General features: G+C 46.3%; 1 protein-coding gene, 3 long non-coding RNA genes and 1 pseudogene across 4 annotated transcripts; 3 read left to right on the forward strand and 2 right to left on the reverse strand.

The window, feature by feature from the left end:
• The first annotated feature begins 31,169 nt into the window (after nt 1-31,169).
• LOC123091052 (uncharacterized) lies at nt 31,170-32,441 on the forward strand. The gene is made up of 3 exons (XR_006442760.1): nt 31,170-31,371; nt 31,460-31,734; nt 31,846-32,441. It is a non-coding gene; the product is annotated as an uncharacterized lncRNA (long non-coding RNA).
• A 1,608-nt stretch (nt 32,442-34,049) lies between these two features.
• On the forward strand, nt 34,050-44,006 carry LOC123122134 (putative pentatricopeptide repeat-containing protein At5g52630; annotated as a pseudogene).
• On the reverse strand, nt 41,811-45,171 carry LOC123122145 (uncharacterized). The gene is made up of 3 exons (XR_006460087.1): nt 44,993-45,171; nt 44,400-44,581; nt 41,811-43,051 (listed from the first exon to the last, which is right to left on the reverse strand). It is a non-coding gene; the product is annotated as an uncharacterized lncRNA (long non-coding RNA).
• A 16,027-nt stretch (nt 45,172-61,198) lies between these two features.
• LOC123091058 (putative GEM-like protein 8) lies at nt 61,199-62,316 on the reverse strand. Its single transcript, XM_044512456.1, has 4 exons — nt 62,153-62,316; nt 61,976-62,056; nt 61,600-61,874; nt 61,199-61,479 (listed from the first exon to the last, which is right to left on the reverse strand). Exons 1-4 carry the CDS (start codon nt 62,262-62,264, stop codon nt 61,303-61,305), a joined length of 645 nt encoding a protein of 214 aa, XP_044368391.1. The 5' UTR covers nt 62,265-62,316; the 3' UTR covers nt 61,199-61,302.
• Nucleotides 62,317-70,977: 8,661 nt separating this feature from the next.
• Nucleotides 70,978-71,527, forward strand: LOC123091066 (uncharacterized). Its single transcript, XR_006442763.1, has 2 exons — nt 70,978-71,047; nt 71,350-71,527. It is a non-coding gene; the product is annotated as an uncharacterized lncRNA (long non-coding RNA).
• The last annotated feature ends 562 nt before the right edge of the window (nt 71,528-72,089 follow it).

Below are 72,089 nucleotides of genomic sequence, written 5' to 3' on the forward strand. Positions count from 1 at the left end.
CGCCCCCTACCTCGTGGGCCCCCTGGTGGCTCTCCGACGCCCATCTTCTCCTATATGAAGTCTTTCGATGAGAAAAAAATAGAAGGCAACCTTTCGGGACGAGACTCCGCCGCCACGAGGCGGAACCTTGGTGGAACCAATCTAGGGCTCCGGCAGAGCTGTTCTGCCGGGGACACTTCCCTCCGGGAGGGGGAAATCATCACCATCATCATCACCAACGCTCCTCTCATCGGGAGAGGGCAATCTCCATCAACATCTTCACCAGCACCATCTCATCTCCAAACCCTAGTTCATCTCTTGTATCCAATTCTTGTCTCCAAGTCCGGGATTGGTGCTAGTAGGTTGCTAGTAGTGTTGATTACTCCTTGTAGTTGATGCTAGTTGGTTTATTTGGTGGAAGATCATATGTTCAGATCCTTTATGCACATTATTACCCCTCTGATTATGAACATGAATATGCTTTGTGAGTAGTTATGTTTGTTCCTGAGGACAAGGGAGAAGTTTTGCTATTAGTAGTCATGTGAATTTGGTATTCGTTCGATATTTTGATAAGATGTATGTTGTCTAACCTCTAGTGGTGTTATGTGAACGTCGACTACATAACACTTCACCATTATTTGGGCCTAGAGGAAGGCATTGGGAAGTAATAAGTAGATGATGGGTTGCTAGAGTGACAGAAGCTTAAACCCTAGTTTATGCGTTGCTTCATAAGGGGCTAATTTGGATCCATATGTTTCATGCTATGGTTAGATTTACCTTAATACTTTTGTTGTAGTTGTGGATGCTTGCAATAGAGGTTACTCATAAGTGGGATGCTTGTTCAAGTAAGAACAGCACCCAAGCACCGGTCCACCCACATATCAAATTATCAAAGTACCGAACGCGAATCATATGAGTGTGATGAAAACTAGCTTGACGATATTCCCATGTGTCCTCGGGAGCGCTTTTCCTATTATAAGAGTTTGTCCAGGCTTGTCCTTTGCTACAAAAAGTATTGGGACACCTTGCTGCACTTTATTTACTTTTGTTACTTGTTACAATTTATCTTATCACAAAACTAGTTGTTACCACTTATTTTAGTACTTGCAGAGAATACCTTGCTGAAAACCGCTTATGATTTCCTTCTGCTCCTCGTTGGGTTCAACATTCTTACTTATCGAAAGGAATACAATAGATCCCCTATACTTGTGGGTCATCAAGACTCTTTTTTGGCGCCGTTGCCAGGGAGTGAAGCGCCTTTGGTAGGTGGAATTTGGTAAGGAAAAATTTATTTAGTGTGCTGAAATTTTTTGTCACTTGTTACTATGGAAAGTAATTGTCTGAGGGGCTTGTTCGGGGTATCTTCACCCCGTCCAGTAGAGCAAACAGTTGCTCCTCAACCTACTCAACCTACTCAACCTATTGAAAATGAAACTCCTTTTGAAATTCCTTCGGGTTTGATGGAAAAAATGCTAGCTAACACTTTTACAGGAGATGGAACAAAGCATCCCGATGAACATATATGCTATGTGGATGATGTTTGTGGACTATTTAAGCTTGCAGGTATACCCGATGATATTGTTAAGAAGAAGGCTTTCCCTTTATCTTTGAAGGGGGACGCATTGACATGGTATAGACTATGTGATGATATGAGATCATGGAACTATAAAAGATTGAAATTGGAATTTCATCAAAAGTATTACCCTATGCATCTTGTTCATCGTGATCACAATTATATATATAATTTTTGGCCTCACGAAGGAGAAAGCATCGCTCAAGCTTGGGGGAGGCTTAAATCAATGTTATATTCATGCCCCAATCATGAGCTCGCAAGAGAAGTGATTATGTAAAGTTTTTATGCTCGGCTTTCTGATAACAATCGCACCATGCTCGATACTTCTTGTGCTGGCTCTTTTATGATGAAGACTATTGAATTTAGATGGAATTTATTGGATAGAATTAAATGCAACTCTGAAGATTGGGACCTCGACGAAGGTAAGGAGTCAGGTATGACACCAAAGTTTGATTGTGTTAACTCTTTTATGGATACAAATATTTTCTGTAAGTTTAGCACTAAATATGGACTTGACTCTGAGATAGTAGCTTCTTTCTGTGAATCTTTTGCTACTTATGTTGATCTCCCCAAGGAGAAGTGGTTTAAATATCATCCTCCCATAGAAATAAAAGTAGCTGCACCTATTAAAGTTGAAGAAAAGACTGTCACTTACAATGATCCTATTGTTCCCACTTCCTATGTTGAGAAACCACCTTTCCCTGTTAGAATGAAGGATCATGCTAAAGCTTCAACTGTTGTTCGTAAAAGCAATACTAGGACTTATACACCTCCTGAGCAAGTAAAAGTAGAACCCAATATTGCTATTGTTAAAGATCTCTTGTCTGATAATATTGATGGGCATGTTATTCAATTCCAGGGTGAAATTGCCAGAATTGCTAAACCTTGTGATAGAGATAAACATAGACCTGTGGTAGGCGTGCCTGTTATTTCTGTTAAAATAGGAGATCATTGTTATCATGGCTTATGTGATATGGGTGCTAGTGCTAGTGTAATACCCATTGACTTATACAAAGAAATTATGCATGATATTGCACGGGCTGAGTTAGAAGAAATTGATGTCACAATTAAACTTGCCAATAGAGATACTATTTCACCAGTGGGAAGTGTTAGAGATGTTAAAGTCTTGTGTGGAAAAACCAAATATCCCGCTGATTTTCTTGTTCTTGGTTCTCCACAAGATAGCTTTTGTCCCATTATATTTGGTAGACCCTTCTTGAATACTGTTGATGCTAAGATAGACTGCGAAAAGAATGTTGTTACTATTGGCTTGGATGATATGGTTCATGAGTTTAATTTCTCTAAATTTAGTAAACAACATCATGAGGAAGAATTGCCTAGTAAGGATGAAATTATTGGTCTTGCTTCTATTGCCGTACCTCCTAGTGATCCTTTAGAACACTATTTGCTAGACCATGAAAATGATATGTTCATGAATGAAAGAAGGGAAATAGATGAAGTATTCTTTAAAAATGAACCTATTCTGCAACACATTTTGCCTGTTGAAGTCCTAGGGGATCCTCCTCCACCCAAGGGTGATCCTGTGTTTGAGCTTAAACCGTTGCCTGATAATCTTAAATATGCTTATCTTGATGAAAAGAAAATATATCCTATCATTATTAGCGCTAACCTTTTAGAGCATGAAGAAGAAAGATTATTAAAAACTCTGAAGAAGCACCATGCCGCTATTGGATATACTCTGGATGATCTTAAGGGCATTAGTCCCACTCAATGTCAACATAAAATAAATTTGGAAGCGGATGCCAAACCAGTTCGTGATCCTCAACGACATTTGAATCCTAAAATGAAAGAGGTGGTAAGAAAAGAAATACTCAAGCTTCTGGAGGCAGGTATAATTTATCTCGTTGCTGATAGTGAGTGGGTAAGTCCTGTCCATTGTGTCCCTAAGAAGGGAGGTATTAGTGTTGTCCCTAATGATAAAGATGAATTAATTCCGCAAAGAATCATCACAGGGTATAGGATGGTAATTGATTTCCGCAAATAAAATAAGGCTACTAAAAAAGATCACTACCCCTTACTTTTATTGATCAAATGATAGAAAGATTATGCAAACACACACATTATTGCTTTGTAGATGGTTATTCCAGTTTTTCTCAAATACTTGTGTCGGCTAAAGACCAATCGAAGACTACTTTACATGCCCTTTTGGTACTTTTGCTTATAGACGTATGCCTTTCGGTTTATGTAATGCACCTGCTACCTTTCAAAGATGCATGATGGCTATATTCTCTGACTTTTGTGAGAAAATTTGTGAGGTTTTCATGGACAACTTTTCCGTCTATGGTTCCTCTTTTGATGATTGCTTGAGCAATCTCGCTCGAGTTTTGCAGAGATGTGAAGAAACTAATCTTGTCTTGAATTGGGAAAAGTGCCACTTTATGGTTAATGAAGGTATTGTCTTGGGGCACAAAGTTTCTGAAAGAGGTATTGAAGTTGATAAAGCCAAGGTTGATGCTATAGAAAAGATGCCATGTCCCAAGAACATCAAAGGTATAAGAAGTTTCCTTGGTCACGCCGGATTTTATAGGAGGTTCATTAAGGACTTCTCAAAAATCTCTCGGCCTCTGACTAATTTATTACAAAAAGATGTACCATTTGTATTTGATGATGATTGTGTAGAAGCATTTGAAATAATTAAGAAAGCATTAGTCTCTGCACCTGTTGTTCAGCCACCTGATTGGTATTTACCCTGTGAAATTATGTGTGATGCTAGTGATTATGTTGTAGGTGTTGTTCTAGGGCAAAGAGTTGATAAGAAATTGAATGTTATCCATTATGCTAGTAAGACTCTAGACAATGCTCAAAGAAATTATGCTACTACCGAAAAGGAACTTTTAGCAGTTGTATTTGCTTGTGATAAATTCAGATCCTATATTGTTGATTCTAAAGTAACTATTCACACAGATCATGCTGCTATTAAATATCTTATGGAAAAAGAAAGATGCAAAACCTAGACTCATTAGATGGGTTCTCTTGCTGCAAGAGTTTGATTTGCATATCATTGATAGAAAAGGAGCTGAGAACCCCGTTGCAGACAACTTGTCTAGGTTAGAGAATGTTCTTGATGACCCACTACCTATTGATCATAGCTTTCCTGATGAACAATTAAATGCCATAAGCACTTCTCGTAGCACTCCATGGTATGCTGATTATGCTAATTATATTGTTGCTAAATTTATACCACCTAGCTTCACATACCAACAAAAGAAAAAGTTTTTCTATGACTTGCGACATTACTTTTGGGATGACCCACATCTTTATAAAGAAGGAGTAGATGGTGTTATTAGACGTTGTGTACCTGAGCATGAACAGGAACAAATCCTACGCAAGTGTCACTCCAAAGCTTATGGAGGACACCACGCTGGAGATAGAACTGCACATAAGGTATTGCAATCCGGTTTTTATTAGCCTACTCTCTTCAAGGATGCCCGTAAGTTTGTTTTGTCTTGCGATGAATGTCAAAGAATTGGTAATATTAGTAGACGTCAAGAAATTCCTATGAATTATTCACTTGTTATTGAACCATTTGATGTTTGGGGCTTTGATTATATGGGACCTTTTCCTGCCTCTAATGGATATACTCATATTTTAGTTGCTGTTGATTACATTACTAAGTGGGTAGAAGCTATTCCAACTAGTAGTGCTAATCATAACACTTCTATTAAAATGCTTAAGGAAGTTATTTTCCCGAGGTCTGGAGTCCCTAGATATTTAATGACTGATGGTGGTTCAAACTTTATTCATGGTGCTTTCCGTAAGATGCTGGCTAAATATGACGTTAATCATAGAATTGCATCTCCATATCACCCGCAGTCTAGTGGTCAGGTAGAATTGAGCAATAGAGAGCTCAAATTAATTTTGCAAAAGACTATCAATATGTCTAGAAAGAATTGGTCCAAGAAACTAGATGACGCATTATGGGCCTACAGAACTGCCTATAAAAATCCTATGGGTATGTCTCCGTATAAAATGGTTTATGGAAAAGCTTGTCACTTACCTCTCGAACTAGAACATAAGGCATATTGGGCTATTAAAGAGCTCAACTATGATTTCAAACTTGCCGGTGAGAAGAGGTTATTTGATATTAGCTCACTTAATGAATGGAGAACCCAAGCTTATGAAAATGCCAAGTTGTTTAAAGAAAAGGTCAAAAGATGGCATGATAAAAGGACACAAAAGCGTGGGTTTAATGTAGGTGATTATGTATTGCTATACAACTCTCGTTTAAGATTTTTTGTAGGAAAACTTCTCTCCAAATGGGAAGGTCCTTACGTTATCGAGGAGGTCTATCGTTCCGATGCCATAAAAATCAACAACTTTGAAGGCACAAATCCGAAGGTGGTAAACGGTCAAAGGATCAAACACTATATCTCAGGTAATCCTATAAATGTTGAAACCAATATTATTGAAACCGTAACCCCGGAGGAATACATAAAGGACACTTTCCAGAACGTTCCAGACTCCGAAAAGGAATAGGTATGTGGTACGGTAAGTAAACCGACTCCAAAACAATTTTTTAAGGCAATATCTCTCCATTTGGAATATTTAGAAAAATAGAAAAATAAGTAGCAGCCCGGGGAGGACACGAGGCCTCCACGAGGGTGGAGGGCGCGCCCTACCCCCCTGGGCACGCCCCCTACCTCGTGAGCACCTCGTGTGCCCTCCAGACTCCGTTTCCTTGCACGATACGTATTTTGGTCGGTAAAAATTCATTATATATACTCCCGAAGGTTTTGACTCTCGTATCACGCAAATCTCCTCTGTTTTTGTTTTGAGCTGTTGCTGCTGCAGATTAGAGCAAGATGTCTTCTCAAGAGTCAGTCGGGGAGAGCCGGGTATCTAACCCGGCACCGGAACCAAGTGCAAACAGCGACGCTGACCACTTTGGGCCGGCAACAGAGGAAGATGGAGGCTGACCTGATGAGAGTAGATGACATGGAAGATCAAGAAGTCACCTCTCGCCTCTGAGCTGGGTTTACGATGGGGGAACTACAGAGCTCAGCTATTCCAAACTCGGTTATTCCTTCCAATGTTAAATTTCTTTCCTATGAAAATATGAGGAGGAGTGTCTCTTGTTCTCCCGCAGCTATGCAACACCCTTGGGTGCAAGGAGCTTTTGCCGTTACAGGAAAGCTTCGCAAGGAAATAATGCACCTCAAGCAGCAAGTCAATAAGCTCGAGGAGGAGAACCGTATTCTGAGGGGAATCATCGCTAAGAATATTACGCCAACAACAAAGAAGGAGAAATAATCACAAGGGTATGGGCACTCCCCTTGGCAACTGCCAAGCTTGGGGGAGGTGCCCTGGTATCATATCACCATCACAACTCCTATCTTTACCGTTTTTCTTAGTTCGATCCTTTTAGTAGTATCTTGATTTAGTAGAATAAAGTCATGGCATGATCTAGTTTTGAGTTTTGCTTTATGATCCTTCTTTGTAATCGAGTCTGTGAGCTATATAATAAAGAATAGTGTTGAGTCAAGGGCTTGAGTATTTTGTCATGATCTTGGGTGATTAGAGGAAAAAGAATAGAAAGAATCAAAGAGTTCATATTGATCTTAGTGAAAGTAATGACTTCACATAGAAAGAGTATGATGATTAAAAAGTTGTTGGGAGTTGGCAAATATAGCTTTGGTCATCGTTGCAATTAATAGGAAGTAATAAGGAAAGAGAGGTTTCACATATAGATATATTATCATTGACATCTTTTATGATTGGGAGCACTCATTAAAATATGACATGCTAAAGAGTTGAGGTTGGACAAGGAAGACAACATAATGAGTTATGTTTTCTTACATCTGAGATAAAGTATGTTGTCATGGATCCTCTACCATGTTGAGCTTGCCTTTCCCCCTCATGCTAGCCAAATTCTTAGCACCAAGTAGAAATACTACTTGTGCTTCCAAATACCCTTAAACCAGTTTTGCCATGAGAGTCCACCATACCTACCTATGGATTGAGTAAGATCCTTCAAGTAAGTTGTCATTGGTGCAAGCAATAAAAATTGCTCTCTAAATATGCATGACTTATTAGTGCAGAGAAATAAGCTTTGTACGAACTTGTTGTGGCCGCAATAAAAGCGACGTGGGTCACGGTGATCTTCACCTTTCCTTTTTCATTTTATCCTTTGGCAAGCTCAGCATGTTGGAAAGAACATGATATATATATATATATATATATATATATATCTAATTGGATGTGGGGGAGCATGAATTATTATTGTTGACATTACCCTTGAGGTAAAAGGTTGTGGGGCAAAACTATAAGCCCCTATCTTTCTCTGTGTCCGGTTAAAACTCCATAAACACAAGTATTGCGTGAGTGTTAGCAATTATGAAGGACCAAGTGATAGTTGAGTATGTGGACTTGCTTTTAAGCTCTGACATAGACTCTTTCCGATGTTATGATAAATTGCAATTGCTTCAATGGCTGAGTTTATAATTTGTTGGTGCTCAATAAGGTTTCTGATTCATACTTTGGCTTTGTGAAAAGATCATCACTTGAACATGAGTAATCATATGACAAAATCTATATATGTTGCTGTTATGAAAATAATCATGATGCCTTCATGTCCGTATTTTATTTTTATTGACGCCTCTACCTCTAAACATGAGGACATATTTATTGTTATCGGCTTTTCGCTTGAGGACAAGTGAGGTCTAAGCTTGGGGGAGTTGATACATCCATTTTGCATCATGCTTTTATATCAATATTTATTGCATTATGGGCTGTTATTTCACGTTATGTCACAATACTTATGGCTATTCTCTCTTAATTTACAAGGTTTACATGAAGAGGGAGAATGCCGACAGCTGGAATTCTGGGCTGGAAAAGGAGCAAATATTGAAGGCCTATTTTGCGCAACTCCAAAAGTCCTGAAACTCCACGGAATACCTTAAAATAAATAAAGAAAAATCGTCGCCAAAGATGAAGGCCAGGGGGCCCACACCCTGCTCACGAGGGTGGGGGCGCGCCCTCCACCCTGGGTGCGCCCCCTACCTCGTGGGCCCCCTGGTGGCTCTCCGACGCCCATCTTCTCCTATATGAAGTCTATCGATGATAAAAATAGAAGGCAACCTTTCGGGACGAGACTCCGCCGCCACGAGGCGGAACCTTGGCGGAACCAATCTAGGGCTCCGGCAGAGCTGTTCTGCCGGGGACACTTCCTTCCGGGAGGGGGAAATCATCACCATCATCATCACCAATGCTGCTCTCATTGGGAGAGGGCAATCTCCATCAACATCTTCACCAGCACCATCTCATCTCCAAACCCTAGTTCATCTCTTGTATCCAATTCTTGTCTCCAAGTCCGGGATTGGTGCTAGTAGGTTGCTAGTAGTGTTGATTACTCCTTGTAGTTGATGCTAGTTGGTTTATTTGGTGGAAGATCATATGTTCAGATCCTTTATGCACATTATTACCCCTCTGATTATGAACATGAATATGCTTTGTGAGTAGTTACGTTTGTTCCTGAGGACAAGGGAGAAGTCTTGCTATTAGTAGTCATGTGAATTTGGTATTCGTTCGATATTTTGATAAGATGTATGTTGTCTAACCTCTACTAGTGTTATGTGAACATCGACTACATAACACTTCACCATTATTTGGGCCTAGAGGAAGGCATTGGGAAGTAATAAGTAGCTGATGGGTTGCTAGAGTGACAGAAGCTTAAACCCTAGTTTATGCGTTGCTTCGTAAGGGGCTGATTTGGATCCATATGTTTCATGCTATGGTTAGGTTTACCTTAATACTTTTGTTGTAGTTGCGGATGCTTGCAATAGTGGTTAATCATAGGTGAGATGCTTGTTCAAGTAAGAACAACACCCAAGCACCGGTCCACCCACATATCAAATTATCAAAGTACCGAACGCGAATCATATGAGCGTGATGAAAACTAGCTTGATGATATTCCCATGTGTCCTCGGGAGTGCTTTTCCTATTATAAGAGTTTGTCCAGGCTTGTCCTTTGCTACAAAAAGGATTGGGCCACCTTGCTGCACTTTATTTACTTTTGTTACTTGTTGCTCGTTACAATTTATCTTATCACAAAACTATCTGTTACCACTTATTTCAGTACTTGCAGAGAATACCTTGCTGAAAACCACTTATCATTTCCTTCTGCTCCTCGTTGGGTTCGACACTCTTACTTATCGAAAGGACTACGATAGATCCCCTATACTTGTGGGTCATCAGGTGTTCCCAGACTTGCCTGCCTGCGGCCTGCAGCGTGGCTCAGCGGAGGCCCAGTACAACCCATCTTCATCAACCCAAGCTCAAGACCCTCGCGAGGGGCCGAGCCTCGCAGGGCGGACGACATAAGGCCTCCTCTAGGACGGCCTCACCAGGCAGGCTTGCAAGGAGGCAGAGAGATCAAGGTAAGGGGTACCTCGCGAGGTGCTCATGACGCAAGCCATGACGATCAAGACCAGGCGGGCGCCAGCCTACGCAGTGTCCTCGTTTCCTCTTTGGTGCAAAGGGGGCAAGTGCAGGCGCCGAGTACCCAGGCATCAAGCAAAGGTTTCCATATTAGTGCAACAAGACCAAGACCAGCAGGACGGAGGTCACCGTGGAGCCCAAGACGATGTCATCACCAGTGCCTTTGGTAGTCGAAGACCACGTTTAGTCAGGATAGCTTGTACTAGCTGTCCCCTTTCAAAATGGCCGTTGTTGGCTTCCTTCCCGCTCAATATTTGGGAAGAGGACCAGGGCCTCTATATATAGGGCTAGCCACCATAGTAGAGAGGGAGGAATCCTTCCTAAGTTAAGTTCATCCACATTCCACCACAAGAACACCTCTCCTCGCGAAGCTATTCTTCCTCTGTATTGCTCATCATCAGCCCAAGAGGCAATCCACCACACCACACACTGGATTAGGGTATTACACCACAACGGTGGTCCGAACCAGTATAAACCTCGTGTCTCCTGTGTTGTTCATCGTGCTAGCTTAGAATTTGCGGCGAGGTTCTGGTGTGTTTCGGTAGGGAGAAGATCTTCGTGCGCACCCCAGAGTTTGAACCTTAAGGGTTTTGCCGGAACCCGATATCCGACAGATTCAGCGTGGTTCGGAGATTCCAGAGAACAGTCGGCAACTCGTCAAGCCAGCTGTCGGGTGAGCAGATGAGTGGCTCGACAAGTCGCGGCTTGATGCCGGATAGGATGAGGCCGTTTGCCCGGTCGACCTGCCCGTTGGACTGCGGGTGTGCAACGGAGGCCAGATCGAGGCGGATGCCGGAGACGGAGCAGTATTGTTTGAGCGCGCCCTTGGCGAAGTTGGTGTCATTGTCCGTGATGATGTTGTTCGGCATGCCGTACCAAACCATGATGTCTTTGATGAACCGGACGGCTGTTGGCCCGTCCAGTTACTTGATTGGCCATGCTTCGATCCACTTGGTGAGTGTGTCCACCACCACCAGTAGATGTGTCATGCTGCCTCTGGCGGTTTTGAAGCGTCCCACCATGTCGAGTCCCCAGACCGCGAAGGGCTAGGCGATCAGAATGGTGCGGAGTGCTGACGCCGACTGGTGGCTGCGCTTGCTGAAGCGTTGGCACCCTTCACACTTGAGAATGAGGGACTCGGCGTCTTGGAGGGCCGTGGGCCAGTAGAAACCGTGGCGGAAAGCCTTGGCCACCAGGGATCGCGATGCGGCGTGGTGCCCGCATTCGCTCTGGTGTATGTTGAGGAGGATATCGACGCCCTGCTCCTACTCGACGCAGCGCTGGAAGACACCGGTGGAGTTGCGCTTGATGAGCTCGTTGTTGATGATGTTGTAGGCGGACGCCCGGTGCTGCGCTTGCCGAGCTTCGGTCTCGTCCATGGGGAGAACCTCGTTCTCCAGGAATTCTGATATTAGGAGGGCCCAAGACGGAGCCGTTACCATGGCGAAGACGACCACCGGGGCGGGTTCCGAGTTGGCAGCCTCCGAGCCGGGTTGGGCAGCCCCCGGGTCGGGGCTGGCGATGGTCGAGGATGGGGCGACGGTGGCCGGGTTGAGCTGAGCAGCCCCCGGGCTGGGTTCAGCAGCCCTCGGGCCGGCTTCGGCAGTCCTCGGGCCGGGTTCAGCAGCCCCCGGGCCGAATTGAGATGCGGCCAGGTCGTTTGGAACATGGATGGACTCGGATTTCGGCGATGTCTTGACGAATGGCTTGTGCAGGTGCTCGAGGGAGACGCCAGACGGGATGGACTACCGGGACGAGGTGATCTTGGCGAGTGTGTCGGCCGCTTCGTTCTCCACGCACGGAACGTGGAGAAACTCGCAGCCCTCGAAGGACCCGGACAACTTCTAGACGAGGAAGCGGTAGCTTGCCATGTTGGAGTCACGGGCGTCCCACTCGCCGGAGCACTGCTGCACCACCAGGTCCGAGTCGCCGTAGCACAGGATGCACCGGATGCCGAGTTCCTTGGCAAGCCGGAGGCCGTGCACAAGGGCTTCGTACTCGGCGATGTTGTTGGAGGCGGCGAATTGGATCTGGAGTGCGTAGTGGAGTCGGTCGCCCTTTGGGGACGACAGCATGATGCCGGCCCCTAGGCCGAGTCGCATCTTGGACCCATCAAAATGCATGCGCCAGTGCGTCGAGTCGGGAGGCGGCGGTAGGTACTGGGTCTCGGTCCAGTCGACGAGGAAGTCGGCCAGGGCCTGAGACTTGATCGTGGTGCAGGGATCGTAGAAGATGGTGTGGCCGGCTAGCTAGAGCGCCCACTTGGCGACCCGGCTAGAGGCATCCCGGCACCCGATGATTTCTTTGATGGGAGCCGTGCTGACCACGGTGATGACGTGCTCTTGGAAGTACTGCTTCAGCTTCTTGGCGGTAAATTATACGCTGTAACACATCTTCTGGTAGTGTGGGTAGTTCTGCTTGGAGTTGGAGAGCACCTCGCTCAAATAGTAGACCGGGCGCTGGACGGCTTGGATCTTGCCCTTCTCTGGTCGCTCGACCTCCAGCACCGTGCTGACCGCCCGTGAGGTCACGGCTATGTAGAGCAACAACGACTCCTTGTCGGCTGGCGCGGCCAGGACTGGTGCGGTGGAGAGCATGCGCTTGAGGTCCCGGAAGGCCTCGTCTGCATGGTCGTTCCATTCGAACGACTTTGTCTTCTTCATCAGCTGGTACAGGGGTAGCACCATCTCGCCCAGCCGGCTTAGAAACCGGCTGACCGAGGCCAAGCAGCTGGTGAACTTCTAGACATCGCGCAGCCGAGCCGGCTTGCGCATGCGCTCGATGCCCTTGATCTTCTCCGGGTTCGCCTCAATGCCGCGTTCCGAGACGAGGAAGCCGAGTAGCTTTCCGGTCGGGACGCCGAAAACGCATTTTTCGGGTTAAGCTTCGCCTTGTAATTCGCGGAGGTTGGTGAATGTTTCCTTCAAGTCGTCGAGGAGCGTGAGGTGCCACTTGGTCTTCACCACGATGTCATCCACATAAACGTGGATATTACGGCCGAGTTGCGGCAGCAGGCATTTCTGCATGCAGCGCTAGAAGGTGGCGCCGACATTCTTCAAGCCGAACGACATGGTGATGTAGCAATACGCCCCAAAGGGCGTGATGAAGGATGTCTTCAGGGCGTCGGCCGGGTCCAGCTTGATCTGGTGGTAGCCGGAGTAAGCGTCCAGGAAGGACAGGAGGTCGCACCCGGCAGTCGAGTCGACGACTTGGTCGATCCGCGGGAGGACGAACAGATCCTTGGGACAGGCCTTGTTAAGGCTGGTGTATTCGATACACATGCACCAGGTCTTGTTCTTCTTCAGGACGAGGACCGGGTTGACCAGCCACTCGGGGTGAAATACTTTCATGATGAAGCCGGCCGCCAAAAGCTTGGTGACCTCTTCACCGATGGTTCTTCTCTTATCTTCAGAAAAACGTCGCAGGGGTTGATGGATAGGCTTGGCGTCCTTGCGGATGTGGAGTTTGTGCTCGGCGTACTTCCTTGGGATACCCGGCATGTCCTTGGGGTCCATGCGAAGATATCCCGATTCTCAGGGAGGAAGTCGAGGAGCTCGCCTTCCTATTTGCTGTCGAGGCGGGCGCCTACGACAATGTACTTGCTACAGCTAGGATCTTCCGGGTTCAGCTTCACTTTCTTGGTCTCCTTCGAGGGCTTGAAGGCGGCCTCGTCGGCCGGGTCCTTGGTCGGGATCGACGCGGCCGAGGCCTCACCCGCCATGGCGACGATCCGGTCGAGCTGGGGCTGCTCCTCGGCAATGACCAGCGACTCGGCCAGCTTGGCGCCGTCTCGGGCACACTCCAGAGACTTGTGGTAGTCGCCGGTAATGGTAATGAGGCCCTTCAGACCCGGCATCTTCATCTTCAGATGCGCTTAGTGGGGGACCGCCATGATTTGGCAAGCGCGGGTCGGCCCAGCAACGCGTGGTATGTGTTGGACATGTCCACCACCTCGAACCATATTGGTTCGCGCCGGAAATGGTTGTTGTCGCCGAACAGGACGTCAAGCCAGACCCAGCCAATGGGAGAGCAGGAGAGGCCGGGTACGATGCCGTGAAAGATCATCCAGGTCGGTTCCAGGTCTTCGGCCTTGAGGCCGAGTTTGGTCATTGTGTCGCGGTAGAGGATGTTGATGCTGCCGCCGCCGTTGATGAGGACTCGGGAAAACTTGCACGTGCGCCGTGCGACGATGGTGGGGTTGAGGACAAGGGTGTAGCCACCCGGATTCGGCATGACTACCGGGTGGTCCTCCTGGGTCTAGGTGACCGGGCGGTCCGACCAGTGCATGAACTCTGGTTTGGCTGGGACAACGGTGTTCACCTCCTAGTGAAGGAGGCACTCGATGTGCTTGTCGTTGTCGATGCTGGTGAAGACGATGTAGGCTGCGTTCTGGTCCGGGTAGGCGTCGTCGCGCATTGCTCCGCCGGCTAGAGGCGGTGGTGGAGGCGGAGGCGGCTGCCCCGCGCTTGGAGCCGGAGCCGGAGGAGGCGGGACGTCGCCCCTCATGATGTGCTTGGTGATGCCGCACTACCGAAGCATGTGCGTGGACGGCCTTGCGCCGCTGTGGTGCTTGCAGGGGGCATCGAGCATCTCTTTGAATCTCATGGCGGGTTGCCATGCCGTCTTGCCGGTCTACCGGCGCTTGGCTGCTGGGTCCGCCGCAGGCTCGGTGGCCGCGACGAGCCGGTTGTCGTAGCGCTGCACCGGCTGGTCGGCCTTGCGCTTGTTGTTCTGGTGATGTTGCTGGCGGCTGCTTTCGCCGGCCGGCTTCGGGGGGGGGACCGGCTTTGCCTTGCCGGCTTCATCCAGGGCCACCTGGATCTTCATGGCGGAGTCGATGTTGGCGTATTTGTCCGCCGTCACCATGAGCACGGCCATGGTGACCGGCTCGGAGTGTAAGAGCTTGTGCTTGAGGAGGGTGCCGTCTCGGAACCCGTTGACGAAGTACTGGATTGCTCGGACTTCATGGACGCCCTCGCAGCTGTTCCGAAGCTCGGTCCAGCGTGCGAGGTACTCGCGACCGGTCTCCGTAGGCCCTTGCACGCACATGGCGAGCTGGCTAGGGCAGCCGGGTCGCTTGTAGGTCCCCGTGAAGTTGTGGACGAATGCTTGCTCGAAATTGACCCACGTGTTGACGCTGCCCATTGGCAGACTGTTCAACCAGGTGCGGGCTGACCCCTGGAGCATGAGCGGTGCGTAGCGCACGGCGAGTCGGCGATTGGCACCGGTGATGCCAATGGCGGTGGTGTAGTCGGTGAGCCAATCCTCTGGCTTCACTGTCCCGTTGTACTTGGGGGTGTCGCGGGGAAGCATGAACCCTCTGGGAAAGGGCTCTTCCCGTATGCGTGGGCCGAAGCACGCCAACCCGATAGCGCCACTTTCCTCCACCTCCAAGGAGTGAGCGAGCTGATCGAGGCGGTGGAGAGCGTCGGCGTCGTCGATGGCGCGCGGGCCAAGTCGACTGGCGACCAGGCCACGGGGTGCCGGGTCGGCTGGAGCAGGATGTCAGCCATGCTGGCCGGGTCCACGCTGGATCTTCGGGATGGGCTCGTCGCCCAAACCGCCGGCGGCCATGGCGGCCGGGTCACACCGAGTTCGGGCTCGGTCAGAGTGCACCTCGCCGGGTGGCGAGGACGTTGTGTGCTGAAGTTCGCCGGGTCCGCCGATGCGGGCGGAGCCGGATCCCGCTGGCTTGGCGAGCTGGTTGAGGCGGTCCTACTGGGCGTTGGCCGTGCTGAGGAGGTCGCGCATCCTCCCGATGCGCTTCTTCAGTTTTTTGCCCGTGAGCTAATCCAGGTCGACTGCGGCTGCCTGGGAAGCGTGCATGTTCTTTGCTGGGGTCTCGTAGACGGTCGGGACGGCGCCGAGGGCCCGGCCGATTGCTCCTCCCCCGGCGTGCACGTCGGCGACCCGGCTTGGCTCGGCCACGGTGGGCGTGAATCCGTAGGCGGCATTGCGCTCCAGCTGAGCGGAATCTAGGCGACGCTGGGTGGCGGTGAGGGTCTCGGACAGGTCCAGCATCTGTTTGCGCCTTTCCTCGAGATGGGCTCGGGCCTCAGCGATGTTGGTGGCGTCGATGTCGGTGTCGATGCAGACGTGGAGGCTCTGCATCACGGTGCGCAACGGATTGGACGGCTTAGTCCGTTCCGCTGTGGCCCTGGCTTCGGCAGCCTTCCTCGTCTTGCTCGACGAGGAGGAGGCGCCGTCGCCGGTGATGAAGACCTCCACGTGGATGTCCATTGCCCCGGCGGAAATGCCACCGCCGAGGAAGAGGGGGGATTCGGAGTAGCTGAGTACCTCGCTGGGGTACTCGTCGGCCGTGGGTGCATCAGAGATGCACAGCACGGCGAAGGAGGCGGCGAGTGCGTCGACGAGGTCGTCCGCTAGCATGACGGACTCGTCGGAGTAGGAGGAGGGCCCCGTCTGAAGTGTGCTCCCGGCCAGCTCCTCGAGCTGCCCCACGGTGGGCGCCAACTGTTGTGGTGGGTGCACGGCAGATGCCATGGGATGGCTAAAGAGAGGAGGAGGCTCAAGGGCACTGGTAGGCTCTAGAGGCGGGGTTGGCATGAGCGAGCGCGGGACGCAAGACATACTCAGGTTCGGGGCTCTCCGGGGAGATAACACCCCTAGTCCTGCCGAGTGTAGTTCGATGTGCGATAGTACAAGGTTGCTCCTAGAGCTGTATGGAGGAGGAAGGAGGGCTGGCCAAGGCTTAGGCTGCTCATTCTCCCCCGGTGGATGCTACTATTTGGTGGCTAGTTCCTCTATGCTTTTCTCTCTCTCTACCTGCCCATGTATGCATGGGCTCCTGGAGGTTTTATAGGCCAACCCCCAGGGATACAATGGTAATGTTACAAGTTGGTGGGTCCGGGTCGTCAGCGTCTGGGGACCTGGGCTGGGGCTCGTTGGGGGCCTGTGGTTTGCCGGGTTCCCCTAGGTGCGAGCCCCGCGTGCCTAGGGGGACTGTGCACTGTCTTATCGATCGTCAGGGCGTGGCCGAGTCGAGTCGTGTATAGTGGTGCTCCGTCAGGTCGCCGCTTGCTGTCATCAGCGGTGATGACGGGGGCACTGTAGCCATGTCGGCCCTGGTCAGCGGGTAGGTGAGGGGCACTGTTGCCACGCTCCGGCTAACCAGAGGCATGGGCGGGGCACTGTTGCCTTGGTCATTAGTGGCTGAAGACTCGTCCCGTCGTACGGCCTGGATGGGACGGGAGCTGATCCGTGGCTGGGTTGCGGAACACGCCACGGGTGGAGCTGGCTTGTTGAGGAAGCCTCGGTTGCGCCGGGTTCGGCTGTCTTGTACTAGTTGTTGAGGCCGAGTCGATGTGTCTGGCCAGGTCGGAGAGTTTGGCCGGGTTGAGGGACCTGTCCAAGCGCGTGCCGTCTTGAGGGGCGACACCGGCACTGTTGTTTTTGAAAAGGGTCCGAGTTCCTTGCCTGCCAGGGGTTCATCCCCCCGACAAAAAGTCAAACTCGGCCCCACCGATTCGATCCATCCGACGCCACCGAGTTCATTTGACATAGCCATTGCCAGAAACCCTAGTCACTTCGGTCTCACCGATAGGGATCTCGGTCTCACCGAGATGGGATTTCAAACTCTCTATTTCCCTTTGTAACGTTTCGGTCTAACCGAGATGAGCGATCGGTCCCACCGAGTTTGCAATGTAAACTCTCTGTTTCCCCTTCATAACGTTTTGGTCTCACCGAGATGAGCGAATCGGTCCCATCAAATTTACCTGAGCAACTCTCTGGTTAGCTTATTACCATAGCCGGTCTCACCGAGTTTGTGTAATCGGTCTCACCGAGATTATGTTATGCCCTAACCCTAACAAAATCGGTCCCACCGACTTGACATGTCGGTCCCACCGAAATGCCTAACGGACACATTATGAACTAAATCGGTGTCTGATCGAGTTTTCTGATTCGGTCCCGCCGAGTTTGGTAAATTGTGTGTAACGGTTAGATTTTGTGTGAAGGCTATATATACCCCTCCACCCTCTTCTTCATTCGTGGAGAAAGCCATCAGAACAAGCCTACACTTCCAGCATTCAGTTTCTGAGAGAGAACCACCTACTCATGTGTTGAGGCCAAGATATTCCAATCCTACCATATGAATCTTGATCTCTAGCCTTCCCCAAGTTGTTTTCCACTCAAATCATCTTTCCACCAAATCCAATCCTATGAGAGAGAGTTGAGTGTTGGGGAGACCATCATTTGAAGCACAAGAGAAAGGAGTTCATCATCAACACACCATCTATTACCTTTTGGAGAGTGGTGTCTCCTAGATTGGTTAGGTGTCACTTGGGAGCCTCTGTCAAGATTGTGGAGTTGAACCAAGGAGTTTGTATAGGCAAGGAGATCGCCTACTTCATGAAGATCTACCCTAGTGAGGCAAGTCCTTCGTGAGCGATGGCCATGGTGGGATAGACAAGGTTGCTTCTTCGTGGACCCTTCGTGGGTGGAGCCCTCCGTGGACTCGCGCAGCCGTTACCCTTCGTGGGTTGAAGTCTCCATCAACGTGGATGTACGATAGCACCACCTATCGGAACCACACCAAAAATCTACGTGTCAACATTGCATTTGCTCCCTCCAAACTCCTCCCTTTACCTTCATATGCAATGATTTACATTCCGCTACTATACTCTTAGAATTGCATGTGTAGGTTGATTGCTTGACTTGTGTAAAGTTGCTAAAATCTGCCAAGACTTATAATTGGGAAAAGGATTATTTGGTCAAGTAGTCTAATCACCCCCCCGTCTAGACATACTTTCGATCCTACAAGTGGTATCAAAGCTACGGTCTCCATTTGCCTTGATTTCCATAGCTTTTGGTGATCATAGCCTTGGTTTCACAACCTAGGAGAGTATGGCGTCTAGCGAGGGAAATTACCACCGTAGAGGTCCTTACTTTGATGGTGCTAATTTTGCTAGTTGGAAGCATAAGATGAAAATGCATATTCTTGGGCATAACCCCGCTGTTTGGGCTATTGTGTGTATTGGCTTGCAAGGTGAAATCTTTGATGGGAGAGAACCGAACCGTTAAGCTACCGCGGAAGAGTTCAAGATGCTGCAATACAACGCTCAAGCTTGTGATATTCTCTTCAACGGATTGTGCCCCGAAGAATTCAACAAAATCAGCCGTCTGGAGAATGCAAAGGAAATTTGGGATACTTTGATTGATATGCACGAAGGTACTGACTTTGTCAAGGAATCCAAATTGGATGTGCTTTAAAGTCAGCTTGACAAAGTTCAAAATGAAGGATGGTGAAGGTGCCGCTGGAATGTACTCTAGGCTTGCTCTCATCACAAATGAGATTGCCGGCTTAGGAAGTGAAGAGATGACTGATAGATTCATCATCAAGAAGATCCTAAGAGCCTTGGATGGAAAATATGATACCGTGTGCACATTGATCCAAATGATGTCCAATTACAAAGATCTCAAGCCAACAGAAGTCATTGGAAGAATTGTTGATCAAGAGATGTCACTCAAGGATAAAGAAGAGCTTCACAACAAGTCAAGTGGTGCTTACAAAGCCTCATGTGATGCTCCTACATCATCACATGAGAAACAAACCTTCAATGAAGAATTGAGCCTAATGGTAAGAACTTCAACAAGTTCTACAAGAGTAGAAGCAAGGAAAGAAGTTCCAAGTCAAGGTCCTACAATGACAAAAGATCTTCGAGTCGTGAACATAATTGCTACAATTGTGGAAGACCCAGACACTACTCCAATGAGTGTACGGCTCCCTACAAAAGAAGAGAAGATTCTCCAAGAAGAAGAAGCAAAAGAGAAGAATCACCACCAAGAGAGAGGAGTAGAGATGATCGTTATGAACGAAGAACCTCCCGGACAAGCAAGGATTCAGAAAGGAAGGACAAATCATCAAAGAGCTACACAAAACGAAGACATCAAGCTCACGTTGGTGAATGGGTATCCAGCTCCGATTCCGACCATCACTCTGAAAGAAGTTATCACCCCGACTCCGAATATACTCAAGATGAAGGTGTTGCCGGTCTAGCACTTGTGTCAACCAACTCCTATGACATATTTGACTCACCAAATGAAGGAATTGGAAGATGCTTCATGGCTAAAGGCCCAAAGGTATCACACCCCGAGTATGTCGATTTCAATAGTGATGAAGATGACTTGCTAGGTGATGATGATTTACTTGTTGATAACTCTAGTTATGAAAACTATGATGAACTTGCTATTAATCATGCTAATCAAGATAAAATGAATGACGATGATAAGGAGGAGATTGATCATCTAACTAAATAACTAAACACTCTTAAGTTAGCTCACGAAACTACCTTGGAAGATCATCGAGAACTTTTAAAGACTCATGAGAAGCTACACTTTGAAAAGCTCAACCTAGAGCAAGAGCATGAGTTTTTAAAGGAAATCAATGATGATCTTCACAAGAAAAGTTCTTCTTACATTGCCAAGCGTTTACTCTTGTCTACTTACATGCCACAAGTTAAATCTAGCGACAAAAGTAAGAAAGATTCTTCCTCTAGTAGTTACAATACTCATGCTAAATCCAATGTTGTTGCTTCTAGTAGTTCTCTTGATTCCACTAATGATTCTCTTAGCCATGTTACACTTGAGCAAGAAAATAGCTTATTGAAGGGAATTACAGAGAAAGGTGTTTACAAGAGCCTTGCCGGAAGTAAGCAATTTGAGTAAATTGTACGCAAGCAAGGAAGGCACCGGAAGAACCAAGGTGTTGGTTTTGAACGAAAGTTCAATGCCAATGGAGTTGAGTGGAAAGAAGATCAATACCCCAAGACAAAGTTTGTTCCTCAACAAGAGAAGTATGATCCTACTTCTTTCCAAGGGACACAAGCTCAAGATGATCTTCCACCACAAGACCACAAGCAAAAAGGCAAGGATAAGCTTCAAGAGGAGATCGATGCATTTGAAGAAGCTCCCAAGGCCTTGGTCAAGTGGGTTCCCAAGACTACATCAAGTTCTACTTCATCAAGTACAACTACAACCCCAAGGATTCCCATCAAGATGATGTGGATCCCGAAGAAGAAGAACTAGAGAGTTCTTGAGGGTGACTCCGTCAACACACTTCACTCATATCATTTTGGCAAGAACAAGTGCAAACAACTTCCACATCTTGCACTAGTTCAAGGAGTCACAAACCCTCTTGTTGGTAAGACAAGGGACAAGGTAACCTAATGCTTTCATGGATATCATCTTATGTGTGCATCATTCTATGTATATGGATATCTTTGCTTGTTCCTTGTGGGACTAACCCGTGTAGGTATTGAAAGTGCAACTCACTCCAATGGATGGCTCGGAATGATCTACATCAACATCGAGCATCGACATCTTCAACACCTACACGAAGTCATCATAGACAAACCCCAAGGTTAGTTCATCCCTCTTAGGGGGGATATCACATCTAGGGGGAGCTTTACTCTAAGAATTGAGCTAAAGCAACTCTAACAGTGTGAACACAATAATGCTTTATCTAAAAGTGGTAACCCCACTTGTGCTTAGACGATGAGTATGACCTATGATCAAATGTTCTCATTTGACTCCTAAGTCAATATACTCATATATAGATGACCTAGTCATTGCAAATTGCTTGATAGATGCTAGAGTGTTTGTGCATGCTTTGCCACATATTTCATTTGCTATTTTATTGTGTGAGCATGTTGGTTGCATATTTTACTCATTCGAGGACATACACTTGTTGCTTTGATTGCTTGGCTCTTTATCTTTTGCCAACTGGATGGACAAGAATGCCTAAGAACCTTCTCTAGCTATCTATGCTTTTCTCTTCTCAAACTCTATTCATGCTACATCACAAAGTTTGATCAAGTCAGATTCGAACCACTCTGTGTGAGGAGCACTCGGAGTCCCCGATTCGTCATAGACTTAAACTTCCAAAACCTCTTGTGCATTTCGGTATAACCGAGTCATCCATTTCGCTCACATCGAGTTCACTAAGTTGATCTAGGTTTTCATCTCGGTGCAACCGATTTGAACATTTCGGTCACACCGAGTTGCAGTAATCGCTTGCGATTCTGCATCTCGGTGTCACCGAGTTGTTCCACTCGGTCACACCGACAGGGTCGGGATATATATATCCACGGGTGAGATTTTGGAAATTTCTTCAAAACCCCTCAGCCCACGCATATCCTGCTCTGCCTCTTCGGGTCTCCGGATCATCTCCTCGCCGCCAGCAACCTCCCACCGCTGGTTTCTATCACTGTCAACAGGAATCTACCCCGTCGATGCCGCCGTAGCAAACTCCCGCCGAACTAGGGTATGAGTTCGACCCCTTGTGCTCTCTCTTTACCTCTGATTCTAAGCACAAGGTCAATGCCATGATCATTGCCACGTATGAAAACAATCTATCCACAGAAAACTTCCTTTAGGTTAAGTTTGATTAAAAAATTTAGGGTTAGGTCTCCTCTGAACTCATCTCGGACTGACCGAATCATAGAAATCAGCCTCACCGATTTGGCTTAGGCCATTGCACATGCGCTTTTCAGTCTGACCGAAAACTGCAAATCGGTGTGACCGAGTTCAATTCTCTGTGATACCCTAGCAATCTCGGTGCCACAGAACTGTGACTCGGTTTGACCGAGTTCACTAGTTTAGGTTCCAAATTTTGCTTCGGTATCACCGAGTTTATCAATTCGGTAGCTGCGAAATCATTTTAGTAGAGAACTAAAACTAAGTTTTTGACTCATTTGTTTTGCAAAAATCTCTGTACTTTGTGATGCTCATCTACTCTACCTCATCTATGTCTATTCACAGGGTTTGCTGTCAGTTTTCCTGCCAAGATGTCTGACCAGAGTGATAGCCAGAATAAACCTAAAGAGCAATGCAAATGAGTGAGGGCACTAGTCCCTCTAGCAGCTATGATGAGGGCAGCAGGAGAACTCCAAGTAACTTGCCAAAGGCAGCCACCGGGAGAAGAAAGAAGAGAACCTCAGACTCTAAGGATGAGCACTATGTGGCTATTGAGGATGAGGCCACCTCAAAGAAGAAAGTGTTGAAGAAAGAGTATGGCACTGCTTCTATAACAAAGCCTGGTATGAACAAGAAGGCACCGGCAAGGAGAGTCCCAACATCCAAGCCAAGGAAAGTTCCAACAGGAGAAACCATGAAATTCACAATAGAATCAGATGATGGTGAGGCAGTTGGAGATGGCAAAAAGAAAAAGAAGAGGTCAAGAACCACAACTACAAAAGTTCTTGGAAAGTCAACTATGGTAAGAGATTCAAAAGAAGGGGAAGAGGAAGAGGATGTTGACCAACACCCAAGTCACAAAAGCTTATGGGAGATGCAATCAAGTCAGGGCTGCTGCTTCTAAGCCCAAACCTGCTCCCAAAGCTACTGCTCAAACCACCAAGTCTGCACCTAAGAGAAGCACCAGAAACATCCCAGCTGAAGAGAAGAACAAGGCCCCAGTGCCTGAAGTTGAAGAAGAAGATGCTGAAGCCCAAGTGCCGAGAAAGCTCAAACCAAAGATTCCAGACCACAATGACACTCGTCCAGTGGCAGAGGACATGAACATTAGAAAGGATGCAGGTCTGAGACTTTGGAAGAAGAATGATCCTTATGCTATGAGAAGGAGAATTGTTGTGGACTATAGCTTCCACACCAAAGAACAGCAAGATTTCTATGAGACCATTCTGCTTGACAAGAAGCCAATTGTTTGTGACATGAGATGGGTTAATTGGGAATACAACAAAGAGAATGAAGATCCCTTTCCAGGTGTATATGACAGTTTCAAAGCTTATGGAGTTGACAAGTTCGTTGGACAGAAGCTCACCAAATGGAATGATGAGCTAATCATGCAATTCTACTCCACTGCTCATTTCTATCCAGATGGAAGGATAGTGTGGATGTCTGAAGGTACATGGTACCAGTCAATTGTTGACGAATGGGCAAAGTTGATCAATGCTCCAGAAGACCATGAGGATGATTTGGATGTGTATGCCAAGAAGAAGAAAGACCACAACTCCATGGCAAGTATGTACAGGGAAATTCCTGATGAAGCCCTGGAAACTCATAAGTTGGGCTCAGTGAAATACTTGTTGTCTGGTCTGCCTACTATCAACACCATCTTAAGGCATACTCTATTGCCCAAATCTGGAGATCATGGGATGATAAGAGGACATTAAATCAACTTGCTGCACATTTTTTGATGTCCCTCAAAAATTCAAGGTCATGAGTCTGATTGTAGAGACAATCAAAAGGACAGCTGCTGACCAGAAAAGATCTTGTGGGTATGCTCCACACATTCAGGTGCTCATCAACTCAAAGATGGGCACAGGCACTTACTTGTTGGACAAGGAGCACTTACATCTCAAGCCAGAATTTGAAGACAACACAGTTGTAATGGATGAGAATGAACCTTCATCAGTGCAAGCACAAGAGAAGAGAGCTAAGGCAAAGGTAGAAAAAGATGCAAGGATGCCAAGTGCTGAAGAGGCATCTCAAGTGTTCTTGAAGATCAAACAAGATCAACTTGGATATCTGATCCAATCTACTTTGAGGATTGAGAAGGGCTTGGCCACCCTGACTCAAAACCAGGAGAGTTTGGAGAGGATCATTGAACAAAAATTCTATGATCTTGATCTGAAAGTAACCGAGATGCAAATAACAGTTGAGCAGCTCCAGGAGGAAGCAGAGGAGAAGAAAGGGAAGGCAACTACAGATGCTTTTCAGCGAGTGCCAAGAGGTCAGAGGTCAGTTGTAGTGCCAGTACCAGATATGAGAGCTACTACATCAGCACCAGCAACTACAGCTTCAGTGCCACCTCCAGCAGCCACTCCACCAGCTCCAGCTACATCGACAGAAGCTTTCGTCCTTGGAGTCATCTCTACACCACCTCACGGAGACCAAGCCTGAGAGACGCATAGCACTATGCATATTTGAACTTTTTGGTAACTTGTTGCCAAAGGGGGAGAAGTATGTATAGACCATAGGCTTCGAGAGAGAGTGTTGCTTTTTGTCTCTCTTGTTATTTGTTTGGTTGAACTTCATTGTGTGCTTGTTTGATACCTTATTTCCTTGTGTGAGATACTTGTATGATCATGTGTTTGATCATATGCTACTTTAATGTGTGCTAGGATGATATTATCTCTTATATCCATATATGATCATTCACTTTGCTTGGTGATGAGTGCATACTTTTAATTGCTATCATTTTGAGCGCTCCACCAAGATGTATGTGACATGGAAGAGTAACCCATGATACTAATCGATTGTGCATTTTCATTCAAAAGCAAATCTTAAATAATGCACAAATTTAGGGGAGCTCTTGCTTATCACATACTTCTCAAAGCGACAATGTATTTCAATCTTATTATCATTTGTCAAAGCTTTGATCTATATGTTGTCATCAATTACCAAAAAGGGGGAGATTGAAAGTGCAACTATCCCTGGGTGGTTTTGGTAATGACTAACAACATATAGCTCATTGAACTAATGTTATTTCAAGATGAATATTTCAGGAAAGTTCAATGATTGGCATGGCATGGATTAGTAATGTGGACCCCTCAAAATGCTAAGGACAAAGGATTGGCTCAAGCTCTAAAGCTCAAGACTCTACATTTTTCTATTTCAGTGATCCAAGATCACATTGAGTCCATAGGAAAGCCAATACTATTAAAAGGGGATGAGGTGTTGCTTAATGGCTTGCTTGCTCAAAATGCTTAGTGATATGCTCCAAAGCCCTCAACCACTTTCTCATATCCACATATGTCCCAAACCAAAAGTCAAACTCGGACCCACTGATTTGATCCATCCGGCGCCATCGAGTTCATTTGACGTAGCCATTGCCAGAAACCCTAGTCACTTCGGTCTCACCGATAGGGATCTCGGTCTCACCGAGATGAGATTGCAAACTCTCTGTTTCCCTTCATAACGTTTCGGTCTAACCGAGCGAGATGAGCGATCGGTCCCACCGAGTTCACAATGCAAACTCTTTGTTTCCCCTTCATAACGTTTTAGTCTCACCGAGATGAGCGAATCGGTCCCACCGAGTTTGCCTGACCAACTCTCTGGTTAGCTTATTACCAAACTTGGTCCCACCGAGTTTGTGTAATCGGTCTCACCGACATTACGTTATGCCCTAACCCTAACAAAATCGGTCACACCGAGTTGACATGTCGGTCCCACCGAAATGCCTAATGGTCACATTATGAACTAAACCGGTCCGACCGAGTTTTCTGACTCGGTCCCATCGAGTTTGGTAAATCATGTGTAACGGTTAGATTTTGTGTGGAGGCTATATATACCCCTCCACCATCTCTTCATTCGTGGAGAAAGCACGTCGGTAGAACCAGTCTCATGAACATGGTCATGTAATGTCGGTCCAGGCCGCTTCATCCAACAATACCGCTGAATCAAAGTAAGACGTTGGTGGTAAGCAGTATGACTATTTTTGCCCACAACTCTTTGTGTTCTACTCGCGCAAATAACATCTACGCATAGACCTGACTCTGATACCACTGTTGGGGAACGTAGTAATTCAAACAATTTCCTACGATCATGCAAGATCTATCTAGGAGATGCATAGCAACGAGATGGGAGAGTGTGTCCACATACCCTCGTAGACTGAAAGCGGAAGCGTTTAGTAACGCGATTGATGTATTCGAACGTCTTTACAATCCAACCGATCCAAGTGACGAACACACGGCACCTCCGTGTTCAGCACACGTTCAACATGATGACATCCCTCGAGCTCTTGATCCAGTTAAGGACGAGGGAGAGTTCCATCAGCACGACAGCGTGGCGACGGTGTTGATGATGTAACCGGCTCAGAGCTTTGCCTAAGCACTACGATGATATGACCGAGGTGTTAAACTGTGGAGGGGGGCACCGCACACGGCTAAGAGATTGTCTATTGTTCTTTGGGGTGCCCCCCTTCCCCCGTATATAAAGGAGGAGAGGGGGAGGCCGGTCGGCCTTGTAGGGCGTGCCAAGAGGAGGGAGTCCTACTAGGACTCCAAGTCCTAGTAGGATTCCACTTGGTGGAAGGGGGAAGGAAGGAAGCGAGAGGGAGAGGGAGAGGGAAAGGGGGGTCATGCCCCTCCCCTTGTCCTATTCGGACTCCCCATGGGGGGCGTGCGCCTCCCCTATGTGGGCGGTCCTCTCTCTCCCCTATGACCCATGATGGCCCATTGCTTCCCGGGGGGTTCCGGTAACCCCTCCGGCACTCCGTTTTTACCCGGTACCGATCAGAACTCTTTCGGTGTCCGAATAACATGGTCCAATATATCAATCTTTATGTCTTGACCATTTCGAGACTCCTCGCCATGTCCGTGATCTCATCCGGGACTCCGAACAAACTCCGGTCATCAAAAACACATAACTCATAATACAAATTGTCATCGGACGTTAAGCGTGCGGACCCTACGGGTTCGAGAACTATGTAGACATGATCGAGACATATCTCCAATCAATAACCAATAGCGGAACCTGGATGCCCATATTGGCTCCTACATATTCTATGAATATCTTTATCGGTCGAACCGCCTAACAACATATGTTGTTCACGTGTCATCGGTATGTTACTTGCCCGAGATTCGATCGTTGGTATCATCATACCTAGTTAAATCTCGTTACCGGCAAGTCTCTTTACTAGTTCCGTAATGCTTCATCCCACAACTAACTCATTAGTCACATTGCTTTGCAAGGCTTATAGTGATGAGCATTACCGAGAGGGCCCAAAGATACCTCTCCGATACACGGAGTGACAAATCATAATCTCGATCTATGCCAACCCAACAAACACCTTCAGAGACACTTGTAGAGCATCTTTATAATCACCCAGTTACGTTGTGACGTTTGATAGCACACAAGGTGTTCCTCTGGTATTCGGGAGTTGCATAATCTCATAGTCTGAGGAACATGTATAAGTCATGAAGAAAGCAATAACAATGAAACTGTAATGATCATAATGCTAAGCTAACGGATTGATCTTGTCCATCATATCATTCTCCTAATGATGTGATCCCGTTCATAACACATGACTATGGTTAGGAAACATAACCATCTTTGATTAACGAGCTAGTCAAGGTAGAGGCATACTAGGGACACTATGTCTTGTCTATGTATTCACACATGTACTAAGTTTCCGGTTAATACAATTCTAGCATGAATAATAAACATTTATCATGATATAAGGAAATATAAATAACAACTTTATTATTGCCTTTAGGGCATATTTCCTTCAACTATAACCCTAAAGAAACAAGGGTGAGAGAGGGATGAGAGAATCATAAGGAGGGAGCCAATGACTCACCATACGAAGGTGCCGCTCCACCGTGTAGTCGATGATGAGACTCATCCATCATCACCTCCAACGACATGGCGTAAGGCTCCACGTCTGCCTTGGAATGAGAGAGAGAGGGGGGGAGAGGGCCGGGGGAGAAAGAAAGAAAGAAAGAAAGAAAGAGAGAGAAAGAGGAGATATGGGAGATGAAGCAACTCGTACTGCAAGCGAATATGCTTATCAACTACAGGGCCTATGAGTAAATTTCAAAAGATTGATGCCTTCCGCCGTCTCAGGGGCCTTTTCATAGTATTTAGCACAATGACAAGGAATTCTCTGGAAAAAATTGCATCGTGCCAACGCCTCCCCCCCCCCCCCCAACTGACAATGGGCCATGAGACACGCTTGTTGGCACACCACGTGAGCGCCATCAACAGCTACGGGCGAAATTAGCATGGTATGTTAACGTAATCGCAAGTTTATTATGCACTTAAATGATTTATCTGTAATACCTAAATAGTTGATCCCCACTACTAGATTTCTCTTCACATGCAGCCATGTTGAGTAACGTGATTGTATAGGAAACATAGGTTAGACTAGGAAATATTCTGGCTTGCCTTGTACTCCAAGTAGATCATTGTACTCCTATATATATGCCCATGAGGCTCAAGCAATACAACAACTATTCCACCAATCCCTCTCTCCCTTCTAACATGGTATCTATCGCAAGTCGATCCTAAACCCTAGCCGCCACCGCTTCCGCACCTGCGCGCCGCCCCCGGGGCGGTCGGTCTCCTTGACCGCCGCCGGGGGCTGCGCCGCCCGTACCTAGGGTTCGTCCGCCGGTCGTGTTGACCGGCTGCCCTAGAGAGTCTTTTTCCCGATCCTTTGATCCGGGTTTTCTCTCTTGCCGGTCGCTTTGATCGGCGTCTACTTTTTGGTTTTCCGGTCTTTGTGATCCGGTTTGCGTCGCCCACCGCCGCCGTCGACCCCGTGCGCCTCTACTCCGACTTCGGCATCGACTACACCGGCGTCTTCACCGACCTGGCGGCCTCACGCGTCGTCCACGCGTCTACCCGCCGGTCGCCCCGACCCGGCGGCCTCGCATCATGCGGCGGCCCTTCACCGCCGCCGTTCGCGTGACGGCCCGCCCGTTGATCTACGCCGGCCGTCACCGCCTGCTCCGACCGGGACTCCTGCATCACCCCGACCCGGCGGCCTCGCGCCATGCGGCGGCCAATCATAGCCGCCCTGCCGCCCGCCGCCGCCGGCTTCATCTCGGACTCCGCCGCCACCACGCCTTCACCGAGTGGTGTCCCCGACCTCGCGCGCGATCGGCTTGATCACCCGCTCGCCGCCGCTATCAGCCTCATCTACGCCGCGCGACCGACCTGGCCCGTCGGTTACGCGCGCCTTCGCAGGTCCCGCGAAGATCGTCTCGGAGTTCAGCGCGCCCCTCCGTCGATCGAGCAACGGGCTGCCGCTGCGTCGCCCCGTCGGGCCGCAGCGCCGCCGCCCCGTGGTTCTCCTCCCGGCTGCACCGACCCGCGTCACCGCTGCGTCGCCCCGTCGGGCCGTAGCGAGCGTGGCACACGGTCCACGCCGCCGTCTCGAGGCCGTCCACCCGGTTGCACCACCCCGCGCTCCGCCGCTGTGCCGCCCCTTCGGGCTATAGCACCGCGGCCCGCGGTCCCTGCGACCGTCCCGAGGTCTTCCGTCGTCACCCCGACCTGCCCGCCGCCGTCGCGTTGCCCCTTCGGGCCGTAGCGCCGCGGCCCGCGGTCCACCGCCGTCACCGCGCGTCGACCTCCCGTGGTATGCGCCGCGCCGTCTCCCTTGGCGCGGGAACGCCACCGTCCACGCCGGTCTTCGTCATGCTGTCAGGGTTCTTCGCCTACGTCGAGCACCGCCGCCGCACTCCTAACCTAGCCGCCGCCGCCGCCTTCAAGCCGGCGCTGCCGCTCTTCTTTGGCCGCCGCCGCCGCTACCTTTGTAGCCGCCGCCGCCGCCCGTCCACCCCCTTCGTCTTCGTCCAGCACCAGTTCGTCGCCAGCGTCGCCGTCATCTACCCCGACCGCTTCATCTACTCCGACAACCGCGGGCGACATTGGCCCCGCGCCGATTGGCGCCGCAACCGTCGTCGAGTCCTTCTCTGCTGGCCTCTCCGACTTCTCCGACATGGTGTACAGCTCGTGCAGGTCCCTCGTCTACGCATGCCCGGTGCTGGCAACACCGCCGCGTGCCTTCGTCCACGACGTGTCCCCGGGCCTGGCAAGCCTGGCGCGGCGCTTCGTCAACTTCGTCTTCGTCCATCTACGCATGCCCGGTGCTGGCAACACCGGTGCGTGCCTTCGTCCACGATGTGTCCCCGGGCTTGGCACACCCGCCGCGACGCGTCGTCAACACCATCTACTTCCTGGCGCACCACTACTTCGACACCACTGCGCCCATGCTAACTCGGTGCCCCCTTGCGCCCGCGGCTCCACGGCGACTTCCTCGACACCGGCTACCCTGACTCGACATCGACCACGGCATTCTTCGCACGGCTACCTCGACCACGGCTCCACCACCCACGCTCTCGGCTACATCGACAAACGGCACAAAGGGCTACCGCCTGCTTGAGCAACCTCGTTGGTTTCCACTCCAGCCACAACTCCGCGATGCATCGACCGTTACGACTGTGGGGGGTGTCCGTCGGCTTGCCTTCGGATTCTTCTCCAGTCTCACCATCTGCATCGCTACCGTTGTGACTGCGGGGGGATGTTGAGTAACGTGATTGTATAGGAAACATAGGTTAGACTAGGAAATATTCTGGCTTGCCTTGTACTCCAAGTAGATCATTGTACTCCTATATATATGCCCATGAGGCTCAAGCAATACAACAACTATTCCACCAATCCCTCTCTCCCTTCTAACAAGCCATCCCACCTCAGGATGTGCCATGTCAGCAACCCCCTTCCAATCAACGCGTTTGTTTCTAGCCGTAATAGACCATCAAAGCCCATCCTCCCTCCCTCGAAAAAAAAGAAAAAAAAGAAAGCTTTTCAGTAGTAGTCGAAGGCCAGCAGCCCCTTCTGTTGCTCCACCTTCAGAAACAATTAATTTTCTGGTGATAATCAGCCCATTCCTATCTTTTAATTACTCCTTGCTCCCCACGGGTTGTTTGACCTCACCCCTTTTATCTCCTCATTGCACAGGATCAACCATTTTCTTCGGTTGCCCCTTAATCTTCAATCTTCTCTTCATCCTCCCGATGATTCTTCTTCCTATGTGTCTCATCATTCCTAAATATTCTAGCGTGTACCTACACAAATCTGAAGGAGATTTTGTTGCCTGATTTCTTTTAGTTTTTTCAAATCTGCGAGGAGGACGAACAGACCCACCCTTGCTCTCTGCTCGAGGTTTATGAGGAGTAGGAGGAGCACATTCGTATTTGTGTCGTTCCTCTTCCGCCGAGGTTCATCATGCAACTGTAAGTTTTCTCTCCATAATTTTTTGCTGTTCTATTCAACAGACTGCATTTGATCTTTAATCAGATTTTTCTCTTATTTCCTCATCGGATCTGTTATCCATGGCACTGAAGGTACAAATGATCTAATTGTCCCTGATGCCATCCACCGAGTCGTAGATGCCTATGCTGGAACTGTAACTGCATCGGCCTGGCTCTGTCCTTCCGCCTAAGGGTGGAGTGGTGGACACTGGTCCGCTGGTGAATGGATTTTACAGGCCGCACTCTAGCCCGGGCTGGACCTAGAGGACCGGCCAACCATCACCGGCGGCGACGTTCGCCAGCGCCGTGGCGAGGTGGGCGACGTGCGCGGACGCGGGCGGCGAGGTGGGCGCGCCCTGCTGCTACTGCTGGTCGTGCACGTGCACGCGGCTGGTCGTGTCGTATTGCTGCCGGCCGTGCCCTGCTACTGTTGGCCATGGACGTGCTGGCCGTGCGCTGCCGGCCATGCCCTGCTGCTGCTGGCCATACATGCCATGGCGCCGTGCCCTACTACTGCCGCACCGCGTGCGTGGGCCTACTGCGTTACACAATACAGATATATGTTCTCCTGGGTTTGTTCTCCTGGGAGCATGTGACTGCTAAAATCACCCCACATACACTACATATTGCCTTGCTGTCATGGCCTTGCCTTCGCCTGGAGATATCGCAGTTTTCACATCATGTTGGTAACCTTGATGAAGTGGTTAAATGGTTATGAACCGAAATATTTGAAGAATTTCGAGTTAAAATGTTTATATCTCCATGATTTAGTGTATTAACTTTTATTTTTGCAGAGTGATGGTTAAAAAAATGAGATCAAGATTATACTTTTTTTTTGCATATTGCTTTATTAATTCGTTGCATTTGTGAAGGTTCCATTGCAGCTCATACCTAATAAAATTAACATGAAGATCTCCTTTCCAGTTGTGTTGTGTTGGTATATCCCTTGTCCTTTCTACTTTTCGAGTCTACTCTTATCTCATTTCAATTTCAAGGTGCAGCAACATTTTCTCCAAGAGTGTCAAACACATCCCAAGTACATAGCAGGAGTGCTAGCCCCATGTTGTCGTCATAGTCATAGATGGGCTAACTGGATTAGAATACATACCATGTTCCACTGGTTATGATTTCTAATAATTGATTTATATAGAATAAATCAGATAAGTATTTGAGTTGGCAGATTATGTAGGTTTCAAATCACGCTTCCTTTTGCAGCTTTAAGAGGTAAATAGCTCAGCTATATATTGATGATTCATTTGTCTGTTTAAATGATATCATGTGGCTGCGCATGCCTCTCTCTGGGTGGCTTCATTCCCAACTTTCTGGTGTGCTTTTTCTTTCCTATCATTTCTCATTCTCAAATAATCATATGTGGTACTTCTAGCACTGTACATTTTCTAAGCAAAATAATACATGTTATAGTTTTAGTTAAATATGCATTCATTTCATTTTTGTGGAAAGTATGTATTCATTTGTGGGTTGTGAAAAAAAAGGCAGCTAAATTCCAAATAGCAGTGCACCAATTTGTTTGTCAAACCCCCAAAACATGTGTTATCATTACAGTTTGTTGTTGAACATAGTATTGCAATATTTGGATGGTGAGTTCTCCAGATTTTGTGTGATTATTTCCTTTGACTTCGGAGCACACAATAGCGGAAAGCAATCTCTAATTCATATGGCCATATTTTATTCTCTAATTCAGTAGGGTTAACTCTACAAGATTTTACATTTGGGTACAAGTGAATTTAAATGCCCTTTTTTGAACATATATAGTCTAAACTAAAAATACCCGTGACAAACTTCAATTGTTTCAATGCTCTTACAAAAGCTAGCATGACTACCATGGACAAAAACACATACTACTCCCTCCGTCCCAAAATAAATGTCTCAATTTTATACTAACTTTAATAAAAAGTTGTACTAAGGTTGAGACACTTATTTTAGGACGGAGGGAGTATGTCATATCAGTGCTAAGTCTAAGTCCGATCAATGTACCGTCAGAATCTTTATTTGATATTGACTTTCCATCAAGTATTATAATGTGCTCCTTCCAAGCAGCTTACGAAAAGTAGAATTTACATGTTTTGCAGCAACGTGGAAAGTATTATCTAGTTTTACAAGTTTTAGCATCAAAATACTCCCTTCGTCTCATAATATAAGAATTATTTTTAACATTAATGTATTTTTAAAAACGTTTTTATATTTTGAGACAGAGGAAGTATCATTCAACGCAAATTTTTTTGAGGAATATATTCAATGCAAGTTGTACTCCATAAATTAGGACACCACCATTGGGGCCCATCAAACCCGCATGGGGAAATTCCGCGGCAAGCTCTCCCGCCCACCGGACACCAACACCTTACTCCGCCTCGCCGCCCAACTCCAGTCATGCGGCCGCGCCGGCGACCTCCGCCTCGCCCGCCGCCTCCATGCGCGCTTCGCGCTCTCCGGCGCCGCCGCCGCGTCTGCCTTCCTCACCAACCACCTCATCACCATGTACTCCCACTGCGCCGACGTCCGCTCCGCGCTCCGCCTCTTCCGCGCCATGCCCCGACCCAACCTCGTCTCCTGGACCACTCTCATCTCCGGCCTCGCCCAGAACTCCATGCACTGCGACGCGCTCGCCGCGTTCGCGTCCATGCGCCGCGCGGGACTCGCGCCCACGCAGTTCGCGCTCTCCAGCGCCGCGCGCTCCGCGGCCGCCCTCGCCGCCCCGGGCCCCGGCGCGCAGCTGCACTGTGTCGGCGTCAGGCTCGGTTTCGACAGAGAGCTATTCGTCGCGAGTAACCTCGCGGATATGTACTCCAAGTCCGGGCTCTTGGCTGACGCCTGCAGGGTGTTTGATCAAATGCCGCACAAGGATACTGTTGCATGGACTGCCATGATCGATGGGTATGCGAAGAACGGAAGCCTTGAGAAGGCCGCTCTAGCTTTCCGGGACATGAAACGAGAGGGGCTAGTTGGAACTGACCAGCATGTGTACTGCAGTGTTTTGAGTGCATCAGGAGGGCTCAAGGATGGATGGCTTGGCCGAACTATCCACTCTGCTGTAGTGAAGGCAGGGTTTGAACTGGAGGTTGCTGTGAGGAATGCGCTCACTGACATGTACGCTAAGGCTGCGGACATGGAGAATGCTGCTTGTGTTGTGAAGATTGACCCTGGAGGTTGGAATGTTGTGTCAGCCACCTCGCTGATTGATGGCTACGTCGAGACTGATAATGTCGAGGAGGCCCTTCGAATATTTCTTGAACTGCGGAGGCGAGGAGTTGAACCCAATGAATTTACTTTCTCAAGCATGATCAAGGGATGTGCCACGCAGGCTCTGCTTGAACAAGGCGCTCAATTCCATGCTCAGTGATCAAGACAAATATTATCAGTGACTCCTTTGTCAGTTCCACCCTTATGGATATGTATGGTAAATGTGGCCTTGTTACTTTGTCCGTTCAGTTATTTAATGAGGTTGAACACCATACTGATATTGCTTGGAATGCGGTAATCAATGTATTTGCACAACATGGTCATGGTAGGGAAGCTATCCAAGCTTTCGATAGGATGACCTCAAGTGGTATCAGGCCAAATCACATTACATTTGTCAGCCTGCTTACAGCATGCAGTCATGCTGGGTTAGTGGATGATGGACTGAAATATTTTAACACCATGAAGAATGCCCATGGTATTGAGGCTAAGGATGAGCACTATTCATGTATCATTGATATGTATGGTCGAGCTGGGAGACTAGCTGAAGCAGAGAAATTTATACACGAGATGCCTATCAAACCCAGTGTCTATGGTTGGTGCTCCTTGCTTGGAGCTTGCCGGATGCGAGGAAACAAGGAGCTGGGTGAGTTTGCGGCACAAAACATAATGGAGCTTGAGCCAGATAACAGTGGTGTTCACGTATCCCTTTCTGGGATCTATGCATCACTAGGCCAATGGGAGGATGTGAAGGCAATCAGGAAGCTGATGAGGGATAGCAGGATTAAGAAGCTTCCTGGTTTTAGCTGGGTCGATGCTAATAACAAAACTCATGTTTTTTCATCCGAAGATTGGTCACATCCACAGCAGAAGAAGATATATCAAAAACTTGAGGAACTCTATGAGAGGATAAAGGAGGAAGGTTACGTCCCAGACACACGTTCCTTACCATCTAATTTGGAAGATACTGCAAAGGAGAGGATTCTGCGTTATCACAGTGAGCGGATTGCCGTAGCTTTTGCTTTGATAAGCATGCCTGCTACAAAACCAATCATTGTGAAGAAGAATTTGCGTATCTGTGTAGACTGTCATTCTGCACTGAAGTTCATTTCTAAGGTTGAAAGCAGGGATATTATTGTTAGAGATAACTCCAGGTTCCACCATTTTGCGGAAGGGAGGTGTTCCTGTGAAGATTACTGGTGATCAACTCATCTCTCTTCTTTTGCATCAGCATGAGCATTCTTGAATCGCTGCCATCTGTCCATTTCACGATGCTTCAGTTTTATGTCACTATATTTGAATGCATGCTGTCAAAACAATATTGATTCTGGGTGAAATATGGAACTAAACCGCTATTTTGCTATGGATTGGGAAAAAAAAAATGCAAGACCATAGCTCATTGGTGCAGGCCATTAACTTCCGGCCAGTAAACAGGCCAATGCGTGCACCTGTGGATGCCATGAATGCAGATATAGATATGTTTGTTCAGTTGAAATCGTTTCTAGCTGTAGTTTAGAAGGCACAGTACCTAAAAAAATTCTATTCTAAACGACTGCAGCCCTGTAAAAAAAGACGAAGCTCTCTGCAACCTCCACCATTGGCTGGCTTAAGTTTTTAAAGGATTTCTGGTAGGTAATGAACTCCATTGACCAGAAGTTCTCTGCAACTCCCCCATTCCACACTAAACACATTCATGTTTCTTCAAGCTGGGTTCTGACTATTCGTCTGTAATTAAGCATATTGTAGGGGTAGTAAAATTGGATGAGCACATTGCGAAATTGAACATTTTGAAGAAATTCCTTACTTGGCCCTTCAATATAGAAGGAAACACTTAGTAGTTGATTTAAAGAGCACCCCAGTTAGAGGACCAGCTTCAGTTGATAGGTAGAATTGATAAGTCCTGAACAACTTTTCACCACTCTCAAGAGATGTTCGGAACGCCATACTTCAATAGTTGTGCCCTTTGTAACATTGGCACCTCTAAAACGGGCGGTCATCCCTTCTTTGACTGCCCTTTTACATTGGCTCGGCCAGACTCCTTGTAAATAGTTGCTTGTACATTTCTGGCCCTCCTTTTATTGTGAATATTTTACCATTATCAAGATAAATATACACTGCTTGGATCTCCCCTGCTGCTTCTGACAAAAGATATTACTCCCTCCGTCCCATAATGTAAAACGTTTTTTGACACTACACTAGTGTCAAAAAACGTTTTACATTATGGGACGGAGGGAGTAATATTTCGAGCCTGAAGAATCTCTGCACTCATCTTCTTTTCCGCCCTAAGAGCTTAAAAGTGTCCTAAGCCGTTGAAACATTAGTCAAAATTTGCAAGCGTTTGGAGAAGCATGACATAAGAAGTTTAAGATGTTCACCAACACCTTTTTTGTTCTTTTTACATTTGATGCATCGTGTCCTCATCAAATAAATGTGGGAACCTTCTGTATGCGCAATACCTCACTGTTTTCCAGTCAGTTTCAACGTGGGGGTACAATATTCTTCCTTAGAAATGGAATGAGAAAAATGTGGCTTTACTGTTCTTATATCAAGGGTGTCGAGCATCTACAACTGGACCCCCATTTCCGTCCCAAACACCCGGGCGGGCTGCCCGGTCACTATCCGGACGAGAAATGGCCACCCAACCGGACTGTTGTAGGGTGAAACCCTAAGATGGATCTTTACACACTTGGAGGGGGAAAAGGATGAACACCAAGAAATCACAAAGAGGAAATCATTCCAACAATACCCAATTACACATCCACTAGAGTAGCAACACAAGATCCACAAGTCACAAACACAATCAAAGGAAAGATACAATGGTAGAGTTCTTCCCACTCCTAGGAGATGAGATCTTGATGATGGTAGTCTTCTCCAAGATGGAGGTCTTGAAATCCACAAGTGGATCCTCTCCTAAGAGGCCTTGATCTCCAATGGAGGTGGTAAAGGAGCAAAGCTCACAAATATCTCATCTAATAGTTTGCTAGCCCTAAACATGACCCTAGGTACCAATTATATAGGCTTGGGGAGGTAGGAGATGAAGTGGATGCGAAGTGGAGGCCCAGCAGCCCACATCAGCTGGCCATCCTTTAGGGCTGCGCACGGGGTAAGTTGGGCCCGTGCGCACGGGGGTCCCGTGTGCACGGTACACGCCCGTGCGCACAGGGTGCTACAGCCGTAGCTCCCTGTGTAGCCCGTGGACACGGGGTCTTGGGGGCCCGTGCGCACGGGGTCGCCTGGGACTTCCAGTGCTGCTGGTGTGGTGCTCCATCTTGCTCCGTGTGACCTTGGGGTGGTCCTCCTACTCCTTGGTGATGCTCCTGAGCTTCTTGAGGGTGTTCCTCTTCATACCTAATGAGGCATAGAGTATTTTGGTGAGGTACCAACCAAGTTCCGTTTATGTCCATATGCATATCAAGTAGGAATGAGTTCACCTTGGTTTCCATTGCGCGTGCTCTAGCTCTTGTCACGGGTCCACGTGGGGCTTGATGTGTTGGTGTAGAGTCCATGGGTATGATGGAAGGATGCTCCGCATCATGGACTCCCCATATCCGGCCCAAACGCCCGGGCTGTCCGGCAACCCCCGTATCCAGCCCATACGTGGGGCAAATATGGGGAGACCCGGATGCGCCCAGACATCGCCGCCACGTCGGACCTTCCCGCTATGTCCCACGCCGTCCCCATCGCCATTTCCACAAAAAGCATATCCGAACAAGAAACCTAGTCCAAACCCCACTCCGCTTCACTCCTCTTGCCCTCTCGCTCCCCTCCGTTTCCTCCCTTCCACCCAATCTCCCCTCCGTTTCCTCCCCTTCCACCCAATCTCCCCTCCGTCCCTTCCACCACCGCGAGCACCCGCCAACACCTCGGTGGAGACCGATTCCCGCGCGCCGTCGCAAGAACGCGTACGTCGGCTCTCCGCCAGACACTCGAGGAATCAGTGAAGGTGGCACAACAGAAGGAGGTGGCAGCAGAGAGAGCTGCCCTGCTCGCGGCGGAGCAGAACCGCGCTGCCCGCCGCATAGCGGGCTTCCTCGGCTCATCCTCGTCCTCCGACCCCGACGACCCGCCGCGGATTCGTATGCTGCGGACAACCGCCGAGACCCAAAGAGGAAGCGGCCGGTGAGGGAGTGGTGACCTCCAGCCAACCCCCACTCGTTTGTTTTTATTCTAAGTTTTTTATGTTCTATTTAGGTAAAATTTGAACTCCGACGTTCCTTTGCTTGAACTTTGTGGATGTCCTTTGTCCGAAATGCTATGTTTTATGCTATCTCGCATGATCTACATAGTTTACATGTGTTTGTATGAAATAGTGTTAGGACATTTGAGATTTGTGGTCATGGGGCGGACAAAATGGCAACTGTCCGGGCACTGCCCGCGGACGCGTCCGGACGCACCCGCGGGCGTTTGGGTGCGGAATTTACGAGTTGTGGCTCTTATAAGTATAAACGTGTTCCTTAGAGATGGAGAGATAGAGATAGAATTGATTTAAACCAATAATGACTAGTCTTGTACTCCTATGTACACACCCCGAGGGTCAGATCAATACAGTAAGAATATTAGGGGTTCAATAGTTCTACATGGTATTAGAGCGGTTGGTTTCACGATGTTGATCCAAGGTAGTTCCATCACTTCTGCTGCGCGCCGTCCTCGAGGGATTAAACCACTCCCCTAGGCCTGGGGGCGCAACACCCGATCAGTCCAAGATTAGATCGGTCTCTTAGTTAGATTAGATAATAAAAATCAATTTATGAAATTCCACTCACTTAGTTTTTTATAGCTACAAATACCCGACGATCCTCAGATTCATCCGGTAAAAAAATCAAAATTAGGTGAAAATTCGGTGCACCACGGCGATCCAAGCGTCGACTCCGAGCTGCGCCTTCGAGTGGCACGACTCCGTGACGAGGCCACGGCGTGGGCGGTAGATCAACTTGGCAGCCGACAGCAATCTTGAGTGCACATTGCGTAGGCGCAAACCCAAGGCCAAGGGGGATCGGACATGGCAGAATATCATACGAAAACCAAAATTTGGTGGAAACCGGTGAAAACCATGCAAAAAAGATGTTCTGAAGTTTCAAAAAAATACGAGATGTGAAGAGGGTGATGTTCTATTGCCATGCAAAATTCCAAGTTCAAACACATTATGGGATATGAGTTATGGAAATAACAAAATCATCATTGAACAATGCTGAACAGTAATGCCACTCTTCAGGGTTGAATTTGTTTTTTTTTTCATAGCCCACATTTCTTAATGTGTTTCAACTTGAAATTTTGCATGACAATAAAACATCACCCTCTTGACATAACATATTTTTTTAGATTTTTTTGAAACTTTCAAATATGGTTTCCACGAAATTTTCTTTAAATGTTGGTTTTCCATATGATGAGGGAGGCCCGCCCGCTGGTCAAAACCGCCATTGACCATTGCCACATCAGCAGCCCGTCGAGTCAAACCATCTCCTGGGACTGATTTTGTCCGGTATGGGATTGTTTAGGGGGTGAAGGGAGCAGAAATAAAGATCAGGGGGTTATGTGAATGGCCAACTTTATTCAGGGTAGTAAAATGGACTTTTTTTCCAAGAAATGTTCAGGGTACCAATATTTTCTACAAAGGGAAGCTAAATATGGCTTTCTTTCTGCTTCTTCATTTGAATAGGCACTTGAAGGCACTTAAAATATAGTTATGCATCCTAGCTGAAAGGCTTCATTATTTTGGGTATCTTCTTTTTGCCTCTGTACCCAAGAGTTCTTTTCATTTGAAAATGTGGCACTAGACCGGTCCTTGTACCATCTATCCCTTTGTGGGGATACTGCATAAAGTTGACAACCCTGGAGCCTGTCATTGTCTATCTCATGAAAGGCTTAGCCTGGTAAATACCAACTTAACTTCTTAGGCAAATCATGAATATTATCTTTGTGAGATGTATATGTTTGTAGGGGGAAATGGACGCAAGGTGTTATTGCTTGAAACTTGTTTCCTTGCTCTTGATCAGTGGGGAAATGATCTTGGTTGATAACCTGTTAAGTCTTTGTCATGCTATCATATTGGGCCTAACATGAGAGATTGTAGTTGAAAAGGGAGCATGAAGGTAGACAGGTAGTACCCCCATTACGGATGACAAGCTACGCCACTGCAAGGTGGATTTCATCTCGGAGTCGATCAATGACCACAGCAACCTGATCCTGCTCATGCCTCGCATGATAGTCCTTGGCCTTCTCCTAGAGCTGTCTTTTCTCATTCTCCAGGGACCGCATGGTCTCGTCTTCTGCACGTTCTTCCTCTTGTATGCCAGTACTTCTCTTGAACCATGCGAGGAGGTAGCCCAATCCTCCTATGACCGCACCCAACACGGGGATGAAGAGCTCGTGCCAGCCGGTCATACTGTGTCGGTGCGGCTCCCCACCTGCTGCCATGCCTGCACAACTACACAAAACTGCTAGTACCTTTAGTTTGTTGTGCTGAACTTGGTTGCGGTGAACTGGTTCTTGTAGCTCGCTTATGGTTTCCCTTAAGGCCTCATTTGATAGAAGTGGATTTGAGAGGTTTGGGGTGGTGGGGATTTGAGGGGATTTGGTGAATCCCCTCCTTCCACCCAATCCTCTCAAATCCCCCTGAAACCCCCAAACCCCTCTAACTACAATTCCCTTCGTATGAAAAACTTATTTGGTAGGCAGGGATTGCCAAATTTAGATAAGATAGTGCAAACATCTAAAAATGCAATCTTTACAAGAAAACAACATCATATTAAGAGCTTGCTACAGAATTGTAAAGGTCACCGAACAAAAAATATGACCTCATGAAACTTGCTACAGGGGAATAATCTTCCACATTTCTTCAGAGCAACAACATAATTTGGCATGACTTCGAACCAATATCTCATCACAACAATATCAAGTATATCACAGTAACAACATGATTTCTCATAACAGCATGACTTGGAATAAAAAATATCTCATCCATGATCTTTCACAGCAACACCATAATTTTGCAACAAACATAATGGAACACATGACTTGTGCAATAGCTCACAATCAGTTATATTATTACAGCCCAAGCAACGTTGAGAATAATGTTGTCATGCAGAAGAATTGCTCTTAATGATGTCATCATCATCCAGTTTTTGAACGACCAAAAGTTTGTCCAGATTGTTTAATCTTGCTTCTCTGGTTGCCTGGGAACCTGATTATTAAACAAAAGCAAAATGAGAGTGACAAAGCTTAAATAGGCCAACCTATGTTCTAGTACTCCAGGTCTTATGAGAGTGACAACACAAAAGCAAAAGTTTGTAGGCAAAATTATGTATGCTAAGCTACAGAATGGTCATCATCATAACTTATGAAGAGTTGAGGTTTCAACGCTCGAGAACAAGCCCATTATATGAAAAAATAATAAGCCACCACGCTTAACAGCAGCCATGCTCCGAGCACCGCCACGCAGATGCAGCAATGATGGACAAGCATCGCTGCTGAACATTCAAAAAAGGCCGAAATTTTGGACCGGTTAGTACTAATACCGGGCCCACGAGCAGTGCGAATTTCAGCCGAAATTCCTTTTTTTGGGACGAAAGCCAAATCCCTGTACTACACAAGTACAGAAAAAAAAGGTTAAGCTTGTGTGACTGCTTCCATGCTTGCTACTGCACTATTTGAAATCATGTCAAATTCCTCCAGCCCCTGCACTTTGAAAGATCTGCATCTTTATTATATGCAAAACTGCTTGTAATTTGGTCATGAGAGTACATGTGAACCAAAAAAAGAGTAGTTTAATTCATATTAATGCTGCACCTTGTGCATGGGTAAGCATTTGATTTTAAAAGTGCACATTCATTCAGAAAGGCACATCCACACCATTATCCATTCACTCAATCAGAAAGAAAGAAACAGGGTCTGAAGAAGAATGAATCCCTTCTCCATTAATTTTATTCACACGTGATTGACAAATTCAGGTCATGGTAACCCATGAATTGAAGACAATTAGACATACAGTCACTAGATATATATACACAGGGACACGACCAATTAACAAGAGAAAGAATTTTCGACAAATACTGAACCTGCTACCCTTTATCTTAATGAGGTCAGTAGAGCACCTGCTGCCTTTGTCCTGAAAACAGAGTAAACAAACTAGTTGAAAAAGGTCATCTTATCACCATAAAAATCAGTATGGTTACAGGCTAGCACCCTCGGATGCTCCATAACAGTACTAACTAACAATGGATCGGCAGAAGGACAGTAACAAGTATTAGGAAGCAGGATGCTAAATCGCCGGCTTCAACACTATATACCAAGACCCCAGATCACATATATGAATAATTAACAGAGATCGAACCCTGCGACAAACTACAAAGATCGCACTGATGTCGGTCAACATGAAAGCTTATCACCATTGCTCGAAATGAAGTCTTGTAACTGTAAGAAGCAAACTAACTTTCTTAGTCTGAAGCAACGTTTCTTCAGACTCCGGGTTCCTAAACTTCCATTCAGAAGAAAATTGGATCTCAACAATCCTAACCGAACTTTCTTTTATCTTTTTTCAGGAAACCCAAAGGAGCACAGGCCCCGAATTTCGTTTTCATGAGTGGAACTGACAACACAACATTCTAACTGAACTATGCATTCTCCGAAGCTGCAGCGACCCGCCGCATCCCCCAGACCAACACCGACCCGTCGAAGAACCCCGACGGCCGACGCGCTGCTGGAGAAGATCGCCAAGCTGGACCTGCTGACCGAGATCAGCGCCGTCAGGAGCAGGTCCGACCTCAACTTCAGAGGCAACGTCAGGGACGTGGTGTCCCTCTCCCGGACCCCTGCGCCCACAACTACGGCGCCGAGCCCTACATCGTCGCCCACAACTTGGTGACGGCCGGCACCTCAGGAGGAAGAGGCAGCAGCCATGGCCGCAGGGCCGGTCCTGAAATTTCAGGGGCCCGGGGCGAAACAAAAACTCGGGGCCCCCTGATATAAACGTCATAATAATAATAAGCAAAATCTATGGATACATTCTTACCGGTAATTTTTTTTATCACTGATGTATACACTATTTTCCCGCAGAAAAATGTATATATTGTTATTGTCGATGTTGATGTCAATATTTCCTTGTTGTTAAGATTCAGAATTCCCATTATTAGTTGGTTCCGCTTCCTTCATTTGGGTTCGTCGAAGCACCAATAAGGCAAATGATCCAATATTACTTTTGAAAATAGAAATCAATAGCTCCTCTCTGTGATTCTACCACCACACGTTGTTCCTTTTCCTTTATTTTTTCTACCAGAAGCATACTTTGTAGACCACATGATAACAAAGGGCTAGCATACTTGTTTTAAGAAAAGGGATAGGGTTTTTATTTTATTTTGCATCAAAAGGTTGAACAGTGTAAGGTATGCATCATGTAAATTGGAGTGTTTAATTAACAGTATGCATATAGGAAAATGGTTACGTGAAACGTGATATACCTCATATCTGTCAGATCGGCGTCGACGAACTCTCGGTGCGGCAATGGTGCGATGCGTACTGGCGTCTGCGGGACGCACTCAACGATGTCCATGTGCTTGAGCGCCTAGGGACAGAGGAGCGTAGTTTGTCGGCGTACTGCGGCAGTCATGGCCCTGGTTGAAACCGTCCAGCACCGGCGAGGCTGCAACTAACGATCGGAGCTCAGCCGAATTTACTAGCGTAGTGGGGAATTAGGGATCGTAGCAAAGAACAAGATATGCGACTCGTGATGGAAAGAAAACAAAAACAAAACTGGCAACTCGCAATTCTCCCGTAGTAGGAACCGGGATTCTCGCGATTGTGGGATACCTAAGCACGCAACGTGCCTGTTAGCTGAATGTTTTGCATAGACAAAATCAATGCTGATGGCCTGTTACCGGAGGCTGCGTACCGTGCCATGGCATGGGCTAGCTGCATACGGCATACCTGGCGGGGCCCCTAGATTGCGGGGGCCCGGGGCGGCCGACCCCCCTGCCCCCCCTCAGGGCCGGCCCTGCATGGCCGATGGCAAACCGTAGACGACGAGGGGAAAGGAGGGGAGGCGAGGACATACCACCGGAGAGAAGTCCAATACGCCGGACGAGGTACGCCGGCGTCGAGGCGTCGGGCGGCGGTGTCTTGGGGAGGCACTGGATGGCGGAGAGAGGAGTGGGGCGGCGGCGTCTTCACGAGTCGAGCGGCGGCGTCTCCAAATCCTCGAGGCCTCGCGAGGTTAATCCTCCGAAAACCCCTTCAACCCACGCCAAACAAACGAGGCCTAATGGAAATCGGAGGGGGAAAGCCCCTCTTTGACAAGAAAAACTACACAAAACTGCTGTTAAAAAAAGCAACTGGGAGAATAGGAGGAGGAAGAAGAGTTGCTAAACCTTCGAGTTGATCACAAGTGGGAGAAGAGGAACGGGGAGGAGTAGGATGCTAGGATCTATGGCCAATGTAGAATTGTAGACGCTCTAAAATGAGGTGGAGTATATACAGCGCAGGTGAGTCACCGTCCCTGACGGCTGAAAATATAGCTATATAAAGTAAAATAAAGTAAAATAAAAAGAGGGCATTGCCAGATCCTATCAAACTCAAGAGCATTTGATCAATCAAGACCAGATCCTACCGAATAGAACACCATTTGATCTCGTAGTGGCACAACTTGTCAGCCGCAATGGAGGTACTACCACGGTGGAGAAGTTTTAGTGGGGGCAAATAGTAAATATGGAGATATGAGGGGATCAAATAATAAATAAATCCCATATAAGCCCTCCAATTTTCTTCTTATTTCTAAGGCTGGGGGCCATTGCGCCCCCCCCCCCCCCCCCCCCCGCCTTCTCCTCGAGTTGTCTTTTTCGTTCTCACCGGATGGCCTCGTCTTTCTACATGTCATCCCTCTTGTATGCCTAGTACTACCTCCGTCTAGGTGAATAGGTCATTCACGTAGTTCTAGGTCATCGATTTGAGCAATTAAATATGTGTTATATGTCATGAAAAGTATATCACTAGATTTCTACACGAATGTAGTTTTTAAATATATATGTTTTATCACATATAACACATATTTAGATAGTTAAATTATTGACATAGAACTATGCGAATGACTTATTCACCGAGGCGGAGGTAGTACTACCATTGAACCATGCGTAGGAGGTATCCCAATCCTCCTGTGACCGCACCGACCGCAGGGATGTACACCCCATGCCAACCCCACCTGCTGCCATGCCTGCACAACTACACTAAGCTATTGTTAAAAAAACAAAGCAAAGAGGAGAAGAGGAGGATCAAGAAGAGAAGAGATGCAAAACCTTTGAGTTGATCACAAGTAGGAGAAGGGGAACGGAGAGGAGTATGAGGCTAGGAGCAATGGACAATGTAAAAATGAGGTGGAGTATATAGTGCAGGTGAGTCACGGTCCCTGATGACTGAAAAAATAGATAGAAAAGTAAAATATAAGGAGGGCATTGCCAGATCACCGAACCAAACACCATTTGATCTTGAAGTGGCACAGCTTGTCAACCGCAATGGAGGTACTACCACACTGAAGAAATTTTAATTGGAGCAAATAGTAAATATGCAGATATGATGGGGCCAAACAATAAAACAAATTCCATATAAGCCCTCCAATTTTCTTCTTCTTTCTAAGGCTGGGGGAAATGCCCCCCCCCCCCCTCCCCCCACCCACACACATAGCTCTGCCATTATGGGAGAGGATCTGTGGCACACAGACCATCAGACGTGTGCTTTTATTTTTGGCTTCCGATTTTCAAACTTCTATATCTTTTGAACGAAAATTCTAAATTCAGTTATGTTTTCATATTTGTGTTTCTCGTGGCAAGAGCTTTCAAATAAGATCTATTTTAAATACATTTTGATGAATTTTGAAAATAAATGTTCAGTTTTAACTCTTGAAACTTAGTACGAGCAAACAACCAAATCACGATTTTTTGCCTACAACCAAAAAAAAATCTTAATATTTTATCTACAAAACTTGGTAAAAACCAGTGAGAAAATCGCAAGTTTCCGACTGAAACTTAAAACTTACTATGCGCTCATGTGGGCTCCAATTACTTTGCGAATCGTGAGGCAATCGAGCGGTCGGGCTGGGTTTGGCAGGTGTGTGCCCCCGCACTTGCGTGCCCCTGCGAATTTGCGCTTCTATTATATATAGTCATACTGTGAGATGGGCTGAGATTATACAATAACTAGTTCATGCTTAAATGAATGAACCCATTAGCAAAAATTTCTGGCCTGATGAATGCTATGGTCAGCAAATGCCAAGCATGCACGGAGTGCATTGAGGTGGTGCTTGATGTTCTTTCGCGCGTCTCCAATTGCCGCTGATGACTGGAGAGACAGGTGATTGACGTGGTGCCTGGTGGGGAACAGTGGTCTCTACAGAACTGGAATTAGTATTAGCCTATCTCCATCTGTTATACAAAACTAGAACAATGCCCGTGCGTTGCAACGAAATATAAATATTCTAGTACATTAGCTTGTGATTTACCTATCAATAATAATGCGATTGTATAAATATTCTAGTACATTAGCTTGTGATTAACCTATCTCCGTCTGTTGTACAAAGTAATATTAGGCTATCTCCATCTGTGCAATGTAGCTCATTTCTCATGGATATTTTCTCTGCAGCCATTTTTGCAACAATGTTGGCTATAATGTGGAAAATTTGTGCTGGTATTTATCTGTTGAACGTGTATTCTTCTTTATGGAAAAATGAAAGTGCAACTATCCCTAGGTGGTTTTGGTAATTCATAACAACATATAGCTCATTGAGCTAATGCTATTTCAAGACAAATATTTCAGGAAAGCTCAATGAATGGCATGGCATGGATGATGAAAGTGGATCCCTCAAAATATCAAGGACAAAGGATTGGCTCAAGCTCAAAAGCTCAAGACTCTTCATTTTATATTTTAGTGATCCAAGATCACATTGAGTCTATAGGAAAAGCCAATACTATCAAGGAGGGATGAGGTGTTGCTTAATGAGCCTTTTGCTTCATGTGCTTAGTGATAAGCTCCAAATACCCTCAACTACTTTCTCACATCCACATATGACCTAAACCCAAAGTCAAAATCGGTCCCGCCGATTCTTCCTATCCGGCGCCACCGAGTTCAAATGTCATAGCCACTGCCACAAACCCTAGGCAAATCGGTCCTACCGATAGGGATCTCGGTCTCACCGAGATGGGGTTGTAATCTCTCTGTTTCCCTTCGTAACGTTTCGGTCTAACCGAAGTGAGCGATCGGTCCCACCGAGATTGCAATGTAAACTCCCTGTTTCCCTTTCGTAACATTTTGGTCTCACCGAAATGAGGGAATCGGTTCCACCGAGTTTACCTGACCAACTCTCTCGAAAGCTTATTACCAAAATCGGTCTCACCGAGTTTGTGCAATCGGTCTTACCGAGATTACGTTATGCCCTAACCCTAACCATATTGGTCCTACCGAGTTGCATGTCGGTCCCACCGAAAATCCTAACGGTCACTAGGTTTACTAAATCGGTCTGACCGAGTTTGTTGAATCGGTCCCACCGAGTTTGTAAATTGTGTGTAACGGTTAGATTTTGTGTGGAGGCTATATATACCCCTCCACCTCCTCTTTATTCGTGGAGAGAGCCATCAGAACAAACCTACACTTCTAACTTACCATTTCTGAGAGAGAACCACCTACTCATGTGTTAAGGCCAAGATATTCCATTCCTACCATATGAATCTTGATCTCTAGCCTTCCCAAGTTGCTTTCCACTGAAATCTTCTTTCCACCAGATCCAAATCCTATGAGAGAGAGTTGAGTGTTGGGGAGACTATCATTTGAAGCACAAGAGCAAGGAGTTCATCATCAACGCACCATTTGTTACTTCTTGGAGAGTGGTGTCTCCTAGATTGACTAGGTGTCACTTGGGAGCCTCCGACAAGATTGTGGAGTTGAACCAAGGAGTTTGTAAGGGCAAGGAGATCGCCTACTTTGTGAAGATCTACCGCTAGTGAGGCAAGTCCTTCGTGGGCGACGACCATGGTGGGATAGACAAGGTTGCTTCTTCGTGGACCCTTCATGGGTGGAGCCCTCCGTGGACTCGCGCAACCGTTATCCTTCGTGGTTTGAAGTCTCCATCAACGTGGATGTACGATAGCACCACCTATCGGAACCACGCCAAAAACATCCGTGTCTCCAATTGCGTTTGAATCCTCCAAACCCTTCCCTTTACTTTCTTGCAAGTTGCATGCTTTAATTTCCGCTGCTCATATACTTTTTGCATGTTTGCTTGAATTGTGTGATGATTGCTTGACTTGTCCAAAGATAGCTAAAATCTGTCAAACTCTAAAATTGGGAAAAGGTTAAGTTTTTAATTGGTCAAGTAGTCTAATCACCCCCCTCTAGACATACTTCAAGGTCCTACAAGTGGTATCAGAGCCTTGGTCTCCATTTGCTTTGATTTCCATAGCTTTTGGTGGTCATAGCCTTGGTTTCACAACCTAGGAGAGTATGGCGTCTAGCGAGGGAAATTATCACCATAGAGGTCCTTACTTTGATGGTACTAATTTTGCTAGTTGAAAGCATAAGATGAAAATGCATATTTTTGGACATAACCCCGCCGTTTGGGCTATTGTGTGTATTAGCTTGCAAGTTGAATTCTTTGATGGGAGATAGCCAAACCGTGAAGCTAGCGCGAAAGAGTTGAAGATGCTACAATACAACGCTCAAGCTTGTGATATCCTCTTCAACGAATTGTGCCCCGAGGAATTCAACAAAATCAGCCGTCTTGAGAATGCAAAGGAAATTTGGGATACTTTGATTGATATGCATGAAGGTACCGACTCCGTCAAGGAATCCAAGTTGGATGTGCTCCAAAGTCAGCTTGACAAGTTCAAAATGAAGGATGGTGAAGGTGTCGCTGAAATGTACTCTAGGCTTGCACTTATCACAAATGAGATTGCCAGCTTAGGGAGTGAAGAGATGACCGACAGATTCATCATCAAGAAGATCCTAAGAGCATTGGATGGAAAGTACGATACCATGTGCACATTGATCCAAATGATGCCAAACTACAAAGATCTCAAGCCAACGGAAGTCATTGGAAAAATTGTTGCTCATGAGATGTCACTCAAGGATAAGGAGGAACTTCACAACAAGTCAAGTGGTGCTTACAAAGCCTCATGTGAAGCCCCCACATCATCAAGTGAGAAACAAACCTTCAATGAAGAATTGAGCTTAATGGTGAAGAACTTCAACAAATTCTACAAGAGTAGAAGCAAATAAAGAAGCTCTAAGTCAAGGTCTTACAATGACAAAAGATCTTCCAGTCGAGAGCGCAATTGCTACAATTGTGGGAGACCCGTACACTATTCCAATGAGTGTACGGCACCCTACAAAAGAAGAGAAGATTCTCCAAGAAGAAGAAGCAAAAGAGAAGAATCACCACCAAGAGAGAGGAGGAGTAGAGATGATCGTTATGAACAAAGACCCTCACGAAGAAGCAAGGATTCGAAAAGGAAGGACAAGTCATCAAGGAGCTACACAAAACGAAGACATCAAGCTCATGTTGGTGAATGGGTATCCGACTCCGACTCCGACAATCACTCCGAGAGAAGCTATCACTCCGACTCCGAATATACTCAAGATGAAGGTGTTGCCGGTCTAGCACTTGTGTCAACCAACTCCTACGACATATTTGACTCACCAAATGAAGGAATTGGAAGATGCTTCATGGCCAAAGGTCCAAAGGTAACACATCCCGAGTATGTTGATTTCAATAGTGATGAAGATGACTTGCTAGTTGATGATGATTTACTTGACAACTCTAGTGATGAATACTATGATGAAACGTCAATTAATCATGCTAATCAAGATAAAACGAATGACAATGATAAGGAGAAGATTGAGCTTCTAACTAAAGAACTAAACACTCTTAAGTTAGCTCATGAAACTATCTTCGAAGATCATCGAGAACTTTTAAGGGCTCATGAGAAGTTACGCTTTGAAAATCTCAATCTTGAGCAAGATCATGAGTTCCTAAAAGCAATCAATGATGATCTCCGTAAGAAAAGTTCTTCTTACATTGCCAAGCGTTTACTCTTATCTACTTACATGCCTCAAGTCAAGTCTAGTAACAAGTATAAAAAAGATCCTTCCTCTAGTAGTAACAATAATAATGCCAAATCCAATATTGTTGCTTCTAGTAGTTCTCTTGATTCCACTAATGATTCTCTTAACCAAGTTACACTTGAGCAAGAAAATAGCTTATTGAAGGGAATAATAGAGAAAGGTGTTTACAAGAGCCTTGCCGGGAGTAAGCAATTCGAGGAAATTGTATGCAAGCAAGGAAGGCACCGGAAGAATCAAGGTGTTGGTTTTGAACGAAAGTTCAATGCCAATGGAGTTGAGTGGGAAGAAGATCAATACCCCAAGACAAAGTTTGTTACTCAACAAGAGAAGTATGGTCATACTTCCTTCAAGGGAACACAAGCACAAGATGATCTTACACCACAAGACCACAACAGGAATGGCAAGGACAAGCTTCAAGAGGAGATTGATGCATTTGAAGAAGCACCTAAGGCCTCGGTCAAGTGGGTTCCTAAGACTACGTCAAGTTCTACCTCATCAAGTACAACTACAACTCCAAGGATTCCCATCAAGATGATGTGGATCCCGAAGAAGAAGAACTAGAGAGTTCTTGAGGGTGACTCCACCAACATTCTTCACTCATATCATTATGGCAAGGACAAGTGCAATCAACTTACACATCTTTCACTAGTTCAAGGAGTCACAAACCCTCATGTTGGTAAGGCAAGGGACAAGGTAACCTAATGATTTCATGGACATCATCTTGTGTGTGCATCACTCTATGTCTATGGATATTCTTGTTTGTTCCTTGTGGTACTAACCCATGCAGGTATGTTGAAAGTGCAACTCACTCCAAAGGATTGCTCCAAATGATCTACATCAACATTGAGCACCCACACCTTCAACACCTACATGAAGTCATCATCGACAAAACCCAAGGTTAGTTCATCCCTCTAAAAGGGATCTCACATCTAGGGGGAGCTTAACTCTAAGAATTGAGTCAAAGTAACTCTAATGGTGTGAACACATCAATGCATTATGTAAAAGTGGTAACCCCACTTGAGCTTAAACGATGAGTATGACCTATGATCAAATGTTCTCATTTGACTGACTCCTAAGTCAATATACTCATATATAGATGACCTAGTCATCGCCAATGTTTGTAGATGCTAGAAGTGGTTGTGCATGCTTTGCCACATATTTCATTTGCCATTTTATTGTGTGAGCATGTTGGTTGCATATTTTACTCATTTGAGGACATCCACTTGTTGCTTTGATTGTTTGGGTTCTTTTTCTTTTTGCCAAGTGGATGGACAAGAATGCCTAAGAACCTTCTCTAGCCATCTATGCTTTTCTCGTCTCAAACTCTATTCATGCTACATCACAAAATTTGATCAAGTCAGATTCGAACCACTCTGTGTGAGGAGCACTCGGAGTCCCCGATTCGTCATAGACTTAAACTTCCAAAACTTCTTTGTGATTCCCGGTCTGACCGATTCCTCCATTTCGGTCCTACCGAGATCACTAAGTCGATCTAGGTTTTCAATCTCGGTGTAACCGATTTGAACTTTTCGGTCACACCGAGTTGCAGTAACTGTATACAGTTATGCATCTCGGTGCCACCGAGTTGTTCCACTCGGTCACACCGATAGGGTCGGGCTATATATACTCATGGGCAAAAATTTGGAAATTTCTCCGAACCTCTTCGCGCCCGCAATAGCTTGCTCTGCCACCAGGGTCTCCGGATCGTCTCCTCGTCGCCAGCCGCCTCCTGTCGCTGGTCTCCGCCACCGTCAATGGATTTCACCCCCGCCGGTGCCGCCGTATCGAGTTCATCGCCAAGCTAGGGTATGGACTCGATCACAGTGCTATCCTCGTCCGATTCCTAGCACATTGTGTTTATTATGATTCTTGCCATGATTGAAACACTCCTATCCAGTCAATACAATCCTTAGATTAGATGCGATTTGAAAATTTAGGGTTAGGTTTCCGCCGAAACCATCTCGGACCCACCGAGTTGAAAAACTCGGTCCCACCGATTTGGCTAACGCCATTGCACTAGTAACTCTCGGTCTGACCGAGAATTGCTAATCGGTGTGACCGATTTTAGGACTTTGTGAAACTCTAGCAGTCTCGGTGCCACCGAACTGTGACTCGGTCCGACCGAGTTCACCAGTTTAGGTTCCAAAAACTGCTTCGGTATCACCGAGTTTGAAAATCGGTTGATCCGAAATGCTTTCTGTGGAAAACTAAAACTGAATTTTTGAATCATTCTTTTGCAAAAATCTCTGCATTTTGTGATGCTCATCCACTCTATCTCATCTATAACTATTCATAGGGTCAGCAGCCAGTGATTTGCAGCATGTCAGACCAAAGTGATAGTCAGAACAAGTCAGAAGAGCATAATCACATGAGTGAGGGCACTAGTCCCTCTAGCACTTCAGATGATGGCAGCAGGAGCACCCCAAGCAATCTGCCTAAAGCTATCACCAGGACAAGGAAGAAGAGAACCTCAGAATCTGAAGATGAGGATTATATGGCAGAAGAAGATGAGTCTACCTCCAAGAAGGTAGTGCTAAAAAAGGAGTATGCCTCAGCAAAGAACATAAAGCCTGGACTCAATAGGAAGGTTCCTGCCAAGAGGACACCTATGCTGAAGGTCAGAGGATCAACACAAGTGCCTGAAAAGACAGAACCCAAAGAGGCACCTGCAAGAAGAGTCACAACTTCCAAACCCAAGAAAGTTCCCACTGGAGAAACTATGAATTTTACCATTGAATCAGAAGATGAAGTTGTTGGTCAAGATAAGAAGAAGAAGAGAGCCAAAACCACTACTTCCCAGGTTCTTGGAAATCCCTCTATGAGGAGAGACTCTGAAGAGGAAGAAGAGGTTGCTGCACCAGCACCCAAGGCACAAAAGCTAATGGGTGATGCTATTAAGTCAGGGGCTGCAACATCAAAGCCCAAGGAAGCACCCAAAGCTGCCCCCAAGCCCAAGCTTGCACCAAAGAGGAATACCAGGAGTATTCCAGCTGCTGAGAAGAACAAGGCCCCAGTGCCTGAAGTTGTTGATGAGGAAGATGATGAAGGACAAGTCCTGAGAAAGCTAAAGCCCAAGATTCCAGACCACAGTGATGCTCATCCTATGGCTGAGAACATGAAGTTGAGAAAGGATGAATGACTCAGATTGTGGAGGCTGACATATCCATATGCCACCAAGAGAAGGACTACTGTTGATTACAAGTTCCACACTAAGGAACAGTAGGACTTCTATGAGACAGTGTTGTTGGACAAGAAACCAATAGTGTGTGATATGAGGTGGGTCGACTGGACCTATATGAAGGAAAATGAGGAACACTATCCTGGAGTGCAAGATAGATTTGTTGCTTGTGGAGTTGCAGACTTTGTTGGGCAGAAGCTCACAAAGTGGAATGATGAGCTCATTATGCAATTCTACTCCACAGCACATTTCTATCCAGATGGCAGGATAGTTTGGATGTCTGAAGGTACAAGGTACCAGTCAACAATTGAGGAATGGGCCAGTCTAATCAATGCCCCAAAGGAGAGTGAAGATGACTTGGATGTCTATGCCAAGAAGAAGATGGACCACAATACCATGGCTCATATGTACAAGGAGATCCCAAACAAAGCTCTTGAGACTTTCAAGTTTGGGTCAGTCCACTTTCTTCTGTCAGGGCTGCCAACCATCAACTGGATCCTAAGGCACACTCTGTTGCCCAAGTCAGGTGACCACAACATGATTAGAGGGCATGATATCAACTTGCTGCACTTGTTTGATGTGCCACAAAAATTCAAGGTCATGAGCCTCATTGTTGAGACCATTAAGAGAACAGCAGCAGATCAAAAGAGGAGTTGTGGGTATGCCCCACAGATTCAGGAGTTGATTAACTCAAAGATGGGCACATGAACTTACTTGCTGGATAAGGAACATTTTGCTATCTATCCAGACTTTGAGGACAATCAAGTTGTGATGAATGAGAATGAACCATCATCAGTGCAAGCTCAAGAGCAGAAGGAGAAGGCAAAGAGAGAGAAGGCTGCCAAGATGCCAACTCAAGAGGAGGCATCTGAATACTTTTTGAAGAACAAGCAGGAGCAGCTTGGTTACTTGATAGCATCAACTCTGAGGATTGAGAAGGGGTTAGCCACCCTAACTCAAAACCAGGAGAGCCTGGAAAGAATCATGGAACAAAAATTCTATGATCTAGATGTCAAAGTAACTGAGATTCAGTCAGTTGTGGAGCAGCTTCAGGATGACATGCAGGAGAGGAAGGGCAAGACAACCACTGATGCATTTTCCAGAGTGCCTAGAGCTCATAGGTCAGTTGCAGTGCCTGTGACAGACTCCAGAGCCACATCATCTGCACCAGCTACAGCTCCTACAGCTCCAGTGCAATCAGCTCCAGCACCAACTCCTTCAGCTCCATCCACTTCAACTGAAGCCTTCATCCAAGGAGCCATCTCTACACCTCCACCTGAAGATCAAGCCTGAGAGTCGATCTAGCACTATGCATTTTCTATGAACTTTTTGGTAACTTGTTGCCAAACACTACTAGGAAAAACCCTACTAGTAGCGCGTGTTTTGAGGCTAGCAGCAGCGTGGGTGGCCGCACTACTAATAAGGCGCTACAGCTAACTCATAGTAGTAGCGCGTCCCTAACCCACACTACTACTGTTGACGATATCAGCAGCGCTTTTTAAGAACGCGCTACTATTAACTAGCTGTAGCGATTTCGCCATCCCTCACTACTGCTATATCTTTCATCATTTTCCCATTACCCCTTTCCCTTTCAGTTTCCCTTTCAGATACTAGATACTAGGTACTGCTAGTAGATATCAAATTCATAAACCATTACTAGGTAGTACTCCCTTCGTTCCAAATTACTCGTCATGGTTTTAGTTCAAACCACAACGAGTAATTTGGAACGAAGGGAGTACTAGATAACAATTTCATGCATAGTCAACATGCATCCTCAAGCAGTACAAGGTCATATCAACGGCCATCATCATATGTAGTTCTAGATGATATTGACGACGATCATCATATGTAGTTCTAGATGATATAGCCACACACACATATGTAGTTCTAGATGATATAGCCACACACACATATGTAGTTCTAGATGATATCGAAGACAATCATCATCCTCAAGCCTGGGCGGTTGGTGTTCCTGATAGTAATTAGGATGGCCTGTCCAACACGAAGATTCTTGCCATCGAGGAATTTCTTCCACCCAACCGAGTTTAAGTGTGTGCGACCATCCGTGTCCACATGGTAAGTACAGGTTGTGACGGAGCCCCTTGCAGTAAGGCGTAGTCCAGCTGAGCCTTCTTCATCAGGCTCGATACCATAACTCACAGATATGCTCTTTGCCAATTTCTGAATAAGAAAAACATATCAATTAATAAATAGCCTCGCAAATAAGTACATATGGATTATCTACACTATTAATAGTTTCCTTAGATTCTACACTAATAAGCATGTGATCTAACTCTACACTAAAACATATCATCGACTAGATTCCACACAACATACCATATCATTGGACTGTACACTAAGTAATTCGTCGGATAATTTGCATTTGTAAGTATAACATACCATATCATGTCGATCAACCATGGTATTTGTCAAGCGGGTCACGAATGGCACCCCGACAAAGTCAGCACATGGCAGAATTATGTCCCATAGGTTGGACACCTCCTCCTCACTCAGCCTTGTTCTTTGAGCTACGATGGCTTCATGAAGTGGGTCCTCATCATCTTCATCGAGTGGGTCCTCATTATCTTCATCATCTTCATCATCTTCATCATCTTCATCATCTTCATCATCTTCCACCAGGTTGAGATAAATGACAGCTAGCTTGGGTCTTTCTGCTCGGAAGGAGAAGCTGATCAACTCACCACCAGTAAGACGCATGCGAGCGACGAAATGGGCCCATCCATCTCCTCCAATTTGCGACATATTGCATCCTTTCTCGACCTCCATAGTGTACGACCCCCCCAGGAGCCTCAAATGTCACAGTGTCTCCTGTCAGCTTGTTAAATTTCAACCTCACATTGCATGGGACGATCTGTGTAAAATAAGAAAAATGACACAATGCAGTAATGCCAACACTAAAAATAAAATAGTTATTACATTTCATCTAATTTCTTACCGCCGCATGACGAAAACTCGGCTGGAAGTAGATGCCGGACAGCTTGCCAGTTGCAAGGCTGTTGGCGCATCTTGACTTGCATAGTCGACATAGTGGTGGTGGTGGTGGCGCCATTTTTCCTAAAGCAATATAAGCAAAGGATTAATGATCAACTAAATCAAAATGTTTCAAGTGAACTAAATCAACTAGCCTACTAAATCAACTAAATCAAAATGTTCTAAATCAACTAAATCAACTAGCCTACTAAATCAACTAAATCAAAATGTTCTAAGTCAACTAAATCAACTAGCCTACTAAATCAACTAAATCATATCAACTAAATCAAAATGTTGCATATGAACTAGCCTACTAAATCAACTAAATCAAAATGTTCTAAGTCAACTAAATCAACTAGCCTACTAAATCAACTAAATCAAAATGTTCTAAATCAACTAGCCTACTAAATCAACTAAATCAAAATGTTCTAAATCAACTAGCCTACTAAATCAACTAAATCAAAATGTTCTAAATCAACTAAATGAACTAGCCTACTAAATCAACTAAATCAAAATGTTCTAAGTCAACTAAATCAACTAGCCTACTAAATCAACTAAATTATATCAACTAAATCAAAATGTTGCATATGAACTAGCCTACTAAATCAAAATGTAGCGGGCAGGAGGGAGAAGGAGGGGTGACTCAAGGAGGGAGAAGAGAGTAGGATGGAGGAGGAAGGCGGAGCGAGGAGGGGTCGGCCGGCGCGGCCAGTTGAGGGAGGACGGAGGAGGAAGGCGGAGCGAGGAGGGGCCGACCGGCGTGGCCAGTTGAGGGAGGACGGAGGAGGAATGCGGAGCGAGGAGGGGCCGGCCAGCGGCGAGTGGAGAGGAAGGACGGAGGAGGAGGCCGGTACCGAGTCCAGCAAGGAGGAGGAGGTGACGGCGCGCGGCGCAGACGGAGGAGGGGCGACGGGGGTGGACCGGCGCGCGGCGCAGACGGAGGATTGAGTGTGTGACTGTATGAGTGGATCGGATAGAGGAGATGGGGGTAGGAGATGAATGGCTTAGCAGTAGCGCGCTATAGGAAAATGCGCTACTGCTAAGCTATCTAGCAGCAGCGCCTTTCACAATAAAGCGCTGCTGCTATGTGCCAGCATGTAAAAATAGACTTTGTTCAATATATCAAAAATACATTAATCATCAATGATCTTTTTGTGTACAATCTGATTTGTCAATATGAGTCCTCACCGGTTTAGAAGCAGGTGAAGACTCATATTGCAGCCACAAATTCTATACATAGAGTTCAATGAAGACCAAGTGCTTGTCAAAGTTTGAGAAGTAACATATTTAAGGTGGTAGAAACTCTCTTCACGGAGCGAGGTGGGACTAAATTTTCGTAGGAAACTTAGCAGTAGCGCTTATCTGAGAAATGCGCTGCTAATATGCTACGTAGCAGTAGCACCCGTCGCTATAACGCGTTGCTGCTATAACTAGCCTCGCGGCGGCCTCGTGAGAATTATAGCAGCAGCGCTTCTTTGAACGGGCGCGCTACTGCTATATTTGTTTCAGCAGCGAGTTTCGGCTGGGCACGCTACTGCTAATTAGCAGCAGCGCCTTATTTTAAAGCGCGCTGCTGATAAGATTCTGTGTATAGGCTTTTCCCTAGTAGTGAAAGGGGGAGAAAAATGTATAGATCATAGGCTTCGAGAGAGAGAGTGTGTTGCTTTTGTTCTCTCTTGCTTTGGTGGTTAAACTTTGTTTGCTTTTGATTGCTTGAGATACTATGCTATTATCTGTGAGACATTGATAATCATGTGTTTGATCATAAGCTACACTTATGCTTGTTTGATGATATTATCTTACCTATCCTTATGTGATCATTCACTTTGCTTGGTGATGAGTGCATGTATTCAATCTTTATCATTTTGAGTGATCCACCAAGATATATGTGACATGAAAGAGTAACCCATGAGCCTAATTCCTTGTGCATTTGCAGTCCAAAGCAAATCTTAAACTATGCACAAATTTAGGGGGAGCTCTTGCTTATCACATACTTCTGAAAGCGACGATGTTTTTCAATCTTATTATCTTTTGTCGAAGCTTTGATCTATATGTTGTCATCAATTACCAAAAAGGGGGAGATTGAAAGTGCAACTATCCCTAGGTGGTTTTGGTAATTCATAACAACATATAGCTCATTGAGCTAATGCTATTTCAAGACAAATATTTCAGGAAAGCTCAATGAATGGCATGGCATGGATGATGAAAGTGGATCCCTCAAAATATCAAGGACAAAGGATTGGCTCAAGCTCAAAAGCTCAAGACTCTTCATTTTATATTTTAGTGATCCAAGATCACATTGAGTCTATAGGAAAAGCCAATACTATTAAGGAGGAATGAGATGTTGCTTAATGAGCCTCTTGCTTCATGTGCTTAGTGATATGCTCCAAATACCCTCAACTACTTTCTCACATCCACATATGACCTAAACCCAAAGTCAAAATCGGTCCCACCGATTCTTCCTATCCGGCGCCACCGAGTTCAAATGTCATAGCCACTGCCACAAACCCTAGGCAAATCGGTCCTACCGATAGGGATCTCGGTCTCACCGAGATGGGGTTGTAATCTCTCTGTTTCCCTTCTTAACGTTTCGGTCTAACCGAAGTGAGCGATCGGTCCCACCGAGATTGCAATGTAAACCCCCTGTTTCCTTTTCGTAACATTTCGGTCTCACCGAAATGAGCAAATCGGTCCCACCAAGTTTACCTGACCAACTCTCTGGAAAGCTTATTACCAAAATCGGTCTCACCGAGTTTGTGTAATCGGTCTTACCGAGATTACGTTATGCCCTAACCCTAACCATATCGGTCCTACCGAATTGCATGTCGGTCCCACTGAAAATCCTAACGGTCACTAGGTTTACTAAATCGGTCTGACCGAGTCTGTTGAATCGGTCCCACCGAGTTTGGTAAATTGTGTGTAACGGTTAGATTTTGTGTGGAGGCTATATATACCCCTCCACCTCCTCTTCATTCGTGGAGAGAGCCATCAGAACAAACCTACACTTCCAACTTACCATTTCTGAGAGAGAACCACCTACTCATGTGTTAAGGCCAAGATATTCCATTCCTACCATATGAATCTTGATCTCTAGCCTTCCCAAGTTGCTTTCCACTCAAATCTTTTTTCCACCAGATCCAAATCCTATGAGAGAGAGAGTTGAGTGTTGGGGAGACTATCATTTGAAGCACAAGAGTAAGGAGTTTATCATCAACGCACCATTTGTTATTTCTTGGAGAGTGGTGTCTCCTAGATTGGCTAGGTGTCACTTGGGAGCCTCCGATAAGATTATGGAGTTGAACCAAGGAGTTTGTAAGAACAAGGAGATCGCCTACTTCGTGAAGATCTACCGCTAGTGAGGCAAGTGCTTCGTGGGCGACGGCCATGGTGGGATAGACAAGGTTGCTTCTTCGTGGATCCTTCGTGAGTGGAGCCCTCCGTGGACTCGCGCAACCGTTACCCTTTGTGGGTTGAAGTCTCCATCAATGTGGATGTACGATAGCACCACCTATCGGAACCACGCCAAAAATATCCGTGTCTCGAATTGCGTTTGAATCCTCCAAACCCTTCCCTTTACTTTCTTGCAAGTTGCATGCTTTAATTTCCGCTGCTCATATACTTTTTGCATGCTTGCTTGAATTGTGTGGTGATTGCTTGACTTGTCCAAAGATAGCTAAAATCTGCCAAACTCTAAAATTGGGAAATGGTTAAGTTTTTAATTGGTCAAGTAGTCTAATCACCCCCCTCTAGACATATTTCAAGGTCCTACAAATAACACTAGACGACCTTCAACATTATCACTCTCCTGTTACATTTGGTTTAGATAAAAAAAAATCTTTCCATAATTGAGCCTCTATATGGCGATAGCTACTTGGTAATGAAGAGGTATTAACATGATGCGTTGGCCTTTCAGCATATCCTAAGCTCATGACCGTGGAAAACATCTTGAAGAAAAAAAATGCTTTTCATTTTTTGAGGGTAAAATAAAAATGCTTTCCATTTCAATATGATTGTGTTCAATCCTATTTTTTCCAATGTACATATACCATTTCAACATGGTACCCATTGTGCTTGGGATTACAGAAGTGGGTGTGTCATCTCATCTCCGAAATTACACGCTGAAGATATTTCAGTGATTTTGTGTAACTGATGAAACCCATAAACCAAAAATCGAAGCCGTCGACAGTAACTACATCGATGTACTTCTCATCAGGATTATACAAATTTTCCCTCACGGCAGCACTCTTTATCCTCTTTGCAGGAATCATGACCTGTGGAAAGGTACAAAAAAATTCATCAGCTTCGAGTTCAAATGGGCGCCCAAATATTTCTTAACCGGTATTTAATCCAGTAAACTTTGGCTATTGACCAGGGGATTGTGCTTTAGTTACCTTGTAGGGCACCCTTGCGGTGCGGCCCTTGGGCGATTTTAAATCCAAAGGCCTGTCACTATGGAAGGCAATCTTCCGAGTGGAGATGAAAAGCATTCCAGCTATTGGGCCGGCTGTGGTTGAGAGATAACACTGGAAAGCCTTCAGTAGCTTCTCTTCTTTCTCGACTCGGAAGTATTGCCTGAAGACTTTGTCCATGCTACCAGCTTGGAGAACCTTCACACCCAAGCTCAGTTTCCCTTTCACAGTTTCTGAAAGTTTCGGTCCAAGTGCTACTGCAATGCAAAAATATTTATTAGTGGTGAGAATTGTTTCCTGGTTAGTTTATATCAATTTGTTGCGATACACATATATTACTCCTAGATGGCATACTTACAGTGTTCCTTGAAGCCCTGCATGTAACTATCTGTTTTCTGACTTAGCTTGCTCATCCGATAAACGATGGAGTTCTTTTTGTCTGCGGCGCCAAGGAAAGGACAGAAAATCAGCATTGACATACAAATTACAGCAGTTGGGAGAAGAGAATTGGGCAAGGAGATCGTGAGATCATTACCCTTGTTGCGAACCAAAGAAGAACATGATGGTTTTCCTAGTGTTTTCTCGTCAGCAAATGCAAAGGAAGGCAGGGGAATTCCAATGACATGCTTCTGGCTGAAACCCTCCATTGGTGCTTCCTGAAGCTGCTTGTGCTAGCTAGCTAGTTAGGCTCTGTTTCCCTGTGAGGAGTTGGCTCCTGCCCCCAAGGCATCCGTGGGTTTTATAAGGAGGAGCTTGTGTTAGAAGTTGTTGTTCCAAGGAACAAAGTGGTGGAACCGAATCAGCACTTTATGCTGCATACTCACCGTCGCCTCATCATGATGAAAAAGCAAGGCACACTTTTCTTGGGGTAAAGGAGCGGCGTTCAGCCCGGCGAACAACGAGGAGGGAGGTACCGGTGTGTTCCTTTGGTAATGCACTTTCTGTTGCATACAGTTAGTCCATGATAAGAGAAGTTGATGAGTTGGTTGATGGCATGCTTACAGTTAGCTTTACAGTTGTATTGATAGGAGAACATGCAGGGTTTACTAGTTATCATGATCCATGGAGTAGTCTGTGGCGCCTTCCTGAATGCCGGTTGTTCTTTTCACCTTTCAGCGAAGGAAATGTTCTAGCTAGTGGGAACTGGAGAGTGAAGAGGAAGGTAAGGCAAGCACGTTGGTTGGTTTGGACCAGGTTACTGGTGAACAGACTTTATCAACACTAGAAGAACACCCGTGCGTTGCAACGGGGCCACATTAAATTTAAGAGTTCAATATCAATTATGTTAATATTACATTTAATATTCTCATACATATCAAGTGACATTGGCGACCTTTTTACCATCAAATTCTCACACACACTCCCTCCCTCTTCCTCACTCTCTCTCCCCCTCTCCCTCTCTCTCTCTCTCTAACACACACACATATCCATTTTATTGGGTACGGGACCAATATCCATCTATTTCACACGCACACGCGCTAGTGCATAACAATATGGATTATAAAACAGGTTCAAGGTAGTAACAAGGATTCTTCTCATGCATTAATAAACAAAGGTTCTGCACTGAAGACAAGATAAACAATTCCCAAAGTGCATCAGAGCATCACAGAACATTACTGGCAAGATAAATGCACGATGTACCGGAACTGCTCGGATGAACCGGAACAGAGCCAACATATATCATCCTAGACAAACGCAACATCAACCATTTACCTTGGCACTTTAGGAACCGACAGGAGGATGCATGTAGAAGCGCTTATTGCCTGCGAATCCACAGTCAGAGAGAGAAATTGGAACCCATTCCCATCACCAACTGATAAAGAAAGCATGTAAGAAAATTGATATCGGGCCAACTTGGATCTTCGGTGATTGTCCGCCGGTATGAAGAATTTAGGAGGGTGGGTGCAGGGAGTGGCCTTGTGGATGATGGATGGAGGCGCGGAGGGATGTGGTCTCCGGAAGGTCAAAAGCGGAGAGGGTCGGGCACGTTAGGTGGAGCCGGTGGTGCGCGACAACCGAAGGCGGCCCAATCGTGGGCGGCGAACCGACGATAGCCTCGGCCCATCTCTCGACGCAGCGAAGATAGAGAGGGCGGCACTGCCGGTGCTCGAGGCCGCCGCTCGGCACCATCTACATTGAGGGGAAAGAGAGGCGAGAAAGCGATAGGGTGATGCGGGGCTAGGGATTGCGGAGGAGGGTGGGGGTGTGCGATTTGAATGGATGGTTCTGCCCACCGTTTTCTTGTATGTGGCGGTGGAGACGGCGGCGTCCAGCCATGCAGGCGAGGCATGGGTCGAGCCGGGCACACGGCGAGGCGCAGTAGCAGAGGCGGGGGCGATTTTTTGCTACTGAGATGCATGGTGTGGGATTGATTGTTCATGTTCTCTTTTCCTTTTTAACGGGAGATGGATGCGATTTTTTCACGAGGGGAGAGATGCGACCACGTACAGATTCCATAATAAATTAATTAGGTCCATAACGGGAATTCTTTACAATGCGTTAAGATTTACGTGTTAATTTTCTTAATAAAGAAATGCACTGATGTAGGGATCGATTGATTCGGGTAAGGAAGGATAGATTTGTGATCTTTTGTATGTTAGGAAATTAGTGGTTTGCAAGGAAAGAGTGGAGAGAAAAAGAACCAATGCGACCACATATAGATTCCATAATAAATTAATTAGGTCTATAACGGGATTTGTTTACAATGCGTTAAGATTTACGTGTTAGTTTTTTTAATAAAGAAATGCACTGATGTAGGGCGCGATTCGTTCGGGTAAGGAAAGATAGATTCGTGATCTTTTGTATGTTAGGAAATTATTGGTTTGCAAGGAAAGAGTGCAGAGAAAAAGAACCAGTGGAGGTGGGAGGAGGACAAAAATAAACCATACGAGGCTACCAACTGCTCCATTAGGGGTAGAGATTGTTTGTGAAAATAACGTGCGACGACGACTTAGCGAGCAGATCCCCTTAAAAAAGACATAGCGAGCAGATTCCCTTAAAACTGGTAGGAATGTATACGATTGATGACGTTGATAAATAGTGGTGAATGTTGGGCTAATTTACTATCATCATGCATGGAAACGAATCATCAAGAAAAAGAATACTTCCTATTACTACACTCATAGGAAGCTTCCTAATCTCTGCTACCAAACAGTTTCTGCCCAAATAAGGAAGGAAAGTTATGGACGTGATTCGAAAGGAAACAAACGTTATGAAGATTAATTAATTTAGATTTGATCTTTAGAAGTTGATTGTGATTGATTCTTTTACATAAAGACATTACTAAATAATTTGCGTCAGTATGGAAAGTTCTGATCCGTTCAGTTTTTTTCGTTGTGTGAGAGGGTGAAGTGAAAATAAACCGATGAAGTGGAGGAGGCGACGAAAAAAATCTACGACGGTTAACCTACGAAAGAAAACCGGACGAAAGTGGTGGGACGAAAAAAAAAACCTGGAAGCGAGACTACCAACTGCTCCATTAGGAGTAGAGATTGGTTGGTTTGGCATGGTACATATCTCCTTTGCACTTTGCATTTGCCTCACGTTTTTTTGTTCTTTCTGATGGATGTTGTACAGGGATCTTGACCAAACTAGAAAAAACGCTTTTATAAGCGATGCAACTAGGGAAATGCGGGTGAATGTTGATATATGTATATTAAAATCCCACGTGAATAGTGAACAAATGAAAGAATAGAAGATGTTTCGTGCCATTGGGTCACTACCAGGTAACCCGGTTCAGAATCGAACTATACTCGCTAAAGGATGTTCACGAATCCTACAAAGAGGTAGTACTCCCTCCGATTTATATTACTTGTCGCTCAAATGGATGTCGCTCAAATGGATGAGATTAATTTGAGCGACAAGTGATATGGATCGGGGAGAGTAGTAATTATCTTTCACTTTTCTCTAACCCATTGTTTATCCATGATTAAGTATGAGGAGTTGACAATTTTTGCCATGCTGGCTACTTTGTAACGGCAATAATCACGTGCGCAAGCATTTTGAGTTTTCTTAGTTAAATATGTCGAAGTTCTATCATGCATTACTTTACTATAAACCTACTGCTTAAAAATAACATATGCGTTTACACATTATCAATCAAAGCAAAATAAAACAAAAAACAATTCTTCAGGGCCTTTCGGCCCTTCTGGTAAACAGAAATCAGGAAAAGGGTCATACTACATGATACAAGAAGTTTGTTGGTTCAGGCTCAAGATCTTCTTTTAGTCGTGTGCTTTTCACTTGTACCTGGGGCCATACCCTTGTGCTGGGAACCTTTAGAATCTCACGCAAACTAATAAAATTAAAAACCCTTGTCCTGCCAGATTCAAGGTCCAAGAACGTGGTGCCCAGGGCCCTGCATGTGATGTGGAGGGAGACTAATCTGATGTGTAAAGCTGCCTACTTTCCGCTAATCCGGACTCGATCCAGGGAAATCGTAGTTCTTCTGCATTTGTTTCGCGTTGCTTCGAGTGTTGATTTGACATACGTGGCACTTATGCAGAACCTCGTCAGAAAGCTAGGTGTGATCATGCTCAATCGGTAAAGCCATTGGTATGGGCTGTGTAGTGTTCGTGCCATCATTAAGTTTATTTTAGCTTTATATATGTTGATTATTGAGATACTAGTTATTTTGATATCGGATCTGCGGCCTTTGGTTTGAGGGTTAGTTGAACTCTAGCTTAGTCCCATCATGTATCCACCGAAAGCAGAAAGGCCAACGAATTTCATATTGCAGGATGCCCTCTCCTACATTTTCCTCTGCATCCCCTTCCCGCTCCCGCGCGGCGCCGCCCCGCACCGGAGCTCCCCCGCCCCCTTCATCCGGTCCTCTCCAACGCCATCTCTCCTACCGCCGCCGCCGTCGGGGGACTCACAGGCAATGCCATTGTGCCGCAGTGGTGGCGGCGGCGCTTCTCCTCGTCCTGGGGGGGGGGGGGGGGGTCCACGCCGGCCGGACCTACGACAGTGGCGGGGCGGCGACAACCAGTTTCAGCATGCAGATGGCGACGTACGACGACGGGTCAAGCGGCGGCAGCTTGGGCATCCGATCTGACCCCAGATGGGCTTCGACGGGCCGCACATGTTGTTGTCGTGTACCATCCATGTTCCGTCAATGGCATGCTGCCACTGGGCTCGACCTGCAACACGAGGACGTTGGGGGCTTCGGCCCTGGGCGTGGCGGTGGTGGTCACCTCCTTCGTCGGAGGTGGTCGGCTTGAGGCTGGGTGGTCGGATTTCAAGATCCGTCATCTAGTCCCGGCTGCGAATTGGGGAGACATAGTTTCTGGTGTAAACCGAGCAGATAACGGGCGATGGTGGAGTTTTGCACCGTTACCTTGATGAAGACATCTCGTGTAACCGTTGTCGACCCACTCGTGCTGCTTCGGGGGAAACCCTACGGTCTGGTCTTTCAGATCGGACGATGGCGGTACTGCGGTGCTGTTTCTCTCTTTGTAGCATCCTTTGTGGAGCAGCGCTGGAAGACAGAGGCAGGAGGTGGAGCGGCTTCGTCTCGCACGGAGCTTCGGTGGAGCTATCAAGTCACGCCTGGCCGACAGGTGCTACACCGAGTCATGATTGGTTGGCAGGTGCTATGCACGACAGATCTTCCAGAGTCTTCATGTTTGGACGGACGAGCGCAGGGCGGTGGCGCCGTTGGGTGACGTGGTGGCGTCGACGGATGTCCGGACTAGCAAGGATGATGCGGATCTCTCTCCTGAAGATGGGTCAATGGTCCGATGATGATGGCGGCTTCTAAAACGTGTGCATGTGGCGTGCGTTTTAGGTCTGCTGCATCGGTTGTTGGTTCCGATACGTTATGTGGATGGATCAATGACGACACCATTTTTAGATATGGGAAGTGAGAGCACTCCACATTATTTTGTAGGTGTGAGTGGTGACTTCAGGTGGATTGATGTATGTTCTTGTGAGACCTTTGTTGGATAATTAATAAAGATGGCTGCATGCATCGATTGGTGGAGAGGCTGGGGTTTAACCTCCTTTTCAAAAAAAAATCCTTGTTTGATTTATATATATATATATATATATATATATATATATATATATATATATATATATATATATATATATAGGACTGAAAATCAAGAAATCTAGATGATAGCCCGCATGTTGATGCCGGAATATTTTACAATATATTTCAATGTGATTTGATTGTATACCATAAATATTTAGATTAACCAGCGGTGGTTGTTGCTCTAGTGTGTTGATCCTATGTGGCCTTAACACGACGACTTTCCTACTGTTTATTACAACAAGATTTGTCTGACTCCGATGAGGCAGGGACGAAGACGGCGGCACGTCTACAGCTTGCTCCAGTGCTTGTAGTCGTCGCTAGGTGGTCTACGAATCTGGATGTATTTTTTTACTTCTGGTGTTCTTTGTACTCCCTTCATAAACTATTAGTGATATATATGCTCTTATATTAGTTTACGGAGGGAGTACTATCTTGGCAGTTGATGAATAACTCAAAAGTTTTTTCCTCGCAAAAAATAATAATATGAGAACAAAAGTTGAGATATATATGATTTATCGAATGTTCGTAAAATATTTATTGTAGGTTGAGGTGGGACTTTTCTATGCACTGCAGGTTGAGGTGGCATGCTTGCGTCTCGAGGGAAATATGTTAGTAATGATCACCTATTTAGTTATGTATGAATTTTGTTCGGACTATTTTGCATCCATTTTGAGAAGAAAACTTAAGCACGGCCTCATATGATTTTTTATTTGATTATTTGACAACTAGGCAAGTGCCTACAAATTCCTGTATTTTTCTTGTGGTACAATCAAATAATTTCCATTGCATATTTTTTGTGTTTTTTATTCCTGTAGGATTCATTTTTAGGGGATATATAGGATTCAATAAGTCGTGCCATATATAACTCTTATGTTTCTCTATTATTTGTGTTGCAGTTCAATGAATCGAAGATGCCTTTAGAAGACAATAACACTCCATATTTTCAGGTAAAAGGCATAAGCATCCGACTTTATATTAACAAAGCCAACAAAGGCCACAAAGTGATACCTTCTTTTTTTTAGAACACAAAGAGATAAATAGTTCTGCAGACTGATAACAAGTTTAGGCAAGGTGGCGAACCGGGCCAGCCTTGACGCGTCCGGTTCATGTCCTCGGCTGCTAGGCTCATTCTGACGAATACTAGCCTCTCCTCGCTTCCCATGTTTACCATGGGCATGTTCCTCCTAGCAGACGACGTCCATGCCAATCTTGACACCTCTGATCCAAGTTCTTTTGGGAAGGAACTGCATCCAAAAAGAGGTACCACTTAATAAAGTGGGCGGCGATATGTAGGCCTAAGAAATATGGTGGCCTTGAGATTATAAACTCCAAACTTATGAACGTAGCCCTTCTCTCAAAGTGGCTTTGGAAACTCGCCCAAAATGAGCATGGGCTCTGGGCGGATATCCTTCGAACAAAATACTTCCCCGACGGGAATTTCCTTACCTCCAAGGCCAAGGGGTCGACATTCTGGAATGGGATCCCGGCTGTCAAACCGGCCTTCGCGCTTGGAGCTAAGCTTTGCGTTAACGACGGCAGATCCACGCGATTCTGGTTAGACCACTGGTTCGGTTAGGAGCCGTTGTGGCGCAGCCACCTTTTCTTATACCAACTTGCTACCAATATAAATATCCTCGTTGCTGATGCGCTTAGAACCAACCCGCCAGCCATTTCTTTCAAAAGGCCTCTTTCTGACACCGAACGTGCTGGTTGGGACGAGTTACGCGACGAGCTTGCGGTAGTGTCGTTGCGCCTTGAGGCCGACACGTGTCTCTTGGTCCCTCACGAGCTCCTGGAAATTCTCGGTTAAGTCCCTATACAATAAACTGAGGGAGGGCCCGACATTGGCATTGGACATAGCTAGGGGGCTATGGAAAGTGACTACCCCCCTCAAAATTAAAGTGTTCCTTTGGCAAATGTTTCGCGACCGACTCCCGTCCTCTAACACCATACAAAACAGAACGAGCTGTCTGATGGCAATTGTGTGATGTGTGGTGCGCATGAGGATGCAAACCATATCTTCTTCAATTGCCATCTCGCTCACTTTGCTTGGAGTGCGGTCCAGGAGGCCTTCAATCAAAATTGGAACCCCCACTCGAGTAGTGACCTCCGTGGTATACTTCTGGCCCATAGGGGTGGGTTCGGTAGAGTGCTTTGGAGATGCGTAGGGGCGCTGTTATGGGCTCTATGGACAACTAAAAACAAAATCACCATAGAACATAAATTTTCCTCTCACCCGGCTGACATTGTTTTCAAATGCCATTTGTTCCCCCAGACTTGGATGCCGTTGGGGAAACGGCGGGACGCTGAGCGGATGCAGGAGGCGATGGAGTGGATTCGACTGATCCAGATTGCGGCACGCCAATAGAAGTCAATGACCATTCCTCTCTTTGCCGGTGTTGGCATGTTTAGACTTTTGCCTTATCTCTCTCAGGCCTAGGCCGGTTGCATGCTAAACTTTGGCGACGACCTCTTTCATTTCCTTCCATTTAAGACTGCATTGTCTGTTGAATGCTGCCTGTCCGAGGGCTTTATTAAGTTAAAGCCAGACGCTCTTGCGTCTTCGTTTTAAAAAAAAGAAGAAGTTTAGGCAAACAAAGGCCAACCGATATAAAAAAGACAGAGTCCAAAGTAACTGATAACGCTAGCTAGGGGAGGGCGTTTGGTGGCCGCGCTACAGGTAGGCCGGTATCTGGGCCATTGGGATGGGCTTTGGGATCTGAAATGCGTCAGGATTTGGGGCAGGCTAGTGTCAGGCTAGTCATCCATATACGGTCTGCGATACATCTAGGCGTACATGTTTGGCCCAGCCAGCTTTCACGTTCCTCTGCTTATCCTCGTTCGAATCAGCACATCAAAGAGAATCTCGTGCTGCCATATCCTGTGGAAGAAGCCCCATCCACGGAACAACTTTGCCTCTCCGCCCCTCCCTCTCTCCGGCAGAAATCACATATTTGACCTGAGGCAGAAATCAATTCACAAACTGACCTGCTTTCAAAAAAAATTCACTCTGCTGACCCTTTCGTGTGGCGCCCGACAGTTGGGCGTCGCACCCTACTATGCAGCGCCCATCACTTAGGCGCCACACTTCCTGCCAGCGTGGCAGCCCTGGTCCAGCTGCGGCCCCACACGCACCTGTGCAGCGCCTAAGTCTTAGGCGCCACACATGTAATATGCAGCGCCTAACTCGTGGGCGCTGCACAGTCTGTGTTCCACTTGGGCTGGCCCCACCCTCTCTCCCCTCCCACCCCCACCCCACACACCTCCACCCCACCCAAACCCTAAGGCTTGCGGCCCTCCTCTCTTCCCCTCTCACCCCCTCTCAAATCCTTCTCAAATCTTGCAAATCCGGAGTATTTGACCATGGATTTCGAAGCCAACCCCTCCCTTAAGGTAATATCCTCCCATCCCCTCGTTTTCATCCATAGGAATTGTCACATTTGCTCAAATCTTGCTAGTTTGGGGGAAACCCTAGTTTTGACTTGGATTTGCAAATTTGTGTTGAATGATGTTATGTTTCTTTGCTAACTTGGGTTGGTTAAGCTTCCATAGTATGCTAGGGTTAGGATTATGTGTGTTTGATGTTGGTGTTAGGGTTATGCTATGGTTATGGTTGTTTTATATGCTAGGGCATATGTGTGCAAATATTTTTCTGAAGTATTTACTTGATATATGTGTGTTTTTGATTATTGTAGGGATGAGGAGAACATGTGTTTATGTTCATCATGTGGATAGAGAGGCCTTTTTGAAAGGCAATGTTGAGACGGACCCGAATGAGCTTGATATGGTGTTTGAGAGTAGTCCTAGCTATGCGGAGCTTTTGGAACAAGTGAGGAAAGATTTGAATTGGACGGACCCAAGTGACGTTGTTGAGTTCGAGGGAAGGCATAATGTTGGTTTTGGAATGCACATCCGTTGGAAGACAATGCGTGTGAACTCCGAGCAACGTTGGGTTGCATACAAGGCAAATTTGCAAAATATTTAGATTACTCATTATTACCTTATCCTTCTCGCGCATCATGTAGGCCCGGTGTTGCACGTCGTAGACATCGTCCAGAAGCCAAACCATCCTTACAATTTCAAACAATAAACATATAAAAGTTCATCTTCATCTCAAATATCGGTATACACTAAACATATAACATGTGTTCAACTACAAGAATCTCAACATCTCCTTCTCACACAATGAATATGTCATATGTGTTCAAATAAACTAAACATCTAATATTTCAAATAAACTCAACATCTAATATTTGAAATAAACTGAACATCTAATATATATATCTAAACAAACTTCTCATATATGTCTACAAAAATCAACATCTCATAGTTATCTATAAAAATAGGCATCTCATATATATCTAAAAAAACTAAACAATCTAGGGTTTCAACAACAAGAATCATATATTGTGAACTAATAAATAACACTACGGTA

This window comes from Triticum aestivum, chromosome 1B, assembly GCF_018294505.1.
Source record: "Triticum aestivum cultivar Chinese Spring chromosome 1B, IWGSC CS RefSeq v2.1, whole genome shotgun sequence".
In the NCBI taxonomy this organism is placed as follows: domain Eukaryota; kingdom Viridiplantae; phylum Streptophyta; class Magnoliopsida; order Poales; family Poaceae; genus Triticum; species Triticum aestivum.

What these genes read in the sequence shown, in the direction of transcription:
- LOC123091058 (XM_044512456.1), bottom strand. Translation starts at nt 62,264, where the DNA reads ATGGAGGGTTTCAGCCAGAAGCATGTCATTGGAATTCCCCTGCCTTCC. An exon ending in GCAGGGCTTCAAGGAACACT is followed by an intron (nt 61,875 to 61,975) that starts GTAAGTATGCCA and finishes TTTGCATTGCAG; the next exon opens with TAGCACTTGGACCGAAACTT. An exon ending in CCGCAAGGGTGCCCTACAAG is followed by an intron (nt 61,480 to 61,599) that starts GTAACTAAAGCA and finishes ACCTTTCCACAG; the next exon opens with GTCATGATTCCTGCAAAGAG.